The sequence below is a fragment of the Sabethes cyaneus genome, chromosome 3, assembly GCF_943734655.1.
Source record: "Sabethes cyaneus chromosome 3, idSabCyanKW18_F2, whole genome shotgun sequence".
Lineage (NCBI taxonomy): Eukaryota > Metazoa > Arthropoda > Insecta > Diptera > Culicidae > Sabethes > Sabethes cyaneus.
In genome coordinates this window covers 231,568,219-231,640,307 of record NC_071355.1, presented here as the reverse complement: position 1 = coordinate 231,640,307, position 72,089 = coordinate 231,568,219, and the positions used below count along the sequence as shown (strand labels likewise).

Here is a 72,089-nt window from a genome sequence, read left to right as displayed (position 1 = left end):
TGGTTTGAGCGTCAAATGTTTAAACCGCACCGCAAAACATTTGAAGCATAGGCACGCCTGGCCTTCCTGATCCGTGCGGTTATATCAGTCTTCGTAACTTACTTACTTACTTATGTGTCCATGTCCGCCGGTCCGGCAGAACAAAGGGATGAAATCAGAGATCTCAACTGCAGACGGTTATCCGCCGTGGCTTTTACCTGTCGCCAGGACAGGTTCTCGTCTGCAGCCCGGATGTCGTTGGCTAAGCTCCGTCGCCATGAGCCTCTGGGTCTGCCTCTTCTACGCTGTCCTTGTGGATTCCAGTTGAGTGCTTCTCTGCAAACCTCGTTCGCTACTTTCCTCAAGGTGTGTCCGATACACTTCCACCTACGTTCACGAATTTCTGTTGTCTCCGCTGAGACGCACCATGTTTCGCAGGCATACAGCAGTACGGATTTAACGTTTGAATTAAAGATTCGGGTTTTCGTACGTAGAGTGATCTGGTTTGAGCGCCAAATATTTCGCAGACCTGCAAAGGCACCCCTGACCTTCCTGATCCGTGTGGCTTTATCAGTCTTGGTACCACCATCGGGCGTTGTCTGGCTACCAAGATATTGAAAGGCGTCTACCTGCTCAACTTGTTGTCCCGCTACTGTGAAGTTGGTGGAATTGTCAGTGTTCACTACCATAGACTTAGTTTTCGCTACATTGACTGTGAGACCTGCTGCCTGGGAGCTCTCGGAGAGGTCGTCTAACTTGCTCTGCATATCGTTTCGGCGTTGTGCGAGCAAGACAATGTCGTCGGCTAGGTCGAGGTCATTTAGCTGCTCCATCGTTAGAGGATTCCAAGGCAATCCTCGATTTGGTCTACTGTCAATTGCTCCAACTAATATCTCATCCATAACGATGAGAAACAGAAGCGGTGATAAAATGCAGCCCTGTCTCAGGCCAGTACTAACCCCAATAGGGTCGGACAAGACGCCGTTGTGCAAAATCTTGCACGGGAACGCCTCGTACTGAACATCGATGAGATGGACCTTTTATCTGGAACTCCTCGACGCCTAAGTGCGCCCCAGATGTTTTCGTAGTTGAGTCGGTCAAACGCCTTTTCGAAGTCAACGAACATCAGCAGAAGAGAGTTCTGAAATTCGTTGATCTGCTCCAATATACTGTGGAGCATTGGGATATGGTGTACACGTGATCGGCCACCATGGAATCCAGCTTGCTGCCGCCGGAAAGTAGCGTCAAGCTCCCCCTGGACTCGGTTGGGGATTACCTTACAGAGTATTTTGGGAGTAGTACAGAGCAACGTGATGCCACGCCAATTACCGCATTATCAGTTAGCTCTCCTTTCTTAGGGACTTTGACCAATATGCCCTGCATCCAGTCCACCGGAAAAGTTGCGGTTTCCCATATATTGCTGAAAAGCTGATGCATCATCTGGGCTGACAAAGATGGGCACCTTTGTATTCATCTTGGTACCACTAAGGCCGCGAGAAATATCGTACAACAAACGGATTTCACCATTGGCGGCGGCGGTATCCCCTTGTTCGGCTAGGGAGTTAGTCCAGGGTCTCTTGTCCCGCCTACAAGCTCGTTTAACAGGCGTCTCCAGTTCAGCGTATCGTTGATGAGCAGCTGTCTTAGCCGATCTGGTTCGCGTACGCTCAATGCCTCTCTCCGCTCGTCGATCTTGCTCCACGTTTCATCCGAAATCCACTCCCTCCGCCCGCTGTGTGCTTTTCCAAGGGTTTCGTCACTGCTTACTGGTCGTAATAAATACGTTCTTTATACCGGTCCATTGTTCTTCGATGGTTACATCAGGGCACCAGGTGGCAACTCTGAGGCTCAGGACTCAAGTTGCTCGACAAAGGTCACGTCAGGATTCTCCAATCGGCGGACATCGTAACGGCACCAAACATTCTCCTCCCGTCGTTGGACACGTGCGACGTGCAGACGTATCTCAGCGATAACAAGATGACGGTCGGATGCAATATCTGCCCTGCGTTTGTTGCGTACAACAAGGAGGCTCCATCACCAACTACGGCTGATGTAGATGTGATCGATTTGGTTCTCGCGACGGCCGGGAAACCCTTGTAACGTAATGTGCTGATCTGTGGGCAAAGAGCGATCCACCCATGACCATGGTTGGTTGTCTGATCCAATCTTCGCGCTGGCGCTGAAGTCGCCCTAGTGGATTTAGATATTCCACTTCGGGGTTTTCTCAACCACACTGTTCAGCTGACTGTAGAAACTCTGTCTCCTGCAGGTCGGCAGCATCTGTTGGCGCATAGTACTAGATTTCTGTAAGGTATCTAACCGTGTTCTGAATCTGGCAACGATTATTCTTTCGTTTATCGGATCCCACTTCAACAGGGCCGTATGTACCCCTTGACTCAGTAGGAACCCAATTCCTCTTTCTAGTAGCATTTTCACCTCGTTTGCCACAGTAAAGGGTGTCCCACATCAAATTGCACCACGGAAGAAACGCTGTAGAAAATTATCTAATTGACAGATCTTTTTCAAACTTTTAGACAACAAAATATAACCCATTAGTAAGCTTTTGGCATATTTGTTTCATTCAACTTCAATACCATAACCGTATGCTCGCACCTTACGCTTAACCCCACTCAAAAAGTTTTGTATAACCTAGCTGCAGTTTCATCTGTACGGCAATCCACTTTTTCTTCATGTCTTTCTTAAACTTGACCTCCTTAGGATGCTTCCGTAGTGCCTGCTTCATAATAGCCCAGTATTTTTCGATGGGCCTTAGTTCCAGTCCAGTCCGTTGGAGGCGTTCATGTCCTTGGGTACGAAAGTGACTCCATTGTCTTCGTACCACTCCAATAACTACATCCTTTGAATATTGGCACGAAGGTAGATCCGGCCAGAAAATCGTAGGGCCCTCGTGTTGCTTCAACAGAGGAAGCAGATGCTTCTGTGGACACTCCTTGAGGTAGATCTGCCCGTTTACAGTCCCGGTAGTTACGAACGGCGCATTCCGTTTGTCACATGATTTCTTGGCCAAATCATGTACTTCCTGGCAAACCATGAAAGTTTCTGAATCCTTAGTTCCTCCGGAACATCAAACTTGTGCTGGACGGTAAAGTACAGTAGCCCCGGAAGCTGCCGGAAGTCCGCATCGACGTAAGTCTCATCATTCATGATGAGAGAGTTGAGGGTTTTCCAGGTGCTTGACTTGCCCGGATGGTGTCATGTGGTCGCCAGTACCCGGCCAGTGCACCTCGCTCAGTCCCAGGATTTCAAGCTTCAGGCGGCCGGTATATTCCATGTTCCTATTCATGTCCGTGTTTTCATGCTAAAGGTCATTGCCAATAATCCAGATCGTTTTCTTCTTACATTTTCTGCAACGTAGAATTATCGAGTACAGTAAGTTGTTAAACTAGGGACCTTAGTTCCGCTGACGGGGCTGCCATCTTAGAGTGGGTGGAAGCCCCTGTTCCTTTTTTGACGGTAACGAAGATATTATAAATTTTATATTGTTCCATAAAACCATTTATAAGGTCACCCTATAAGTTACTATGGGAGAATGACTAAACCGCAAGAACGCTTACGCTGTTCATTCACTCCACACAGAGGGTGAACACCGATGAACATCGGCGATCGCGTCGATGCGCACAGTCAACAAACCGCTGGGCGGCCGTAGCAGTGAGAGCGCCACCGCGAGCCGGTTGATTCATCGCGATCGCGGCGACTCCGCGTAGTAATATTCTCGCGAGCGCGATCAACAAGCGGCGTATTTTCATTCAGTTTCTTCACGGGTTTCGGCTTGACCAGATGGTCGATCTTGATCGAAGGTAATTTTTTTATGTGCGACTGGCGATCAAGTGATCGTTTAATTGTAGATACAAAAAGTTTTATTGTTTCGGGTGTTTTGAATAGTTAGCTACATAATTGAGGAGCAATTAAAGTACGTTTAATACAATGATGTTAACAACGGTGATACTATAAGATTTGGCTACCGAAAAGAGCATAGGAAAGAATGCAAATGGACACATTCCTGTAGTGGTTGGCACGGGGAAAGGCTTGAATGAGTCGAAAAACAGGTTGACGTCGGCTTTACTGAGTAGAACATTAGAGAGGTGGTCTGGGGATGTGTGGAGTGAACTTTTAAAGCCGAACCGGAAAAGATTACTAATTCTCCCGCACAGTTATTGGCGGTGTCGAGCGGGACCATACAGTTTTGAGGGTGTCGTGCAGTGAATGTAAATTTCTTTTAACCGAACAACATTTTGGCTGTCGGTTGCACTTTTTTTTCCTTTCCACTCTTTTGTCTTTATATGTGTTATCCAATTGAGAATGAACAACATGATCGGTTCTGGTATGTTGTTCTACAGCAGTTTAGTGGGGCTCGATGGGAGGCGTGCACATAAAAATAGTGGTAAATATCCATCAGATTGAACTTCACTCAGCTGACGTCATCGATGATCGTCTCATAAACGTTGGGCTGTCGCGAGACAATGTTTTTGTCTCCAGAAGAGTTGTTGATTCTTTATGCGACTAATTGGTTGAATTAAGCCTAGGTTGTCGCGTTTTCTTGCTAAATGCTCCAGAAGGTTAATCAATTGTAATCAACGCAATGAGACTAGGCATGTTTGTTTCGAAATCAGCAGATGAGAATGTTGTTAAATGTAAAGAATAATAAGAATAATAGAAACTTTTTACTGGGAATGTTGAGGAAATTCATTTATTGACTGTATTTAAAAGTTATTTGATGTGAAAAACAAACGCATGCAAAACCTAAAATTTAGACATTTCATTCAATAGAAATGAGACCTTTGTTAAATTGTAATAACTAATACACAGTAACTAATAATTCATAATAACTATATATTAGCACATAACTAATAAACAAAAACAATTCAAAGAAGTTCCGCTCAATAATTATTTTTTACGGATCGCAATCGAACCGTTTCGGCACTCTAATGAATCGCGGCTCTAAGAGTTTGGTTCATTTTCATTCATTATAACCGTTAGATAAAAAATCCACTGATATAAATATGTTATTTTTTATGTTCCATACTTTTGTGAGTATGAAAATGTTTTCTTAACGTAGTTTGTATTTTATTCTAATTAATTCTTCCCACTAGGTGAATAGATCCACAAAAAAAAAGATGAGTTTGGATGAAACGGTGGAAGTGGAAATCCCGCTGGTGAAAACCATCACCAGTTTGTCCTTCCGGAATCTTGACTACTCGGTCAGTCACCGAGGAAACAAGAAACAGCTGTTGAAGAACATCTCCGGATCGTTTCGATCGGGTCGGTTGACCGCGGTAATTGGACCGTCCGGAGGAGGTAAATCGTCACTCATGAATGCGCTTAGTGGCTTCAAGTATGTATGCTTATAACTAAAAACTTATAAATAAAAACTTCAAAAAGTATCCACTGAATGTGTCCACTTTTTAGAACACAAGGAGTCAAGGGTCGAATTCTAGTCAACAGTGAATCCGTCGATCCGCAGAAGTACCGCCAGCTGGTGGCGTACACTGCCCAGGACGTTCCGCTGCTGCCGAACATCACCATCCATGAAACGTTGCACTACGTTGCCGATCTCAAGTTGCCATCGAGTGTCACGAGGATTCACAAAATAAAAATCGTCAACGACATCGTGTCGTTGCTGGGATTGGAAAAATGCATTCACAACCAGGTCGAATATCTCTCCGGTGGCGAACGGAAGCGTCTTTCCATCGGCTTGGAAATGGTTTCCAATCCAAAAATTATGTTCTTCGATGAACCTACCAGCGGACTGGACAGTGTGTCCTCCTACCAGGTGATATCACATTTGAAAGAACTAGCAAAGCAGGGCCGTTGTGTAGTCAGTGCCATCCATCAGCCAAGTTCGGAACTGCTGGAACTGTTCGATGACATCTACGTTCTAGCGGACGGCCGGTGCATGTACCAGGGAACGCTGGTAGATTTAATCCCCAGTTTGGCGGAGGCGGGCTTCCTCTGCCCGCGGTATTACAATCCAGCCGATTTTGGTAAGTATTTACATGCATTATTCCACCTGAAATTAATTAAAACAGTTTATTCTATGTTTGCAGCACTAAAAATCGCTTCCACGGTTGAATCCGATCCCGACAAAACTAGTCAGCTGATGAAGCGGATGGAATCGGTAACGAATGAACAGCAGGTGAATGGTGAGTATGACGAGAGAAACGAATGCGCCTTAATGCGCACTCTCCGCTCCGTGACAGTGATAGTATACTGTAATACGTAACGAACCGCTTCCCGTTGCAGCCGTTCACGACGAACAGTGCGATGGGCGGGATATGCTGAAGCCCGCCAATGGTTCGAGTCCTCAATATCCCATCTCCCAGTTTCGCCAGTTTTTAATTCTCTTGCGGCGGACTTCTCTAGGAACGGTAAGGAATCTCAAGCTGACCAGGCTGCGATTGATAGGACACATCCTATTCGGATTAATCGTCGGATCTGTTTTCTACGACGTCGGCGATAATGGCGCGAAGGTGCTATCGAACGTTGGCTGCCTGATGATGATGCTCATGTTTATGGTATTCTCTAATGCAATGACGGTGGTGCTAACGTGTAAGCTGCTACATTAAATGTTTGGTTATAACAAACTAATTTCCATTCAATTTTAGTTCCACTGGAAATGTCGGTTTTCATTCGAGAGCACAAAAGCAATTGCTACTCGACGACGGCCTACTTCTTCTCGAAGATCGTCGCGGATTTCCCACTAATGTTGACCTCAGTTACCTGTTGCCAGATCATAGCCTACTATCTCACAGGGCAGCCGAACGAAACGGACAGGGTGGTCATGTTCTGGGGCATTTGTGCCCTGATGGGATGGGCAGCCCAAATGTACGGTCTGTTTGCGGGGAGTATCTTCCCTATCGACATTAGTCCGTTCGTGGTTCCAGCTACCGTCGTACCGATGATACTGTTTAGTGGGTTTTTCATACGCTACAGTGAACTGCTGACCGTGTACAGGCCGGTAACCTACGTGTCACCATTTCGCTACGGTTTCGAGGGGTTAGCTCTCAGCTGCTACGGATTCAACCGGACCGATATAGGCTGCGAGGATATGTTCTGTTACTATCGGAAGAGCAGAAAAATTCTTCAACTGTTGGAGATTGAGAACGGAAACTACTGGCTGGATGTCACCGGTCTTGGAGTTTGGATTTTATTATTGCACGTAGCACTGTATGTTAGCCTGCGGTGTAAGTTACGCTGGAATAAATAAATAATTGCCAAATATTTGAGATTTAATACCATCAATTATTTTATTGTTCACAATGGCTACAAGGTACATGAGTATTTTTGCATTGAATGATATGACAGGAAGGATAGCGGACGCTTCTGAAGACACTCGTCTCGGGAGATTTGCCCGTTGATGGTACCCGTCGCGATGTACGTTTGACTCATCTTGCCACACCCACAGATGGCCTGCCAAACCAAAAACTTTTTAGCGGATTTGTCCGCCTACTTCTTTCTTGCCTTTTTGGGAATGGCCAGCCGTGCTGTGGCAACGTGCGATCGAAATGGGCAAATATAAAGATGGAGATATTTTGACAGACGGCCACGCGTTGATTGAAAGGTAGAAGCAGAACTACGATAAACACCTGGGGTGACACTGCGATTCTCGTTTCGAGTGATTTTAGTTCGTTTTGACCACGTTAAACGAATGGGCGAAACGAACCAAAAACACTCGGAACGAGAATCGCAATGTCATCCCTGATTGGTGTGCAGGCGGAAAACTGTGATAGTGAAAGAAGTGACTTTGTTTATGAAGCAAGCAACGGAGATGTGCCGACAAGCCAAGTTAAGCAAGCCATCTGGCCAGCTTCATAGAGGGTCGGTCTTCGACGGACCAAATCTTCGCCCTGCGAGAGATAAAGCGCCACGAATTCCAAGTCCCCACGCAACACCTGTTCATTGATTTCAAAGCCGCATGTGATAATATAAACCGACAAGACCTAGGGAAAATTCTGAACGAAAATGACGTTCCGGGTAAGCTTACTAGACTTATCATGGCTATGATGAATGCTGTGCAGTGTGAGAATCTCGAGTAGATTGTCGAACCCATTTGAATCTCACAGAGGACTACGACAACGGGATGGACGTTCTTGCCTGCTATTCAGCATTGCGCTAGAGGGTGTTATAGGACGGGCGGCGATCGAAATGCAGGGCACGATTTTTAAAAAACTCAGTCAATTTATCTGCTTTGCTGACGACGTGGATGCTGTCGGCAGAACATTCGAGACGGTGGAAGATCAGTACACGACACTATAAAGCGAAGTTGAGAGGATTGGATTAAAGATAAATACGTCTAAGACGACGTATATGCTGGTGAGCAGAACCGAGCGCAGTACCATGGAAATCGACGAGGATGAGTTTGAGGTAGTCGACGAGTTCGTATAGCATGGGCTAGAAGGTACATTCCAAACAGAATGCAGCGTCAACGCATCCGTCATCGTCAATATGACAGTAAACCCATGGGAAAACTGTGAGAATAGCGCTGACGGATGGGTTGACGCAGCAATCTGTTCGAATCTTGACTCACTGGCGACAGAGGACAACAATACCAGCCGTGAGAATAAAAGGCGTACCTATTATCAGCGAAAGTCATGCCTAGTATGGACTCCTTGCGGTCGAACAATCTGAGTCTCCATACATAGTGCACATAATATAATAGTATAAATACGTCGCCATAGTTACTTGGAAACATTAACAACAGTTAGAAACCGGTTGTCCACTACGGGCACAGCGAGCGGGGTGTCAAGACCAGGTGGAGCGAGATCTGGTGAGCACCGGGTGTCCATGAAACTGGAGACCAGCCCCAACAAACATTTTATATTCAACCGTTATATACCCAATGTTCAGAAATCAAGCGCTTAATAAGCAATTATATACCAAAAATGTTTGATGGGGCTGCCATGGAGCGAATTAGATGGAGAAATTACGTTATGCAGACCTAGTAATGAGACGTAAAACCAACTAAGGAAGTAAGTACGTAAGTTGTGATAACGTAAAACTGCTGCCACAGCAACTGCCTTATGTTCGCTTTGATGTAAGTCTCGTCGTCCCGCACGAAGCACCTCGGTTTCATTGATATAGCTTCCTTGCCGAGTTTCTACTACTGGATTCTGTTTGTCGTTCGATGCCTTCCGGACCTTGAAAACGTGGAGGCCAGCAGGTTTCGAAAATCGAAAGTTTTGGCTGACACTTCAATATACTCAACAACTTCCTGGCCTTCACCAGGTCAGTTGTCTTCGATTTTCTGACGCTGTCTGACTGGTTGTCTGGGTCTCCCTGAGTGACTTCATCACGCGGGACACTGTCGAATGACGGATTCCCAGGTGTTTCCCGATCCCGAACGCAGTTGAAATGTCCACGACGGTGCAAATGATTTTTTGGCGAACTTGCTCTAGCTCTTACACTTTCTCGATAACCATTAAACAGATTGGGATGCAATTCTTCCAACGTAAACCTAACACTATTAGCTAGTCTCAATCCAGATTTAGTCGAAACGCTAAAAAGCTACAAACTAATCAATGCATCTCACTTTTTTCGAGTAGGTATAGACTCAATATGTCGAAATCAAGGTAAACACCAAGGAGGGTCAAGGAGACACTTGTACGCCCTATTTATAAGAAATAAGTCAAAACATTGACTGTAGTAATTATGGAGGCATTACGTTTTTTCCTGATGAACTTTGTTCTACAACAACACTTTTGCAGCCGAATACTGTGGTGAAAATGTCAGATTTTCAATAAATTCAACTTTAAGACTGCGTATGATTTAGTCAAACGAAATGAGTAATGGCTGATACGTGACACTCTTGAGCGTTTTATAGCAACCGTCATGAGACTCGTTGGCGGCGTTAGTTTGCTCGTAGCAAGGTGACGAGCTGTCAAACTTACTGTTCAACACCGCGTAACAAGATTCTACAGGAAGGACGGACATGCAAAAGGAAAACTGAATTTGCCTTCACGCTCTTGGAATTTATTTTATAACTAGTGAAGAGTATTTGTTCCTTTGCCCCCCGTTACGTTGGTACGATGCTGGTTGAATAATGATTTTAACCCATCCAGCATCGCACGAATCATCCTAACTAGAATCATGGGAAACCATGTTCTGGCATTATCCACCACAGCTCATTTCATTTGACTGAGCCGTGCGACGCCTTAAAATCAACAAACAGATGCTTAGTCTGCAAGTTGTGCTCCCGTAACTTGCCTAGTAACTGACGGAGGTTGAACATCTGATCCGTCAATCAGTAGGATCGTTGTACCAGCTCTGTAATTGACATTTAAGCCCAAGGTTTTGCTTTTTATTTGCTTAGATCTGTTCATAAGGAGCGTTTATTTTCTTACATGTCTTATTCACTGCTAGAGCACCATAGAATGCCTACTACCAAGGTCATTGAGCAGATCATTTGTATTACGTTTATCACTTTCTTTACTGCAAACATGAGCAAACAGAAGTATGGATTTGTAGTCTAGTTTTATGTTCGCAACAGTCAAAACTCAAAGCTTGTTGGCTATAAACCAGAAGCACTTCTCCTAATGTCGATAGATGCCAGCCACGTAGCCAGAAGGGGGGTGCCGAGGGCCCAATTTTGATTTTAACTGTTTTATATGCATATTTTTGCGTTTAGAACTACAATACATTAAATGTATTGTGATGTACTATATTTTTAAGCAGTAAGATATGCATATAACGTATTAGGAGCTAAGATAGGGCTCCTGGCCCCCACCTCTGGCTACGTGGCTGATAGATGCTTCTTCATATCTGCTTTAGACCTCGTAAGAGCGAGACTGTAAGAGCTGGCTCCATCACTCACTCGAGCTGTAAAAGATTTGCGTGCGTGACGAGGATGAGATTAGCGGCTTTGGTAACGTCTGCCGCGATCCCGTTTTAACGGATTGGTTGTCCGCTGTGCTGATTGGGCCCTCCAGGTGAAATGGTCCAGTGCCGGAGGTTCAGTGACGACGTTCCGGCTCGTCGAAGAAACTTGAAGAAGCCGGGCTCGTTCTAACGTGGTCAAGCCACTCACTTAATAACGCTCGCCCAAGCAAAAAGGTGCGTTTGCTTCGATGTCTCGATCAGCACTCCCGAGCTGAGCCTCGGTTCGCCAGCTCGGGATCGGCTTTTCGGTAAAACTCTCCACACAGCCGACTTTCTGGCTCAATCAGACAGTTCAGTGGAATGGCTCACCGTCGCGCCCTCTGCATATCGAAATGCCGAACGTGCCGTATTCACCACCCCATACAATCCGATTTTAAGCTATCTGTACATAATTAGGGCCCTACATTGCCACACAAAATAAAGTTACCGACGAACGGTAACAACCTGCCGTTCTACAATCCATTGAACACCAGCCGAATGTGCATCATCCTCGACAGCGCATATCCCAGAGTCTATGGCCTCTTCATAGATCACTGCTGAATATAGTTTTGGCTATGCTTTAATCGGGCATGCTGGACGCGTTTGCAGCCCACCGCAGCCTGCCACATTGTACTGCCGTCACCATTTCAACATAATTGAATACTTGAGTTCCCACCAATTACTAATCACATAATTTTCCGCTCAAAAACCCCAAGCTCTCGTCGATCAGCTTTTATGAATTATGTGATTGTGTCCGTAAAGGACCACTGGGTGAAATAACGCTCTGGAAAGTGCCAGGTTTGTAAGAATTTGCAAACTACGGAACTGTAGCTAGCTACGTAATCCACAGAAAGTTCGATTCGCAGTTGCAATTCGATGTTTTACCTCGCAGCTTAGACCCTTGTCACTTGTCAAGAACGACTGAAGGTATACGAGTTCCTCCACTACTTCATATCATTGTCCATCCAGTTTCACCTTGCCCTCAAAATCATTTGGACTGCTACATACATTGTTTTGGTGGTGTTAACTTAATACTATGTCCCAACCTCGCTGCTTCCAAATTATAAAGCCTAAAGAACGTCACCGGCAAAACCAAAAAGCATATGAGTTTTCGTGTTGATAGGTCCGTTCCTTTCAACGTTTGCTCTTCGTATTATACCTTCCAAGGGAATGTTAAATGACAGTTTAGACAGTGCATCCCATTGTTTCAGTCCATCCAACGTCACGAAAGCGGCTCTGGTCTCACCCGCCATTTTGACGTATGATCCATCCAGCGTCGTTGTTGGAAACCCATGTTCTAGCATTATTCGCCACAGCTCATTTCGTCTGACTGAATCGTGCGTCGCGTTAAAGTCCACAAACAGATGGTGAGTCTGCAAGTTGTACTTCTGAAATTTGTCTAGTAACTAACGCAGGGTAAAGATCCGATGCTCACGAAGACCTACTTGATACTCGTCGACGAAGGATTGCGTAATGAGCCTACGGAACAGGACTCAAGACTATCATATAGGTCAAATTGAGCAATAGTTTTTACATTAGAGTCGATGTTCAGGACTGAGAGCCAATAAGGCGATCCATGTGGCAATCTACCGGTGACATTTTCCAGTCTTGAAGCATATGATTTAGCTATCAATTGACACATTCCAGCGTTACGAGACACCATGAGCAACCGTTTTTTCGAAGCAAATTTATTCATATCTTACCAACAGTCTGACGAATATCTTTCAAAATAGATGTTTTGAGATGCTATTTAGTAGTACTTTCTCAATATAAATATTTATTAGAATAAGCATCATTGAATAGTGGCGGAATACTTTTCGTTACGGGACACCATCGCAGAAAATGCGTATTCTGAACATGATTCAAACATTTGCAAAACTCTGCTCTGTTTCAAGTTTTTCAAAGTCGACATGTTCCGAAAATTTTTAGCTGAAGTCAGCCTGAAACTCAAAATGTAAAAGTATATTTAGGTTTTGCGTTTAGTTTTTAAGATATAATAAAAATCATTTCGTTACGGGACACCATGCGCTGTTGGGCAAACGGTATTCTGCAAATGGTGTCCCGTAACGGAAAAAATAAACTGCACTATATGGTTTATTTTCTCTAGATTTCTGTTCAGGCCGTCATATTTTCTATATCTGGTCTAAATTCACTATATTTTGTAACAATAGTGTACTGGTTTGGTGTGTTATAGTCTGGTAATAAGACATACGTAACGAAGTATATGTAAGGTAAAGTTTACTTCCAGGTAAAGAGAAATACTCATGTGAGAACTATACTGAAGTATTATAATGAAATGCTTGCCTAATCTTAGGGTTTGGACACATAAGTAATTAAAATGTAGGGGCTATGGATCAATTATGTAACGAGTTTTCCCCATTGTTAAAATTTAAAACGGTAAATAAGGTTCGTCTTGATGCGAAAGGTATGCTTTATTTGCGCTGCACGCCAAAATGGTATTAAATAGCAAATATTCGAAAATTAGGTATTTTGTTTTACTTCAGACGTATCAGTTAACGTATCATAACGCATAAATTTAAAAGCTTTTAAGCAGCTCTACTATTTCATGCAACATTAACAACTCATGTTGCGAACTATAACTATAACATAAGTTGCTATAAAAGACTAATTTTGCCTATTCTTTAAAACAACTTAGTTGATAACTTGCAAATTATTCTACAGTCATAAAACAGTTATATAAAATATAAAAAAATAAAACAGTTGAAAAGGGTCGTGAAAACTTTCAAAAAAGAAACGCTAAAAAAAGTAGCTGAAAATGATGCCGTTCGAAGTACGACACTTACTATGCATTTTGCAAGCTAAAAATGTTCTCTGGGGTAGGCTTTCTTGCTAGTGTGCTCAGCGAAGTCACAATAATTGCTAAAAAAGCTGACTAAACAACTTTCAGAAACGGAATTCCAAGTTTTTAGACTATTCAAGTATTTTAATGATAAAGTATTCAAGTAAGTCGCAATCGGCGTTAGGTATAAATGTCTTTAAGACTTAACCCTTCTTCTTTATCGAGAGACTTTCTTTCTTTTTCATTAACTTTTTTTTGTTTTCGGGTACAGTGGGTTGTTAGCCTCAGGTCCCTATCTCACTGACGTGGCTGCCATCTTAAGGTGCGAGGAAGCCACTCTGTCTCCTTCACTGTTAGCCTACAGCAACCGAGATTGCGTACCCCAGCCGGCAACACGTGGACGTGCGGGTAGAAGTTAGTAAACAGAGGTTATGGAATGCACATGTTCACCCTTTGCCTGGAGCCACCCTTTGTCGAGAGACTCTGCAGCTAGTTTGTCTATTTTGGATAGGCTTTACGCGTGCTTTATTTTGGTCACTTCTATTTGATTTTGCCGTAAATGTTCAAAATAACGTACGCGCAACGTCTGCCCAAAATAGATAAATCACTCTACGGGGCTTGTACAACGATCCTACTGACTTTGGCAGCACCATTCAGTCGAGATTCGAACATACGACGACTGTTATCATACCTCGTTAGGTATTACTCATCAGGCATCACACCTTTTTTTGCGGTGTCCACCTTTCATATAATGTGTCCGTTTTTCAGTACAATGTCTAAAAAATATGATTACTAGGTAATGTTTTTGATGTTAAAGTATAAGTTTTGAACAAAATTTAGTAGTAGTATGGCTGTATCAAACAGAGATACTTGTGCAGATATTGAATTTTAATCTTGAGGTGCCCGTCTTTACCGCACATTCCTTAATATTACAATATATTATTATATTGTAATCATATTTATACATACTTATAGTAAATACATATTTACTTGCATTCGGTCATCAAAATAATAGATTTGTTATCGTCGATAAAGATTAGTTGAAACATGATGTGATAAGTGCTTTTTCATTCAATTACATTTTGCCTTAAAAAACGTTACGGGACACCATTTTGAAGCACCTATTTTATTTTACATAGAAATGCTTATCAAAAGTCAAGCACAGCGCGATTTTGATTGTACATATATGATTAAAGAAAATCCATAGTTTCAAAAAATTTAGATTTAAACTCTCTGGTATATGGAAATAAATGCAAAATTTTCGTTACGGGACACCATTATAAAAGTACCTGTTTTTAAAGGCCGCTTATCTGGAAAATGCTTTCATTTTCCAAAAAACTCTGTATGAACAAAATGTTACCCTAATAATGAAACATGTTTTGACGATATACAGTTTTAAATTATTTTGGCTTAAAACTATTGACAGAGAATTAATTGCAGCCTTGCCTAAATGATGAAAAAATCTATATTGTTAACCTCCCACTTGTAAGGTGCATTTTAGCATGAATTGTCAATAAACAATATGACAATTCAGGATTTTTGTAAGCTTTATAGTATGTTTGAACATACTACATACAAATATTTTTAATATTACTACTTTCAAAATTTGCTCTCATGGGATAGATGCGCTTGGAATGTGTCAATTGCGGACTAGTTTGGTCATGTAGTGAAAATGCCAGATAAGTGAACCGCAAAGGCTCGTTAAATTTTGTGCCGTAATTCAAGGATTTGAAAGAAGGAGAAGCTACCGGAGGAATGGATGGAAGGTGTAGTTTGTTCCATCTACGAAAAAAGCGATCTGCTAGATTGCTGTAATTACCGCGGCATTACGCTGGTCAAAGCTGTCTACAAGTCTCAGATTTCGTTACGTCGTCTATCCCCAATTGCATGAGAATTAGTAGAGCAGTACCAGGCAGGTTTCGGGGGGTGGCATGTTATCACATTTTTACTCTCCGGCAAATTCTCCAAAAATGTCAGGAGCACAACGTGCCCACGCATCATGTTTCCGTGGATTTCAGGGCAGCATACGATACAGTTGAACGCGAACAGCTATGGCAGATAACGCACGAGCACAGTTTCCTGGCAAAGTGACGCGGCCAGAAATGGAAAATCAGTGATTTTGATCAAATCTGTGAGTAATCGCCATACGCACACGCAGAGGTTGGAAAACTTTCAGAATGAATAGATACGCCGAGCATCGGCAAACGGTTTTTATCATGATAAAACAGCTACGCGAGTGGTTCAATTCGCCTATAACAATGAGCAACATACACTCACGCTTCGTAGCATCGCTGAATATACGAATATCGTGAGCAAAGCAAAAGTGCAAATTGACGCTATCTGCTGCTTGTAAAGCCACTAACACTACTTTAAACTATTCCCTTTTCGTGGTAATATTATTTTGAATAATTTCCGACGTCCCCGGGCATTCTATATCCGAAAAATCGAACACACTCAATGTTCAATATTCAATTTTTGAACGAATTCTGATGTTCACATTGAGGTTCTGTTCGTGATAAAATTCAAAGCTGATGCGTGCATTATCGGCGAGGCAGGCGAATAGTGTATGTTCATGAGGGATGTTAATCGATTCAAATGATCACTTTTTCGCGAATTCTCCGACCACTGCGCACACGTGATCTGTACAGTTCATGACAAACAGTGAATCTTAAGCTGTAAAGAAGACAGATACGTTGGAAGAAAAATATTCTTCTTGGTATAGCCATGGGAATGCAAAAAAATGAAATCATCAATTGCACTATTACAAACCAAATTATTAAATTAATTTAAATTTTAAAAGCCAAATTTTGCGATTTAAAATTTATCTCGTAATCTAAAATTTATATTGTTCGTTAGAACCTGTTTTTTGTTGATTTACCGCAGGGAAAAATAAAATCCCAATGATGAAATCATTTCCTGCCACCAATAGGAATACAATAGAAACCTACTCAGATAATAGGGTAACCAACCTATTTTGGACCCCCTCAGCAGCTGTACATAATTTGGACACTTACAGCAAAATCAAATGGAAGTGTCCAAATTATGTACAGCTGCTGAGGGGGTCCAAAATAGGTTGGTTACCCTAAGCTGAAGAAAATTTACACAAGTGCGGTCTGCATTTAGATTATATTATTGTTTCAGATCATTCAACAAAAGTGACTAAGCAGCATATTGCAAACAAGTACAGAAGACAGCCCAGCAATGAAGATGATTTCATCGGATCCAAAGGTAGGTTGCTTGTTCTGCTACCTTCGGATAGCTCCGCGGATAAAGGAACACAGAAAGGTGCAGAAGTCAATCACCTACTTAATCTTGGGCTGCCTGTGCTGTGGTGGCAAAAGGAGTTTAATTGTAGGGAACCCCAGCACACTTAGCATACCGGATTCACCGATAATAAGCCGTCCGATGCGCAGTTAATCTCCGAATCCGCTTGCTGCTGGCGAGATATTTACGACTCACGATCGGGAACACGTTCCAGGAATAGGTTCCAGAGACTTCGTAGTTTCATCTTAGCGATAGCGAAAGAGCAAAATCATCACGACCGCGGATAAATTAATTGAAAGGGTGATTAAATTAAGATAATTGTTGACCACGGTGCCCAGGTTTAAAATATGGGTGGAATTGTTGATGAATTGGTTTCGATAAAGATTTATCAATTTGCGAACTTGTTTTGATTGTTAATGAAGACCGATGATGTTCCTTCCAGTAAAGGTCACTGTGCAGCAATGTGAACCTGACAGATGATTTATTTTTTGCTTGTATAAGTGACCGAAGAAAGAGCAACAACCAACAACTGAAGGAGATAATAACCGATTACGATCGTTTTCTAAACAGCATCCACGGCCATAATGGTGGCGTCGCTTCCATAAAGGCTCCGGAGGCTTTCCAACACATCGCAAGTCTGGAGGTCAGCTTGGAAGGTTCAAAAACAAAAATAATCCAAATTCAATACAATGTATGCCGTGCCGTGAACTTCGATAACAAAACAACGCAGTTGGTCGCTCGTTGGCCGCGCCACAGCAGGTGGAAAAAAAACTAATAAAACATTTGACCAACAACGAGCCAACCGAAAGCAGAAGACGACGTTCGAACATTAAATGCAGTGGCGAAATAATGAAGTGCACTCTTCGAGCTTAAATATCTGCCATGCCATGATGTTAATGATAGACCAAGAGCCATTCGCAATCCGTTTGATTTGCGTGATTGTCCTTCGCATCGTGAGATGGGAGGAGGGTTGTATCGCTGTACGCGCTAGAGAAAATTGATGATTTATTTTTTCCTCTTCTGCGGATGCTTGTGAAATTGGGTGGCAGTTACCTTTACACATAATTTTTCTTTTATTATTATGACAATTAAATTCAATTCTAAATCAATTTCAAATGAAATAATGCAAATCTTAGAGCCAAATTCACATCCGGTTCATCGGTGATTGATACAGAGATAAATGATGTTTTTTTCAAATATGCACCTGCTCTGATGTACCCAGCAAATTAGCTGGCACGTGTTGATAAGCTGCAAGTCTAATCCAAAAGTGAACTCGTCATCCATTTACGGTCCCCATCGTACCAGTGCCTGTCAAGATGCTGACAAATCAAACCGGCATTGAATACCGCAAATCGTAATGAACGCTCAACTAGTAATACAGGAATACAGGAATTGCTATGGATTCCGAACATTCCAACAAAGGCAGATTGCAGCCTTCGAACGGTTTTTCACTGTACACCGAAGTAAGTAGACCTGGCAGTTAGTCCGAACGATAACAGCTGTGTATTCATAAGTTTTTTTTATCGGTCATGACAAGTGAGAGATGCTGGAAGCTGTTTACGGAGCAAGCAAACCCAATGAGTCGATGTTAAGCAATGTATAATATTTTATCGACTTCGGTACACAACTGGTTGCTGTCACCAGACGCAATTACTTATTCATGCATTAGAAGGTTCACGATCTCGATGACAGAATAATCTCTTTCTTAGGATACAATAATTTGTAGCAGGAAATTGCTTTCAGTTTGAGTCACTAAGCTTGAGACGGTAGATGATCGACCCGATTTGCAACCGGGCAAGGTCGAGTAGGCCAAATCAAAAAACTCTCACTGCAGCATCCAATTCCCCAAATTTCCCATCATAATCGATATCGTTTTGGGTTCCATTTCGAGAAAGCTTAAGCAATTGCATAAACCTCGTTTCGAAAATTAGAACCAGTCGGTTTCCATTCGGAGCAGCCACCATCAAACGAATCGCTTGAATATTTTACATTTTACACACGAGTAAACTGACCGACATCATCAACATGTGCGCAGGAAAATGATGCGCTAAATGGCAAGCCGGTTTCATGGTGGTGCAAAAAACGAAACTAGGAACCTGAATAATTTTCTGCTAATTTATAAGTGAATCTCGTACCGTGAATCATTTGCTGAAAAAAAGCAAACAAAACAAACAAGCCGACCGGTGCGCGGTGTTGTGGATGGAGGAAAATTGAATGATAAACAATCAGGTGGAAGCCGCGTGTCCACTTATTGTTGGCTACGAATGATGGAAGCTGGAAATGCTGCGCTGGAGGAACGATGCTGCTGTGAACATCTCTCGTTGAACTTTCTTGAAACGACGAACCAACAAGCTCCGTAAGCTTGGTGCAGCAAGTATGATGGAAGAGGATCTGAGTAAGATTTACAGTTGTAATTAGAAAAGAATATTCTTCTACACGTTTTGACTTTTGAAGCGAGATTCGTGCTTACGGTTAACCCTACATTCACCAGAGCTGAGTTTAAGTGCGTTCAATTACTACTTTTTTATTACATCGAGAAAAATCTTTTGTTTTAATAGCACGCACCGTAGGCTGGGGCACGTGCTCTACCTTCTCTAGAAGATTTATTTGAAAACAATAATAATTCTCAAGATGTATTACGAAAGCCCAGAGAATTTAATCTAATTCTCGCTATTTTTGCGTTAAGTAATTTATATCTTACAAATTAATCCAGTGTAAAGTCTAATTTTAATCCAATATAATACTTAACTTTACGTTTTTTTCATATAAAATTCCAAGATTCATTTTAAACCCATTTTAAACACCAATTGTTAGTACAATTTTAGGTCCAAGTCCGATTTGTAGACCAATTTCTAAACTAATTTTAAGTTCAGTTCAAAATCTAGTTTCTAGTAAAATTTGAATTTTTTTAAAGTCTTATTTCATGTCTAATTTGAAGCAAATTTACTTTACATTTACGTTATCGTTTTTGCACCGAACAAACTATGGGTCTCTAGTACTGTCAGTCCTGGGCTACCGTTCTCTAATCTTCTCGAACACCAATTGAATGTGCATCGTTCTCGTCGGCGCACATCCATCGGGTGCGGATTCTGCCCTGAAGTCTACGACCTCTTTTTGGTTCTCAGCGGAAAATAGTTTTGGCTACTCTTTCATTGGACATTTTGGCTATGTGTCCAGCATACCGCAGCCTGCCATATCTTACTACCTTCCCTATATCAGTATCAGCAAATTTGTATTCTTCATACAGCTTTTAGTTAATTCGTCTGCGCCATACTCAGCTTTCTATTTTGCCACCAAGTATAGATCTTGGAATTAAATAAAAAGAAACCCTATCCAATTTAATTCTACTATGTATATTTATTCTTGACGTATTTCGCCTACGCCTTGCAGGCTTCCTCAGTTTCTGTTTTTGACTTGCAGTCGTAGGCGAAATACGTATCTATCAAGAATATATATATAGTAATGTTCCGATTTTGTCAGCTCCCGTTTTGTCTATCCCCGATTTTATCAGCTTTTTATCCCGATTTTGTCAGCCTATAAATTTTGTTTAACTTTTGTGCTTTTAAACATAATTTATAAAACTTTTCAGCCTGCTTGAAACTATTTTGAATATCTGGAGAGATTTTTTGAATAAAATAATGCCTTCTTGCGAGTAATTCAGGGCCAAAATTAGGGTATATTTATAGTAAAACTGCTATAGCTCTTAAACAAGCAAAGATAGAGGTATACTGTTTTCAGCAATGTTGCGTATTTTTACTATTTGTACAACTTTGTAAAACATGAAAAAGTCATACAACAACTATAAAAACAGCTACAATAGAAAAACTGATTTTAACGATTTTTCATTTATGACTTAATTATTGAAACTTAAGGAAAATAAATTTTTTATTTCAATTTTAGGGGGATTAATCAAAATTTGAATTCCGCTGGACGATAGAACTTTTAATTTTAAAAAGCTCTTCCAAAGGTTCCATCTACCAAAAACCACGTTTTCCCGCGCAAAGCAAATGCGCACCAAAAAAGGTTCTGGACCAGTGTGCTGTGCCCGGTTCGTTGATCCTTCGGTTGACCAATTGAAGGTTAAAATTTAATTTTTAGTAGAAGTCTTCGATATTGGTCTTAAGGTCTTAAGTCTTGAGTTTTGAAAAAAAAAATCGAAAGAAATAATTTCCGATCTTGTCAGTTGCCCCATTTTGTCAGCCCGAAATTCAACATGGGGCTGACAAAATCGAAACATTACAGTACATAGTAGGATTAAATTTGATTAGTTTTCTTTTTATTTAATTCCAGGTTTCGTATTCTACTAAGACGCTCCGAAAACTTCAGTCAAGTATTGATCGCAGAATTTGACGCTCGAAAGCCCTAAGCACTCAAAGATCAGATCCGTGTAGGGTGCATGATTCATATTCATGAAGGGCCACCGGGTAGATTAGTGTTCTGTAGAGTGCCAGTGCGAATGTGCGAATGTGCAAACTACGAGACTTCAGCTGGCTACGTAATTCGTAGAAATGAATTCCTCCGCTACTTCATATTGTTCCCCATCCAGCTCCACCTCGGCACCAAATCCATTGGGCTAGCAAGTATGTACTTCGTTTTCGCGGTGTTGAAAGTAAGTCCCAATCTCGCTGCTCCCGTTTAAAAGGCCTCTACCTCTGCTCTACGATTGATTCCAATGATATCGACGTCATTTGCAAAACCAAGAATTATGTGAGATTTTGTGATGATGGTCCCATTCCTTTCCACGGTTGTTCTTCGCTTTGCACCTTCCAAGGCAATGTTGAATAGAAGCTTAGAGAGCTTCAGTCCATCCAACGTCACGAAAGGTATTCTGATGCATGATTTTGACCTATCCAGCGTCGCACGAATCGGTGTAACAAGATTCGCCGGAGAATCCTGTTGTAGGATTATCTGCCATAGCTCGTTTCGTTTGACTAAATCATACGTCGTCTTGAAGTTCACAAACAGATGATAAGTATGGAAGCTGTACTCCCGGAGCTAGTATAGTCACTGACGCAGGGTTAACACCTGATAAGGCGTGGAGCGACCTTCATGAAAACTTGGACGTCGCCAACGAATGACTCCGCTAATGGTATCACCCAGCTAGCATTTTCGTATGTATAAAACCTGATTTAATCCACCTAGTGGTGAAAGGAACCTTTGTTATACGGTCTTACTTGCTATTTGAGATAGAAATCGACACGTCTTCGGAAAATAATTCATCTATTGGTTAACGTTGCATTGTGCGTTGGTTTACATAAAATTTTTGGAAATTGAAATTTTGGAAGTTTACAAAATTTGATCAAAATGAAAGCACTTATAAATTTTGATAGTTCCTTTTCTCATGAAATTGCTGGGTAAGTTGTTACTAATTTATCAATATACATCATCAATTTTTATTACCATCAATTTTTATTAACCCTCGGTTACTCACGCTGTTGTATTTTGTACAAGATGTGCAGGTTTTTGCATGCCATATTTTTATATAGTTACATATCATTGTTTTTCAATTCGCATGTTTTTCAATAAACTTGTTATGAGCAAAATGTCAGAATAATTCGATGAATTAATGTTTAAATTGTTATAGTTCATGAAAAAGTCATTCAACAATTTTAAAAAGAGCTGAAATAGAAAAACTGATTTTACAAGTGCATTTACAATAAATAAGATTTCTCTATCTTCGCTGAAGAGATAGAAGGTTACTGTCTTCAGCAAAATTTCTTGAAATAGTATGCTCTAAAACTTTGCAAAACACATCAATGTGTTATATTGAAACTGAAGAAAAATAATTTTTTTATTTTACTTTTAGGGGAATTAGTCAAAATTTAAATTCTACCAGACGATAGAACATTCAATTTCAAAAAACTCTTCCAAAGGTTTGATAAACTTAAAACCAAGTTTTACTATTCAAAACTCTAGTGCGCACGTTTTCTTTGGTTTTGGGCTATTGTGCGGAGGAGTAACTTTGCTACAAAAGTTAGCGCGAGTCTTCGAGGGTTAATATCTTTTGACCGGAAAAACCAATTCTTATGAAATTTTGCATATATATTCGTAGTGTTAAAACCTTTCGTTTGACATTAAAATAACTGAAATTAGGCAGATTAACGTGGTTAAAATCATTATAATTTATAGTTAATTTTGGTGTGGTGTATACGGCTGCTCATAACTTTCAAACTAAACATCCAATCAAAAAACAATTCAATAGTGATCTATCCGGCTATATTACCTTGCCAATGAAACTGATAACGCATAAATCGGTTTAGCCATCTCTGAGAAACAGGCGATCATTTGGACCTTGTCAAAACTGGTTTTTTAAGCGTAACTTTTAAACTGCATATTTGTTTTCGATGAAACTTGGTAGAAAGTTTAGTGATAGCAAGAGCTTTCATTTGGTACTAAGATCATTAAAATTGGTTGTGTATTTCCGGAAAAAACCGCGTCACGTAGTTTTCACATTTTTGCCTATAACTTTTAAACGAAACGTCGTACCACGAAACAACTGAATGGTGATATACTACGCATAAATATCTTCCAAACAAAAGTAATAGCGGATGAATCGGTTCAGCCATCTTCGAGAAATAGGCGATAGAAAATGAGCTGCACACACATACATACACACACACACACACACATACAGACATTGCTCAATTCGTCGAACCCTATCGATTGGTATATGACACTTGGCCCTCCGGGCCTTGGTTCTATTTCGCGTTTTTCGACCAATTTCTAAACCTTTGTTATATAGTATAACAAAGGTAAAAAAGGTAAAAATCAGCATTACGTACAGATATACATGCTAAATAAATCGTATTTCATGTGCAAAATTGGCATATCCGTACTAATTTGGAGGCGATATAGGTGATTACGAACAATTTTGAGCGTTACGACTATATAAGTATTTATATACGATAATATCCGATTAAGCGCGAGTCGCTCAATCCTACTCTACGATTTTGTGCTGAAAAACGTGTGTATGTCAGTCATTATCATTATATACGACAGAAAATTAACTTGATCCCACTTTATCCAGCTTTAGTTACGATTTCGAATTTGTTAGGAGATATTTACGATAGTTTTCGTACATTGATATACGAGTTGGTGCTAGCTGGGCAGTCTACAGAACACGATTTGGGAAAGCACCTTATAGACAGAATTAAGTAATGCAATGCCTCTATAGTTTTTACACTCCAGACGATGTCCTTTTTTGAAAATAGTATTTACCCTATTTCAACAACTCCTCCGGCATTTGTTCTTCCTTCCGGCTCCTGACAATGATCTAGTCAGTGGATTGTTTGCTACAGCCGCTTGCTACCCGCTGTTAGAAGTTCAGTCAGAATACCGTCCTTACTAGCAGCCTTACCGTTTTGAGCCCACTGATTACCTTTTCCTGTGTTGGTAGCTCCACAGCTCAGCCATCGTTCAAAATTCTTAACCTGTCCCTGCTGTTCTCATTGTTTACCTCTGTCTTCAACAACATAGAGTAAGGAGGGGTAAAAGTACGATGCGGGTAAAAGTGCGATTCAATGATTTATCAGTGCGGATTCCGAGTAAATTGACTACATTGGCATGGATGGGTGAGTACTTTGACAGCTTAAATCCATCATAAACATTTGTTGTTTACGTATCATAGTTGCTGAGTTATGGGTAAAAGTTATTTTAGAACGGTTTTGATGTAATATTTCGTTGTACGGCAAATACGATATCTACAGGAGGATATTACTTATTCACAAATTGTAGTAGCGTTTTACATCACTCATATATCTCTCTTGAAATTGCGGTGAGAAGAATTTACAAAATATATGTTGCTTTTCCATAATTTAACCAAACCCCGTCAAGCGCCTAGCGGGGCAAAAGTTCGATTTATTGACGGGGTAAAAGTTCGATTCATGGATCGAGAATCTAACTCATTTTACTGACGGGACGACGACACTATGCAAGTCCTTGCGACTTGTAAGGTACTGTGGGCGACGCTGTTCGTCCGTCAGCGTTACTTATAGCCGTGATTCTCAACGGGGTTGTTCGGGGAAAGGTTTCGTTTCTATCACGGAGCGAAAAAATTCGTTTGTTTCAAACGAAATTTTTATAACAACCTAAAAATATTTTTGTTTCGAAACGAAATTCTATTTGAATCAAGAAAATAACAGTTTTGAATTAAAAGTAAAGTATTGTCAAATTGAGTTTTCGATGTGGTTGAAACTACATTTTTACCTTTGTTATAGAGTAAGGATGCGATTTAATGATTTATCGGTGCAGATTCGAGTAAATTGACTACATTGGCATTAATGGGTGACTACTTTGACTGCTTGAATCTAACGTAAACTTTGGTTGCTTACGAAGCATAGTTGCTGAGTTATGTGCAAATGTTATTTTAGGGCGGTTTTGATGTAATTTTTTGTTATACGGGTAATACGATATCAACAGGAGGATATTACTTCTTGAAAATTTGTAGCAGTGTTTTACATCACTCGCATATCTGTTTTGAAAATACGGTGAAAAGAGTTTACAAAATATATTTCGCTTTTCCATAATTTAATCAAACCCCGTCAAGCGCCTAGCGGAGTAAAGGTGCGATTCACGGACGGGGCAAAATTGCGATTCACGGACGAGGCAAAAATGTATAGCTTATATACAGTTTTTGGCACTATATAACTAGAAATGGAAGATCTGCAGAAAACTGTGCTCTACAAATGTTGGTCGAAGGAAAACAATGTTTTTCCGCTGATGAAACATAAAACAAACGTTTGGGAAAGTTTCGCTCTGTCGGCGGCTGCAATACACCAGCGGAAAATAGGAAAGGTGTAAATTGAGAATATTCCTTACCGAAACATACCGCAGATTGACGATAATATGGTTTTGTTAGCTACTGCTGTGCTAATTTCATGGATTTGAGCTTCGCACTTTTGCCCCGCGGTAATCGAACTTTTACCCCGCTAGTGGGGTAAAAGTGCGAATCGGGACTTGTTCAGAAGAATGAAGAATTTATTTTCAATAACACTATTATTCCAAATGATTTATAGTTGAATGTAAAGACATTGAGTAGCTGCATCACTATAAAATATATTTTGTTGTTGTTCTTCTTTATATCTCGCGAAAATTGATGACAACTTCAAACATCGCACTTATGCCCCGCCCTACTCTATATCTGAAAGTGCTTCGATTTGTTAGTAAGCAGGTAGCCAGCACTATTATTGCACATCATAGGCATAGCAAAATTCCTGCATTTCACCTTTGTGTAGAAACCGCGTGCGTCGTTGCTGGCGAATCTCTCCTCTGCTCCGGTGAGTATGTGTTCCTCCCCGTAAGATAAATGGCGCCCAGGCGGAGAACCCAGCTAGCATTTTCATATGTATAAAAAAGGTAAAAATCAGCATTACGTACAGATATACATGCTAAATAAATCGTATTTCATGCGCAAAATTGGCATATCCGTACTATTTTGGAGGCAATATGCGTGATTACGAATAATTTTGAGCGTTACGACTATATAAGTATTTATATACGATAATATCCGATTAAGCGCGAGTCACTCCGTACTACCCTACGATTTTGTGCTGGAAATCGTATGTATGTCAGCCATTATCATTATATACGACAGAAAATCAACTTGATCTCACTTTATCCAGCTTTAGTTACAATTTTGAGTTTGTTAGGAGATATTTACGATAGTTTTCGTACATTGATATACGAGTTGATGCTAGCTGGGAACCCTTCTGACGGGAAAAGCGAATTCGACGGTGTATCAAATGGAGAAGAGATGGCAGCCCCAACGATAGGCGAAGTTAAGGAGTCCATCATGCAGCTAAAGAACAATATATCAGCTGGAAAACATGGCATCCTAGCGGAGCTTAATAAAATTGGACCAGAAAAGTTGGCTCTTTGTATGCACCGGCTACTTGTTAGAATTTGGGATACGGAACAGCTACCGGAAGAGTGGAAAGATGGGGTTATCTGCGCGATCTATAAAAAGGGCGACAAGTTAAACTATCGAGCGATCACCGTTCTCAATGCCGCCCACAAACTACCCAATCATTTTTCATCAACTATCACCAATTGCGAAAAGATTCGTGGGAACTTATGAAGCTGGTTTCGTCGCAGGTCGGTCTACAACGGATCAAATATTTACACTGCGGCGGATCCTCTAAAAGGTCCGTGAATAGAGAGATCCCAAGCACCATTTGTTCTTTGACTTCAAAGCTGTATATGATACCATCGAAAGCAAATAGCTATGGAAAGTCATGGACGAGAATAGCTTCCCCAGGAAGCTGATCTACCTGATTCAATCTACAATGGATGGTACTCAGTGTTGTGTTTGGATTTCGGTTGGATTGTCAAGGTCATTCGAATCAGACAGAGGGCTTCGTCAAAGTGATGTTCTCTCATGTCTGCTGTTCAACATAGAGTTGTTTTCTTCTATGGATAATAATGCTAAATACTCAACCGATACCACTTACAATATGAGTAACTTTCGATTAACCCCAAATAACCCTAAAAAATATTAATTTATGTTGCAAATCTCTATATTTTATGTATTTTGAAATGTCCGTATAAACAAAAATGTGTGTTATATGTTTCCGGGCGTCACGATTTTTTGAAATTTGGCGAAAAATTGTTGCTGCGAAACAACTACTACTCCCAGAACATATTTAACTATTGTAATACGAAATATAACTATTAAAATATTGAAAATCGATTAGGAAATCGCTGTGTTATTAGCGGTCAAATCTCCGAACCACTTTTCATGACGCTCGCATATTTAGGTAGATATTTTGGAATAAGTTCTTAGCACCTTACCGTAAGACGCAGTTCTATATTAAAAAATTTGATTATTTTTTAAAATGGCGACGTTGAACTTCAACTTCAATTGATTCAATCGAAACCGTTTACTTATTGCTGTTTTGCTACATTCAATCGTTCGGTACAAATCGCATCACAACACAACACCATTTTGGAGTGCAACTTCGGCATCGGGGCACTCAACTTCAGCTGGCGGATCACCACAACACAACACAACACAAACAACCTGGCTTAACCCCTTCGAGCTTGACGTACAGCCAGCTACGATCAATCTCGAGTCTTCCATGCAGAGCAGCTTAGCGGCGGCAGCGTGGATGAGCACCGCTTGTTGCCGGTAGTGAATCGCTGTTGTTGCTTTACTGCCGCTACAGGTGGCTACGGTTGGTGGTGGCCTGCACTATTGCGGTCGGTCGTATGAGTGGAAGTAAAGCAGCAGCAGTGTTTTGTTTCGTCGGCAGCGTCGCCACTCGCGGTCGCGAGCCGTGCGGCTGATTCACGCGCTTCGGCTGGCCGGTGAATATAAAAAGCGGAGAGCAACCGCCGCACACGGTTTAGTAGAGAGAACGAGATACGAGAGATCGGAGCGAACTGGTGTGCCCGCATCAGAAACAACCTGCTACCTAGCTAGTGAACCGATAGAATTCTCCAATCGCAGCAGCAACAGATAAAAAGTGACAGTCAATCGACTAAAACAACAACAGTCTTTTCACTGTGAAAAGAAAGAAGATTTGTGATTTGTTGTCTTCCTTTTAATTTTTGAGAATAAAGGTGAAAGTTATTGGAAGCGATCGAGCAGAAGTGTGAATTGTATCGAGAATTACGTGGACAAGTGGCCGCTATCTGGTTGTGAGTGGAAATAGTCTGATTCCGAACAGGTGAAGAGGAGCAGTGCAATATCTGGAACATTCGTGCTAGTGCCAACTCACTGCGGAACGGTGCAACGATGAAGGCGACCTATGTTTTATTGGTTGGGGCTTTGCTTGCGAGTGGCTACGCATATCCAGGTGAGCTACATCTAGTTACGGATACAGCTAACATGAAAGGAAACTGTTTTCTAAGGCGGAATTACTTCCGACGGAATGCTTTTTAGTCACGCAGATGTTAATTGGTGATTTCAATTTATGGCATACCAACAATTGACGTGTTCATTTGTGTCATCTACAAACTGCGCAGTCTCCGGACGAGCTTCCGCTGTGATTGTTTGCTGGCAAATGGTATAAACTGTTGATTGTTATATTTTATAGTGAAAAATTTGGGGATCTTCGTAGTGGAGATAGGAAAGATGTTAACTTTTGCATTCCAGCCTTTGTGACTGACTTGAACGAATTGAAAGTATTTGCTGGTGGTATTTGCTGCAAACCGCTTTCTAACCTAGATAATTTTTATCAACGTGAATGTGATTTTTGATATTGCATCAATAAAAACAATCAATTACTATGCTGCAAAGACTGCAGTAAATAGCAAGCGGTATCTGTTTGGTATTTAACGTCAGCTACTTAGAAAATAAACAATGTGACACTAAAACACTTATTTTATTTTACCTTTATTTTATTACTATTCACTTTACAAAAGCATGGAACATGTAGTACATTTTTGTTCAATGTAATAAATTTAAATTTTTACGTTTTTATAGTAAAGCTTTTTCGCAATCATAAAACAGTCTGTGGACTGTGTTCATTGAACTGAAAAACATGCCATTCTATTTATAACTGATGAAGTGGTATACTATATCCTTCAGTTCCAAGTATCTAATTAGAAAAGCTGCCGATAACATTCAATTGAATTGTTGGGAATGACATCTGATTGTTTTGCTTCTCTAATGAGTGAGATGTATAGCCTTAATATGACCAAAAGATGCTATTTCGTGTCAGAATGTGTGGTTTGCAGGTCCACTCGGCAACTGTAAATAATTATCGAAAGAAACAGTAAATTTATCGCGATTTATGAGCTGATTTACTATTACCAGTTATTTTATAAACAACTTTTTGAAATACAATATGGTTCCGATTATATCTACTTCCGATTATATCAGCTTTTTTCCGATTATATCAGCCCCAAAAATAATTTTTTTGTTTGTTCCTTATAAGTTATTTAATGATTCCTTTGAGATCATATGAACATATGAATCATATGAACTATTTCAAGCGTTTTAACCCTTTATGGGTCAGGCACCAGAGTGAACGAAACAGTGAAATACGTAATCGCGTGAGATTACACCGAAACGCGAGATTTTCGCATATGGTGTCTTTGGAAGTATTTCTTGGTATAAAAAATCCTTCGTTTGACAGGAACCATTATGTTATTAATCCCCTTAAAAGTGAAATACGAAGTTTATTTTCTCACATATTCAAGATACAGGTTTGATGCGTTCAGCAAAGATATAACAAATGTCAATACAAACAACTTTGTCAAAGACATCATAGCTATATCTGTTCATATAAATTAGCTATGAAGCGTTATTTGTGGACAAACCCTTAAAGACAGTTTTTTGACCCTAACTTATTCTGGTCAATTTTTACGTGTACATAGTGTTCTGGAAAATTATTTGTCTCACTGAAATCCATGTTTTAGTGAAACATCATTATATGTTATTCTCCGAGATATTGAGCTTTTTCGGTAAAAAATAGCACTTCTTTGAGTTCAAATATTTCTCAAGGTGGCAGATCAAATAACACGCATCATAAAAGTACAACAAAAATCCTGTAAAAGCAAGTATCAGCTGTCTGTATCTGATTGTATCCTCGAAAGTTATTTTGAAAAGTGCTTTTTACATACAAATTATTATATTTCGACAACCAGAAGAGATAGATGGTTACTATATTCGACAAAGTTACTAATTTTATTAAATTTCAAATTGCACATGTGCTAAAAAAACAAAAAGCAAAATTTTTGTGCAAAATAGGATATTAGTAATACATTATGTGATCAAATTGTCCTCCAAATGGAACACTTACGACTATGGTGCCCAAGTGTAAACACGGTGTGGGATCTCCCAATGATAGTCGCGGGCCTCAATGACTTGTGACCATTACTCAACTATCGTTTCCCAAGACTCGCCATAGTATTTATACCGGGAAACATTCAGCTTCACACCAGCGAGGCATCTAACTAAATTCTCAATTATTAAAAAAAAAATCTGCTTAACTATACCTCAAACCAGAGTGCGAGCAGCACGGACTAGCTCAAAATACCGCAGTTTGGCCATCACTGCTTTAGAGCTAGTCATTATCTACCATAGTGCCGAAATCACCATCTCAAGTAATAATTCGTGTTTTATTACACGTTTATAATGGCTACTATGATCAATATTGGTCACGAGAACTGCAATAAAAGCGCAATAAAACTCACATTGATACTTGGGATTGCTCTATCGCCACATGCTAAGGCTGTAAACTCATTGGTAGCCAAATGAGCTCTTTTTTGATAATAACTATTAAAGCAAAGCAAGCGTGTCAAGGCTGGGTTGAAATTCATACCCAATAATTTCAAAAACCTTTCTCTAATTTTTGATGCCAAATTACTTAGAAATGTACAAAACGTGCGGATATAATAGCAAACCAGCAACAAAATTAATTTTGGATTGAGTTACCTTATGTTTAGTGGAGAATCCTACTCCAGGGGCATTTTTAATAATTTTTTTTCTCGGAAGATTAGCACCACTGTGACCACTGTGTTGGTCTACAGTGGAAATTTTTCGTAATAACCATGCAAAATGGAACGAAACAACGTAAAATTTCATGATATTTTGTATGTGAGCATATTTAATGGACTTGTGAATGAAAATATTTACAAGAATGAAAAATAAAAAACACGCTTTTGAGTAGTAGATAGTAAATAATTTGATTCTTACAAACCATGTTATAGTGATACTTTGTAATTATTCGCCAAGTGAATTTTCGGAATTTTTTAAACATTATATTTCATAGAGAAGACGGGACACGTGTCGCAGTTTGAGTACCTCACTGGTGAAATTAGACATAAAATTCGACTCGACATTAGATTACAATTTGCATTTAAATTTGAAGTTGGAGTTGGTCTTCCACCTCCTCTGTTAGGTGCTGAATCACTGTGTCCATTCTATTTAACTACTAGCTGATTGCCCGATCTTACTCGGGCTCATTTGCCCCTCTGCTACTTGTACAACTGTTATTGTAACAAAAATTCTCATAATGCAAGAAACAAAACCTTTTATCTTCATTTGAATGTGTCTACTCCTTTTTTCAGCTCCCCTCCTGTTGTCTCCCAGCCACGTGTAAATCTGTCTTCTTTTCTTTTGTCTGGTAATCCCTATATAGCTAAACAAAGCCTTTTTTACGTTTTTGAACCTCTCCCTTTTAAATGCCCACCCGATTCCCTCCTTTCAGAAATCCCCTCTTGTTGTCCAGCCACTTGTACATAAATCTGCTGTCGTTCCAAATGCAAGCGAAACGCACTACTTTACCCATTTAAAGCTTCCTCCCCCTTGTAAGAACCCGTTTCTCGCAATTTTCAATCCCCCTGCACTTCTGTTATGTCAAAAAACAAGTGTCAAGTTTGATGAAGAACTGCCCAGGCGTTTCGGAGCTTTGGCGAAACATACATTCACACTCACGTTCTTCGACCACCTCGACCTCGACCGACCACGCGATGGCTTCTTCCCAATCAGTTCCCCCTTCTGTCACGTAGCCAATTACGCATCTGTTTACAAATCCTTATATCTCTGCTATTCGTCGCCCAGTCACTCACACAACTGCGATCGGTCTAAAAGCAAAAACGTAAGCCCTTTTACTTATTTGAACTTCATCCCCCCTTGTTAGAGACCACTCCCCTTTTTGTCAACTTCTCTGCGCTCTCAGCCAACTTCCACTTCTGTCGCATGGGCTATTATGGCATCTGATCGTTCTCTAAAAAATACTATAACAGAAAAAAATGAAGCTTTTTTAAGGTCTCTTCACGGCTTCCCAACCCTTCCTCTCCATACCCCCTTATCCTTTTTGTCTCCCAGCCACCGGGGCTGCAAACTGCATTCGGTCTAAATTCAAGAGAAACGCAACCCCTTTTACTTATTTAAACCTTTTTTCCTTAATAGGGACCATCTTCTTTGACAAGTCCTTCCAATGCTGATTCCCTTATGTCAAGGAACATGTGTGCCAAGTTTGGCGTAGAACGTGATAAGATCGGTAAACGTGCTGAGGTCTCCCTTATTGAGACTCAGCAACTTTGGAGTAACTTAAAGCACACTTCAGCAACTCTCGTCCTTATTTATTCATACACAAAGCAAAGCCTGGGTGCTAATTTCGTTATCGAAATTTGACCTTCTGTTTTTTTATACGACAGGCTTCGCAAACAGTTGTTAGAATACAGGACAGTGCGGGGTCAGTGCTACGATCCTATTGACTCTAACAGTCTCTCCCAACCGAGATTCGAACATACGACGACTGGCTTATTAGATCAGCGTCTTACCTCGAAGCCAACTAGGAGGGCTTTTTATATACAGTTTCGAGCTTTTGCCACTTTATATTTAGCTAACAGCACGGTCATGACACTCCCTTATCCCTTACAACCGATCAGCTGATACTTATCACTCGCGAGGGCTTGTACTGCCACCCGCAACTAGAATCGAGGACGTAAGAGGAACAGGAGAGGAAAAACTAATGCAAAATGTATCCTATTGTGCTGCTGGCCCTCACGGGCAGCTGGCTACTCACGAGTTTGCCTCGTAAGCAGGCTATTCAGAAAAACGCTACGAGGTTGTGCATTCGCGAGTGTGTAAGTAGCAAAATGACTACATATAGCAACGACGGCTATTTGTCGTACGCTTGCGTCATTGGCGTAAGCGTTGCACAATGGACAAAAATGAACTCATAATCCCAATAATTAGAAGCCGCTGGTTTGGAATCTTACAAGATACCTATTCCTATGTAAAAAAAATGTAAGGAATCGATTAGTGATAGCCTCACCGTGCCCACCCATCTTGCCCCCTGCACCAAGATGTCCGTTTTGCCCCATTATCTCCAAAAATCATGGCAAAAGCTAATTAAACAGAATAAAAACTTATTTGCTGCCCATGAAATGAACTCAAATAACTTCCCAATGTTGATAAAAGAATCATAACCCATTCCTGAGCAAAATGCACGAATAGTCCACTTTGCCTAATTCACCCCTAAATACATAGTAAACACAGTCACCACTATAGAAAATGGGCCCAAATTAACCGCGGCAACTTCATCATTTCTCGCGATTTTAACTCAAATTCAGTAGCCTATGACGACCAAAATGCACTCCGATATTCAGTAAAAGTTATTCTATCAACTGGTATAAAAATCTTGTCTCAAATAAATAAAGTTTTAACGTAATTTTTGAATATTGTTCAGGCTACCGCCTAATGGGCTGAAAATACCCTCCCTTATCCTAATTTATCGTTGTCGTATTTCGTAATCGTTGCACTGGCCCTGTAATTTTCCTATACTCTAACAACCGGCTGCGAAGTCTATCGATAAAGAAGGGTAATGTCTAAGAACGGTATAAACCCAACACTTTGCTTTTACCCTAATATGTATCTTGTAAGATTCCAAATCAGCCAGCGTATTTTCTAATTATTGGAATTACAAGCTCATTTTTGCCCATTGTGCGTTGTTTTCTTATACTCGCTCGCGTGAGAATCGTTTGTTTCTCGCTCGATTTGCAACATTGATCTGGACCAGTGAATGGAGAGTTAAAACCACATCTGGCTAGTTCGTCTGCAATTTCATTTCTCTCTATACCGCAATGACCCAGTAACAACTTTTTTAGTTAACCTGGCTTGGTTGCAAGTAAATGCAATCCCAGGCAATTTTAGGGGAATACTTGTAAGCTTTCAAGCTTTCAACTTTCAGCTTCAAGCTTTCAAAGCAAACTGTTTTATTCATACGGCATTTAGCATGTCTGTATTTCCAGTTAAGGCAGACGTTTGAGCATTCCAGCAGCCAAATCTGCCTGGAAAACTGTTTGCCAACCTCCCATAGCTACAGCTAATGCTAATTATTGAATCTAAGTGTGCGTTCCACGAAAGTTTAGAACCATTCGAACCATTATACACTTATCAAATAGTCTTTTCTTAATTGCATTTGCCATTGATAAATAAAATGCACTATCAAAGGCTGCTTCAATATCGAGAAACTCACCTAATGCTGTTTCTTTCCAGAAAAAAGACGTCAATTTTTGTCAGAAGCTTGTGAGCGTTGTGGTTGAAGGTTTACTAGCTTGATACGCAAACTGGAATTTAGTTAATAGACATCTTGTTAAAACGATTCGCTTTAGAAATATTGTCTGAGTAATGGTTGTTGAAGGTCATTCTAGTATTCAGCTCAACTTCTTAGTTCTTAACAACTTTGAAGTGCTCAAGACAAGTTGTCGTTTCATAATTCTACACAATGGGTGTTTTGCTTCGTGTGAAGGTAATGAGCAAGCATTTGGAAGTACTAATGATCAGGTTGTTTAAGTGACACCATTTTGTAAATTGGTTCATAAAATTTGGAATAGCTTACAGTCCTCAGCAAATCGTATAGAGAAGAATATCTTTAGATCATCAGCGTATAGTATCTTGCAGCCCGATGAGGTCACAAAGCAAACAAGAAAACGACCATAAACTATATGATGAACGGTAATGGTCCCAGGTTGCTTCCCTGCGGAACTCCAGATTGAGTGCAAAAAGAGTACGAATTAGTTGTTCAGTCCTGTTTAGTATCAAACTTGTCTTAAAAATATCTATTATAGTGCTGATTCTCTATTTTGAATGTGAGCTGGGAAAATTCCTTCCACACCTTCTGATTTATTAGGTTGAAAGGATCTCACTGCATTTGTCACCCTAGCCTTAGTGAAATCCATCCCAGCATCTTTGGTTGCGATCTCTTTTATCCTCACAAATCCTAAAAAGTTATTTTTTGAGAACATGTTATTTCACAGTCAAAGCGGGCTGCAACATGGACAGAGGAAGATCCCGGAAAGTCAATTGAGTCTAGTATTTCTGGAGGAGATTTCGTGAAGGAACTATGTTCTTTCCTGAATGAACCCTAGCAACCCAAGCAGCACACTTTTCGCACTTTTGGTTGCAGAAACTTATTCATGACTGAAATTAGCCATAAATCGGTTGCCACAACCGGTTTGTAATAACTGTGTTAGTAGGGAAGATTCTTATTATATCTTGCCACAATTGGAGTACTGTCAATGCTGTCACAATCGTGTACCCAAGATCTTCGTTTTGTTCGCCTTAGTTCTTTGCTATATTCGCTTAAGGCTCTCCTGTATTGAGTCCAGTCCGAAGTAATGTTTGCTGCATTGAACAGTTTTCGCATCTTTTTGTGAAGCTGTTCGAGCCTTTTGTTCTACTGGGAAACATTCCTAGTCGAAGTTTTAAGTGGACCATTATTGTTGTATCTATGCAGAGACCTTTAACACCTTTGATGCCGGTTCAAGTTATTGCACCGACCTAATTCTTGTAGTGAAGCTTTTCGATTCGAGTTCAAGCATCCCAGCTTGTTGTTTTAGGATCTCGATGGGCATCCTGTGACTGTGACACCTATTTGAAAATGTTATGTCTATGATCAGACAGCGAAACGTCAACCGACAAGTGCCAGTTTCGTATTTTCTCAGAAATTACTGTCGATAGTAGACTATCCAGCCAGTTTGATTGTTTCATTTTAGGTTCCAGTTCGAGATTATATCTTTATTGGATAACGCACAAGAAAATTTTGTGCCGTACCAAATCGGATGCTCAAGCGTAATTACAAATACGCACGCATCGTTTGCACTGTTGCTTGGGAAATTAGAATTCCGCTTTTCCCGAGTCACGCAGCCCAAAAACATTTCCAAGAAAAGAGAAAAAGACCCAACACCGTACGGCATTGGATGATTTCCGAGTGTCGAAAAAATAACCGAAAATTACCTGTTTACGTTTACCAGAAGTTGCAACGGCCGCTTCTTGCGCGCACCTACCCAGTTAACCTCACAAACCGTTTAGCGAGGAAAATTGTCTTACCACCGGTCCCGCAATGTCGAATGTTCGATCGAATTGATGATGAGGCTCACCGTACCCATGCCCGTTTGCCGCAGTAAAAACATGATTCTGTGCGAACTAGCCAGCTAGCGGCATTGGGACATCTCTTGAAGGTGCACGTGTGTACCGAAAAACGATTGAAATAAGCTACAGAAGAACCGGTGCTTGCAGAAAACTGCAACCTACAAAAATTGAAGCGCAATAAAATTACACCCCTCCGATCGAGAGGCGCCCCGCAGCAACGGCAATCGTAGCGGCAGCGTCATCATCATCAACGCCATACCCGTCGTAGCGCAGCGCAGAGTCACAATCCGGTGCCAGCTAGAGCACGGACTGAACGCGAAAAACGTGGGGTAGAGTTTTTTTTCTCCTCATTTTATTTTCACGGTGAGATGTTTCGTACAATACTGTGGACGCGACGGGACAGATGCGCGGGGTTTCACTTAAAATGACCGTAAATAAGTACCTACTATTCAAATGATGCCTTCCACCCCTGTTCTCTGCACGATATTGAGTTGCGCTGTATCGGATCCCTCGGTCCAGGTGTCGTCAGCTGCTGTAGAAAGGCGAAGATGTGCAGTTCGATCATTGCGATGCAATGTTTTGACTGCAGTTTTAAGATTTCACGTGCAGCGCCGGTCACTGGTTGGTTGGTGGGAGGGAAACTTGTAATTAGTCAGCTGCCCGCAAGCGGACGGTTAATATCAAGAGGAAACTTGCAACAAATTGATCAATTTGCGATTGATTGTTATCGCTGACAATGGGTTCGTTTTGCATCTGAACTGTTGTTATGTTTCAAGTTCCCTGTTTCCATCGAATCGAATTAATGATTAACCCAATATTATTTTTGGATTATCGCCCACTCTTGAATAAGAGAAGTTTTTCAAGAGTGATTCGAACCATTTCGTGAGAAATACTTCGGACGTTAATAACAAGTATAAATATTTGCTTCACTAATCCTGTAAGTTTTGCGTGGGCCAAACCAGTATGCGACGTCAACGGATGCGAGATACGGATTGATTCTTTTTTGTGTAGGATGTAGACGCTAGTTTATCGGTTACAGCTAAGATATCTTTTAATATAGCGTCGTGACCAAGAACTCTAAAATTATACGCAAACAATCATCCATTGTGGGTGATTAATACTCTCAGAATCTATACCTATAAAGAAGGATTTCTGTCTGTCTGTCTGTCTGTCTGTCTGTATGTCTGTCTGTCTGTATTTTGTTCCTTATAGAATCGAAAACTACTGAACCAATCGGCGTGAAAATTTGCATGTAGAGGTTTTTGGGGCCAGGGAAGGTTTTAGTGATGGTTAGAGACCCCTCCCCCCACTAAGAGGGGGGGCTCCCATACAAATGAAACACAAATTTCTGCATAACTCGAGAACTAATCAAGCAAATAGAACCAAATTTGGCATGTGGGTGTTTTCGGTAACAAGAATTTATTCTAGGGTAATTTGAGACCCCTCCCCTCTTTATAAGGGGAATTTTAACTCCTCTCCTCTTTAAGAGGGGGGGCTTCCATACAAATTTCCTCATAACTCGAGAACTAATCAAGCAAATGGAACCAAATTTGGCATGTGTGTGTTTTTGGAGACCAAAATTTTTTCTATGATGAATTGGGACCCCTCCCCACTTTAGGAGGGGGGGCTCCTATACTAGCAAAATACAAATTTCCTCATAACTCGAGAACTAATCAAGCAAATGGAACCAAATTTGGCATGTGAAGGTTTTCGAAGGCAAGAATATTTTCTATGATGAATTGGGACCCCTCCCTACTTTAGGAGGGGGGGCTCATATACAAGCGAAATACAAATTTCCTCATAACTCGAGAACTAATCAAGCAAATGGAACCAAATTTGGCATGTGAAGGTTTTCGAAGGCAAGAATATTTTCTATGATGAATTAGGCCCCTCCCCACTTTACGAGGGGGGGCTCCTATACAAACGAAATACAAATTTCCTCATAACTCGAGAACTAATCAAGCAAATGGAACCAAATTTGGCATGTGAAGGTTTTCGAAGACAAGAATATTTTTTATGATGAATTGGGACACCTCCCCACTTTAGGAGGGGGAAGCTCCTATATAAGCTAAATATAAATTTCCTCATAACTCGAGAACTAATCAAGCAAATGAAACAAACTTTGGCATGTAGGTGTTTTTGGAGGCAAGATTTTTTTCTATGATGAATTAGGACCTCTCCTCACTTTAGTAGGGGGGGCTCCTATACAAATGAAATACAAATTTCCTCATAACTCGAGAACTAATCAAGCAGATAGAACCAAATTTGGCATGTGGGTGTTTTCGGTGACAAGAATTTATTCTATGGTAAATTGAGACCCCTCCCTCTTTATAAGGGGAATTATAACTCCTCTCCCCTTTAAGAGGGGGGGTTTCCATACAAATTTCCTCATAACTCGAGAACTAATCAAGCAAATGGAACCAACTTTGGCATGTGAAGGTTTTCGAGGGCAAGAAAATTTTCTACGGTGAATTAGGACCCCTCCCCACTCTAAGAGGGGGGGCTCCTGTACAAATGAAATACAAATTTCCTCCTAACTCGAGAACTAATCAAGCAAATAGAACAACATTTGGCATGTGGGTGTTTTTTTTGGTGACAAGAATTTATTCTATGGTGAATTGAGACCCCTCCCCTCTTTATAAGAGGAATTATAACTCCTCTCCCCTTTAAGAGGGGGGACTTCCATACAAATTTCCTCATAACTCGAGAACTAATCAAGCAAATGCAACCAAATTTGGCATGTGAAGGTTTTCGAGAGCAAGAAAATTTTCTATGGTGAATTAGGACCCCTCCCCACTTTAAGAGGAGGGGCTCCTGTACAAATGAAATACAAATTTCCTCATAACTCGAGAACTAATCAACCGAATTGAACCAAATTTGGCATGTGTGTGTTTTTGGAGACAATTTTTTTTTCAATGATGAATTGGGACCCCTCCCCACTTTAGGAGGGGGGGTCCTATACAAACGAAATACAAATTTCCTCATAACTCGAGAACTAATCCAGCAAATGGAACCAAATTTGGCGTGTAGGTGTTTTTGGAGGCAAGAATTTTTTCTGTGATGAATTAGGACCTCTTTCCACATTAGGAAGGGGGGCTCCCATACAAATGAAATACAAATTTCCCCATAACTCGAGAACTAATCAAGCAAATAGAACCAAATTCGGCATGTGGAGGTTTTTGGAGGCAAAAATATTTTCTACGGTGAATTAGGATCCTTCCACACTTCAAGAGGGGGGGCTTCTACACAAATGAAATACAAATTTCCTCATAATTCGAGAACTAATCAAGCAAATGGAACCATATTTGGCATGTGGGTGTTTTTGGAGGCAACCATTTTTCCCATGATGAATTAGGACTTCTTACCTTTTTAGGAGGGGGGGGGGCTCCCATTCAAACGAAATACAAATTTGCTCCTAACTTTAGAACTAATCAAGCAAATGGAACCAAATTTGGCATGTGAGAGTTTTAGATGGCAGAATTTTTTTTCTGTGGTGTATTACGACCCCTTTCCCTTTTAAGAGGGTGGGCTCCCATACAAATAAAATACAAATTTCCTTATAATTTGAGTACTAATCAAGCAAATGGAACCAAATTTAGTATGTAGGAGATTTTTGAGTCTTGAATTTATTTTATGATAGTTAGAGACCTCTCACCCCTGTGGTAGGGGGATATGGACTCTCATACAAATAAAACAGAAATTTTTGCGACTCAAAAACTAATCCAACTCGAGAAATTCGAGACTCTTCCATAAAACATTAATCAATAACAAGACCACAAAAACTATCTATAGTAACACTAGATCATTCAGGACGAGCCGGTCGCGAGTGTTGCCGGTGACCCGCCGTCGGAAGCGCCGCCCACTGGGGGGCTTGCAAAACTCGAGAAGTGACAAAGATCATCCGAGATTCATGATTTATGTACAACACAGGTTAATTTGTGGCAATACGAAGTTTGTCGGGTCAGCTAGTAAAATATAAAAACAAACTAAAGGTGAGAGGTGCCCATCAACGTCCCCCATCATGCAACGGTAACCGGTCGCATAAGGAAGCGACGTTTTGTCGGGAATTAAAACTTGCTGCTTTATAGCCGCGAGGAATGACAAAAGAACATTCCTTCTAGAGGGCAAGGTGAACCATCTTAGAACGGGCGCGTGTTCTGCTGTTGATCTATTCACGGCAAGGAAGTGACTGCGCCCCTGCGAGCGAATATCATCATTGTGTGCATAAATTTACACCGAAAGTAGACGTGATGCACTGTGCCCATTATGTTTGCTATACCTATGACGAGTAGTTCGATAAAGGTTACGGGGCTTTCCCAGATAATGGCAGTCATTTGGAGTCATTTTCTCCCACCGTAATCATTCGATTTTGCGTGATAACGTGCATCTACTAGTAGTATCATATACTTACATGCGCTGGAATTGCCAACTATTACTTGGATGGCACGTTGTATTATAATTACTCTAAGCACGATTATACTCAATGAGCAATTGCTACAATCATTCTAATCTAGCCCATTTCGTTTCACTATGAAATGAGTTGATAATGGCTCCGACTATTTTGTTTGATGAAAATAAGTTTCAACTTATGCAAAAACAGATACGCCTAAAATTATTTGATAAATAAAAATTTCACTTCTTCCAACTATCAAGTTCATAATTTGGATTTGCTTAAATACTGATACCAATCCAACCAACCAATATAATCTGACTACGAAAAGCGAATGAAAAATAATAGTGTACCTAAGTATTCCGGTGACAACTCCCTTTATAAAAGGAATCTTCTAAAGACATTGCATTAAAAATTCAACGCTGCGCCAGATCTTTCGGCTTCAGTTCTTCAACGAGCTGTATGTTTAAGCCAATATCGTTACGAACTACAGCTACAATCCCAACTATTGAAGACGACTACGCATCGACAATTCACGGTTTTCATTAATACTGGCGATTACGACAGCTATATTCTACTCCGTACGTATTTTGCGAAAACATGTCGACTCACTAGACCGATGATAACAACTATAAAATAGTATTAGATTGCGACATATTTTTCCATACACACCAAAAATGAAAATTCCAAACTATGCCTCTGCATGCCTCGTGTGTCGTCTTGCGACTCATTGACAGCGAATCAGCGGAACCAAACCTTATTTTTGTCTAATTTCGACGAAAAACACTTATTTGCTGTAATAATATAGATTCACTATAACGGAGATAACCGTAATGTATGACCAAAACGCCTGAATGTTCCTCTAACGCAATGCAACTCTATGAGATGCAACTACGTTACTGGTGCTAGTCTTAAACGCAATCTGGCATAATTTGTTTGAGTCTTTGCTTATATTTATACACTAAGTTGCCACTGCCAACTGTGGCGCTGGGGTTTTAGCCAGGGCACTGACATCTGCACATAGTTGTATCACGAGTATTGTTATGCTTGTAAATCCCACCCCGAATGAGAAAATTTTGGTGAGGTACTCACACCAGCTGTAGTTTCAGTTTTGTCTAAAGAATTTAGGGAGCGTGTTGGGATTCTTGCGATATCAGGGGTCTGGTTTTCGTTACAGACAAAATAAGATGCCTATTGCATGAAAACTTCTGCAATTTGACCTTTTTTTGGCGCGGAGATGGGTATTAAAAATCAAAAATAGTTATTTAGAAATTCCATTATTTTCGACGTTTTTTATGCTTTGTAATAGTTCTTTGAATTTAAAATTAATTTTATTTGCATTACGGCATGCGAGTTATAGCCAATCACAGCCTGAAACCGAAATTATTAACTTTTATGTTCACATTGGGTTTTATTTAACTAAATAAAAACAACATAACTATCACTGGCGAACTGACATGAAACATAGAAAAAACATCGTCTTAGACATTTCGGTTCCACACTAACACCCTCTGTAACGCATGTTGCGAAGTAACCTATATTTATAAGGTTTTATACTGTGTGGTTTTCACATTTGTACGGTTTTACATTCAAGTGCCGCGATGCGGTCATATTGCGAAACATGAATTTTTAAAAAATGAGTGGCCTTTACACGGACGATGAATTTAACTCCAGTACTTCGCTGGTGTATCTGTGATTTTAATTCATCTTCTATTTTTTTCAATTTCTACCAGCCGAGAGTGGAGGTGGCTGTTGCCGTATCAAGAATTCATCTCCACTGTACTCGGTCGCGTGCTACTCGTCGCCAATTCGTTGAGCCTCTCGACACACGCAAGTCGGCTTCAATCTGGTCACGTCATCTAGCACGTTGGGCCCCTGTATTCCTGATGCCTTTCTGAACGGATTTCACTGCACAGCACAGTCGTACGGCATCCTTGCGATGTGACCGGCCCACCGTAGTTCCCAACTTTCTCCAGGTGTACGATGGGAATCTTTCTCCAAGTACAGCACCCGTGCGCTAATTGCACGTCCTCTAATCGCACTGTCTTTTAATTGCACGTCCGCTAGTTGCATAATCGTGCAATTAAAAAACAGTTACCTGTCAAACCACACGTGGTTTCCTAGGTGGTTGCTATAAACAAAAATGCAGCGCTGCCGAATAAAAACTCTCTCTCTGCATTACGTAGATATATTACAAACAAATTAATACAAATTTTGCTAAACTTTGACGAATTGGACACCTATTCATTAAGCTTTTGGTTTGTTTGTAAAGATTTAAATTTTTTTCCCAAATTCTAGTGCACTTGTAGTGCCTGCTACTCGGGGTTCATACACCTACGCCACTCTCCGCTATTCGTTTGTACTCCGCTAAAAACAGTCCGCAACACCTTTCGTTCAAATACGGCATGTCCACGCATGTCTTCCGTAAGCAGAGTTACAGTCGCAAGTCCGTAGAGGACTGCCGGTCTGATTAGTGTTTTGTACATATTAGTTCGGTAGTGTCCTGCGGAGGGAAAAGTAGGCTTGAATATACCACTTTATCAAATTAATTCAGTTTTTCTTAAAGTATGTTGACTCGGCAGCCGACATATTTGGTTATCCACCACCAGAATTAAATCAAATAATATTTTCAGCCTTTTAACGGCATCTCTTTCTGAAAAAGTTAATTTTGTAGATCTTTTCAGCCGGCATTCTGAATTTTAAAATGGCATCAAATATTGACCAGCAATCATCTTTACAAAAAAATACTTCATAGAAGCTTTATGCTATGCTAGCTGACCCGACAAACCTCGTATTGCCACAAATTAAACTGTGTTGTACATAAATCCTGAATCTCCGATGACCTTTATCACAATCTCGAGTTTTGCAACTTTCTGAGAAGTTCGTGGGTGTTTTAATATACAAATTTTCCTCACAGTAAAATAGAAAACAACTCCCCCCATTGCTTAGTCTGATAAAATAAAGCGGATAGCATTTAAATATTCGCCATCATTACAAACCATTTCGCCGAATACCATTTTGCGGAACACCAATTCTCGGTTGACCATAACGCGGAATATAGAGTTTCACAGAATATCATTTCGCGAAAAACCTAACGTGGGATGTACCATTTCACGGAAAATCTTTTCGTAGAAACTACCATTTCGCAGGGTGCTGGGTCACTGAAGGAAAGGTAATAGAGGTCAAGAGGTCAGTAGATTTGGAAAATAAATAAACCTAGATAGATGTGATCTCTACGGGGGGCTTTTGTGGGGACTCAAACCATCATAAAAAAAATTCCTGCCTCTAAAACCCCCCGTATGCCAAATTTGGTTCCATGTGCTTGATTAGTTCTGGAGTTATGAGGAAATTTGTATTTCATTTGTATGGCAGCCCCCCCTCCTAAATAGGTAAGGAGTCCTAATTCATCATAGAAAAAATTTTTGCCTCCAAAAACACCCACATGCCAAATATGGTTCCATTTGATTGATTAGTCTCGAGTTATGAGGAAATTTGTATTTCATTTGTATAGGGGCCCCCTTCTAAAGTTGGTAGGGGTCCTAATTCACTATAGAAAAATTCTTGCATCCAAAATCCTTCACATGATAAAAATTTGGTTCCATTCACTTGATTAATTCTCGAGTTATGTGAAAATTTGTATTTCGTTTGTATGGAAACCCCCCTCCCCTTAAACTTCCCCTTAAAGGGGAGAGGAGTCTTAATTCCCCTTTTAAAGAGGGGAGGTGTCTCAATTCACACTATAAAAAATTCTTGTCTCCAAAAACACCCACATGCCAAATTTTGTTCCCTTTGCTTGATTAGTTCTCGAGTTATGCGGAAATTTGTGTTTCATTTGTATGGGAGCCCCCCTCCTCTTAGTGGGGGGAGGGGTCTCTAACCATCATAAAAACCTTCCCTGGCCCCAAAAACCTCTACATGCAAATTTTCATGCCGATTGGTTCAGTAGTTTTTGATTCTATAAGGAACATCCCGACAGATAGACAGAAATCCATATTTATAGGTATAGATACCCAACCTTTATCTGCCATCTTGGACCTTAAAACAGCATAAGATGTTTCTTTGAATACATAAAAATATAAATATGAATGAATTTTTATAGTTACAAGATACAAGCAATAAAAAAACAATTTTTGACACACCTCTGGATAACTAGAATTATCTTCGGTATCCACTGGCCATTGCGAATCGCGGAATATTTAAAAATAGAAAAATTTCTCCGTCAAATACAATTGGTTTCATCTGAAAATATTTTATATTGTAGAAGTTATGACCGCCTGTCCCGACCACTTTGTCTTACCCGTTTATATAGCTGTGAGAGGAAAAGTTATAGCTTTGATGAAGAACGATCTCGGTGTTCCGGAGTTATGGCAGTGCGTACGATTATATCAATAGATAGAAGAGTGGACCTCTCCTCTTGTGACAAGAGTCTTGTCAAAATCTACTTTTGTCTTCTAGCCATTTACATAGATGGTTTCGTTTCGTAAATTCCTGTAATGCAGGAACACTTGACAGCTGATACCTCTCCCCTGGTTAACTTCTTTTATCACACTATCATCTACTTATTTGTTTTATCTCCAGAAATATTTTATAAAGCTTTTGTCCTTCCGGTGTTGGGCCACTTAAGGGGGGGGGCGAAAAAACAAAAAGATTGTATCAATCGAGCAGAAAAATATGGATTTTAGGCATTTTTACTAAAAGTTTAAACGTGAAAACCAAATCTATGCTTGTTTTCAATATATACGTTATTATTTTCCATGCAAAAATCTACGAAAAAAGACAAAAACGAGAGAAATTTTATTTGGCCGATTTTTGGAAATTCCATTGTTCGAATTTCCATTTCTGTTTCGTGCTAGAAGCATTAACTAAACTCGTAAACTCGTTTTTCGAGTTTTTCAGGCAGACAATTGATTTGATTAAAAAAAATTTACTCATATCCTACAAATTATTTATTGCCATTCGATTTTTCAAGCCAATTTCCAAGGGGGGGGGGGGGGAGGGGGTGACAAAAACTTTAAAAATAATTTGCAATAGCCTAATGAAAGAGAAACAACGCTTTATTTTGACCTCCCCTCAGTGGTCCCTCGCCTATCAGATCTTACTCTCCTGTCTTTCAGCTACTTGTGAACCGGTCTGAATGTAAGAGAAATGTAGACCCATTTATTTATTTGGATCAGCCCACCTTGAAAGGGACTGTCTCATTTTTGATATGACTTCCTATGACCCTCGTGACCAGAGTCACATGTACCAAGTTTGGTGGAGAACGATTCAGGCGTTCCGGAGCTATGATGGAACATACATATAGATCGAGCCTTCAGCTCCTACTGGTAAGCTTCCACCTTGGCCCCCTCATCTGTACTACAGCCACTTAAACATCCCTTCCCTTTATCTGCCACCTGCAATCGGTCCTAATACAAGAGAAACGCAGCCAGTTTACTTGTTTCGACCTTTGCGCCTTGTTATAGACCTCCCACCTTTTGTCAATTTCCCGTTTCACGAAATATATATATGCCAAGTTCGGTGAAAAACGGTCTAGGCGTTCCGAGGTTATCGTGGAACATACATACGTACAGACCCGCATTCACTTTTATATTTAGAAGATAGAAGATCTATATAGGGTACAGGAGGGTATTTTCAGCCCATTAAGCGGTAGCCTAAACAATATTCAGGAATTACGTCGAAACTTTATTCATTCGAGACAAGATTTTTATACCAGTTGATAGAATAATATTTAATGAAAATCGGCGTGTATTTTGGTCTTAATGAAACGCTACAGAATTTGAGTTATAGTCGTGAGAAATGATCGCTGCGGCTAAATTAAGCCCATTTACTATAGTGGTGTTAGTGTTTTGAAATCCGACCGACCGAAATAGCTTGCACAGGGATTAGATGCTTTCCAAAAGCAGATCAAAAGAGAGACCGATGGATAACGTGTCGGTATTGCCAAGATATCGGCTCATTGAAGATAACTAGTTTTGCAGTGATAACAGCTTGCTGCTGGCGCTAATGTATCATTGAATCGCTCATATACACTAGTACCAGAAGCAAGTGGTTGCCACTCAAATACTAGCTATGTCAACACGATAGAAGAGTTTCAGGCGCAACTGGCTCACACATTGCACAGTGGTTTGATTGCTCGGAATCGTGAACTTTTTTAATAACTCTTTTCATAGTGTTTTTTTTTAATATGGCGTCTTCGGAAGAATTTCTATATATCAATAGACGCAGCGACTGGTGGTTAGTATTAGTTCGGAACTCAAACACAGGTGGCGCTGCAAAATTTAACTTTTTATTTTGATGATATAGAGCTATAGTATGTTCTAGAAAGTTTTAGATAATTTTATTATGAAGCTTTTTGCTGAAAGCATTATTCCTCTAAGTATCACAGTTTTTGATATATTAGGCGTCTTTCATGGCCGACCCCCAAAAATCGGGGTTTTCACTGTAGCATCAAAACTATGTGATTTAGGGAAAAATAATGTTCTGCAAATATTTGCATCTATTAAAATCACACACTTTTGAAGAAGAACGTGAACACGTATCTTGTATATAGAGCGAGTTAATGAACCATTTAGGTAGAAATTAGCCATATTTCGTACTGCTATACAATAAAAAGTTGGAAAAACTGACGACCGAGATATAATTAAAGTGAAAGTTCAGGCGTTCTGGAGTTATAGCGAAACAGACGTATGGATCGAGCACTCGCGCAGCACTAGGCGACTTTAGATTTGTTACTAGGGATGTTTTAACATTTGGTACAAAATGAATACATAAACTGAAACACGCAATAGTGTATTCTTCAATTGGTATAAAGAAGCTGCTATGCTACAATCACAAGTGGACAGAAAATGTCAGCAAGTTATGTACGCTAGGTCATAATGGGTTACTGCTTACTGTTCGAGATACGGAAGGTACAAAATGAACTTACCATTGTTGAACAACCCTGCGTGCCGCAAATTTTAATATCCAATTTAGTGCAATTTTTCCCTGCCGGCAATTTTCCACCCACTCGATTCGGTTGATGTTCTATCTACTAGGTGCGCGCAGGCCGTTGTAGCTTCCGAATGGCCCATTACCGCCGATCACAACAACAGAGTGGTTTTGTTTTCGCCAGTGTCATCATTTTCCGCTTGAAAAATTGCAGCAATTGCAGAGATTTGTTGCCTTCAATCGCCGCGCGCTGGCTGGCGATGATCAAGCGACATCAATTACTCGCACAAGAAGATATGTATGTACCTTGCGTCGCGCGTCGTACCGGGCAAGATCGAGAACCGATCAAGGTGAAATCGAACGCTTCTAGATAGATCTTGATGGGCCTCAAGACAACAAGGTAATTCATTTTTCCGCATGACCGTGGGCGTTGTTTACTTTCTTGTTAATTTGTTGCCACTTTAGGCGAGCATCGGTCGAAGGTTTGTGGTACAAAAAAAAGTTGATGAGTCATGATGGCACGCGAAGAAGTTCGTGTGGTGGCGGCGGGGGAAAATGCGTTCGATCGATGATGTGTAGAAGTACCTTCTGGTTGAATAACAAACATGAGTAGCTTAAATTTCAATTGTTTGAGCCATGAATGTGGTATTCTGTTCAGTAGCAACTTTGTGAACAGTATTGGTTTTCAATAAATATGATTCATCGTCCATTCCTACTTGTATTGGGACATTTTTTGAAGCTACTACAGAGATTGTGTAAATTGTTCATCGCTTCTAGACTCTCAAACACTCTATAACATTGAACGATAGCTGTAGAACGTTGAAAAGTTGAAAAAAAAGCATTTTGAATTCGCAGAACCAAACCAATCATTCTATCTTTTATACATACCACTCTTCGTAACTGGTTTTGATGCTAAGATATTCTTATGCAATCTAAACGGTGACTAACTGTTCAACGTGGTGGGTTCGAAGCTGCTTTGATCATTGCGCAGTAGAAATATGAATGCATCAACACAGAACTAAATTTGATTAATAACGAAAGATATATTTAATCGTAAGAAAAATTAGCATAAGTGTGTAAAAATATTTTGAAACGTCTCTGTGTTTTTCAGAAACCTATAAAATTTAAACTATCAAAAATTGTGCTGTGGTAGTTTATAATTATATTCAGTTAAATGAGTTTTAGCACAATTTTAATTCACTACTCAATTAAAACTTACTAGTCAAAAGTACTGAAATTTTTGAATTGAATGATTTTGTGTGTACATGATTTTTTTATTTAGGGAGCCGCATCATTATAATATAGTTACTGCAAAAGCAGTTATTAGTTCCGCCTGTATCGGCATAAAAATGACTACAACATGTACACATTTAAATACGGATACAGTCTGTTAGATTGCACTTGACATGTGCTCAACGATACAACCTTGACGTTGATTTTTTTTTTAAGAATAATCCAAAGCAAAAGAGGAAATCAATTTAATCCATCTGCACTATAAAATTTATCAAAAAAAAAATCCAAACATAAATTGCAGTCTTCTGTCAATAATTCGCATTTAGTCAGTTTGCAGTTTCGCACTTCTGCCGCCCGACGCCGCCGGCTGGTTTGGACAGCAAAATCCGGTTATGATTGTCCAGGTTTAAATCCATACCAAATTGTCGCACTGCTGCTGTCTGTTGGTTGGGAAACAATTTTTGACGACTAAGTACCCGACCGACACATACGCAAAATTATTGATAACCATCATAACGAGCACTAACGAGACTAATATGTCTGAGATTGCCGACATGTTCGACTGCAGGACGTACCTACGGTTTGCATACCGAAGCGTTCAGATAGGGTGACGCGCAGCAGATACGGATACGGTACGGCACGGATGGTGCATGGTGGTTCTATGACAACCGCGGAGCTGTCAATTACTGCGTACTCCGTACGGCATTTTATGTATTCACAAACCTGCATGCATCGAACCCAACGTAACGATGCTGCTAGGTCAGCGCTCTCCGTCAGCAGGCACGGGTACGGGTCGCTGCGGAACCAACCAGCACCGCACCACGACTGAATGTCGTGTTCTTTTTTGTCTTTGCTTTAGCATTGGGGATGTGCTACAACTCCACAATGCTGACAATGACACATTTCAATAGAGCTGAGTTTGCCGCGAGTTTCCCTGGATTGAATTTGAATCGGTAAACATAAAGGTATCGGAATATGAATGGTGGAATATCCGTGAATTGGCGATTGGTATTGTTGGTAGAATCGTGGAGAAAACAGCAGTAGGTATACTTGCTCTTGAACGACTTGCATGAGGGTCAAGAGAAAATCGATTCAGTAAGATAGTAACAAATAGGACATCAATTATGAAGACTTTTATTTGAAACAGCATGCCAGAATCCCAATATTTTTTATGCGCGCCCTTGGTGGATGAAACTGGAACTAATAGTGACGCATTCGTTTCGGTTCAGTGAGCTCGACATCGACCCAGCAGGATGGGTCTGCGAACTGAAATGTTCGCGCTGCGCTTGGAAAAGGTCCCCCCGCTAATGCCCATGGTAATTAGTGATGGGTTGTTTAGATTACCTTCGATTCTCGCGTTTGAATGGTTTTTGTTTCAATGTCAGCAATACGGTGACTAATTCAGATGAGCAGCTGCCGGTGGACAGCAACAAGTGTAATTATTAATTGCAAACTGTGTAATGAATAATTGTGGCAGCCTTTTATCATGTCTTTTTCATGCCACTGAAGACAAAAACAACGTAGGGTATGTTGCTGCTTCGTCGTAATTGCCTATTCCCGTCATATCCAACATAAATTATTAAAAATATCAACATTTTTATCACACACAATGCAAAACTAGTTATCCCCTAATATTTTAGTTTGTTGTCTATCATACGCGTCTATCATCAATCATATCAATCAAAGTGAGCTGAGATCTATTTAAATGCTTTTTATCATTAAAGAAGTCCTAGCAGCCAAATTTCCTACGTTTTTTCGTGCGACGAAGAAGAAAATGTCGACTAATCGTTTTAATTTCCGTCATTCATAAATGAAAATAACTCACGCAAGGCATTGACGTTATTCTACAGCCAGGAAAACTTGCCTGACCTGCAGATATTTTGCCAAATAACATTTTTCATGCCGTCCTACACAAATACATGCGCATTAGCTTCGTAAACATTGTTATGATTTTTAGTTCGGACGATGAAAAATTTTGATGGACGAATTTTAAAACGGTACGACGAATGTTAGAAATGAAGTCAGTTGCGTAATTGCAATAAGGCCATTACAAATATTTTAAAAAGTTTTTGTCCCTTCGGTGTTGGACCACTAAAGGGGGGGGGGCGAAAAAAAACAAAGAGAATTTTTTAATCGAGCAAAAAAAATAAGGATTTTAGGCATTTTTATTTAAAGTTTAAACGGAAAACCAAATCTATTCTTGCTTTTAATATATACGTTGTTATTTTACATGCAAAAATCTACTAAAAAAAGACAAAAACGAAAGAAAATTTTTTGGCCGATTTTCGAAAATTCCGCTGTTTGAATTTACATTTCTATTTCATGCTAGAAGCGTTAACTCAACTCGTACACTCATTTTTCAAGTTTTTCAGGTTGTAGAGCCCACAGACAATTGATTTTATAAAAAAAATTTAACTCATATCCTACAAATTATTTTTTTGCCCCTCGATTTTTCAAGCCAATTTCCAAGGGGGGGTGACAAAAACTTTGAAAATGATTTGCAATGGCCTAATATGCTTTAATAATCGCTTTTCAGTGATTTAAAATCCAACAAGTTCAATGTTCTTAATTTAATTTTGTTCTAATCATTCATGAGCAATGCAAATTATTATTCTCAGACTCCGTTAATGGTGCTGAGGTATTTAGGTAGGTACTGAGTATTTTATTGTAAGGAATCAGCATCGCTTACTTTCGCGCTTCGTTCGTTGCAAAAACTTTAAAAATTACATTTTTTCGAACCCGTAACAACTACGTAGTTTGAAACCCGACCCAGCAAATTTGAATAGTAGTTTATATTGTAATTTACAGTAATATATGACACAGGTGAAAAGCCGAATTTAAAAGTTTCGCGTCGTGGTGGCCTGGCGTCCAGATTCGTTAGTTGCATGATTTTTGTTATGAAACGGTAAATCCGCGGAGCAGTGAAGTTTGTTTTTAATGTAACGGTTTGTAAACGAATTAGAACGCGTGATTTTGACGATCGATATCGTTATCTTGAATCTGTTAAATGAAACCAAAACATGATCCCGTGCCCAGATACTTTACAGAAGTTAACTGTATTATCGTGATAAATCGTCATCCTCATCTAACAAGACGGACGCAATATTTTTCGTCCGTAAAGTGGATTCGCGTGGGACCAGTTAAGCTTTACTTACAGATGTAAATGCCCAATGCAGAATATTCACTATTCGTATTCAGGCCTAAATACCGCGCACGCACTTCCTAACTGAAAATTAATAGGTGTGATCGCAGAAAGTTTTTGTAATCAGTGAAATGTAATCACTGACTCGCGCGTTGTTTCGTTGGATCGTATCATCTACCAGAATGAACCTTGATCTGTATCTTCCCCTACTAACACAACTCCTATCCCATGATACTTGTGGAGATGCATTGGTACCCACAACAAGTTTCGGACTAATATTCCTAGTCCCATGTAGTACAGCATCTTGACACAGCTCTACAGCCATGCCTTCTTCCTTTTCCTATTGTCTCTCTTGGTAATGTGCTTTGCCCAACCTCTTGGCGGCTTTATTACTAACGCCGATGGTACCTTCCCGTCTGCCTGTTTCACAGACACTGATAACCCTGCCGAACAGTAGTCCTTGTTTTATTCAAACAAAGCATCTCTTCGAAATTCGGCCAATTTTTCAAGTTTTGCCATTTCATAACTTACGTAGCTGTGTTGTCTCATCAATTTTTTCTCTGGTATAAAGAGTGTCCCACATCAAATTGCATCACGGAAAAAACGCTGTATGAAATTATCTGGTTGACCGATCATTTTCAAAATTTCAAACGATAAAATATATCCGTTAGTAAGCTTTTGGCATATTTATTTCATTCAACTTCAATAACCGTATGCTCGTACCTTCCGTTTAACTCCACTCATAAGGTTCTGTACAACATCTAGCTGCAGCTTCCTCTGTACGGAAACCCACTTTTTCTTCATGTCTCCCTTAGATTTGACCTCCTTGGGATGCTTCCATAGTGCCTGCTTCATAATAACCCTGTATTTTTCGATGGGCCTTAGTTCCAGCGCGTTGTGGGGTTCATATCCTTGGGTACGAAAATGACCCCTTTTACTTTGTACCACTCCATGACATCCTTTGAATAGTGGTTTGAGGCTAGATCCGGCCAGAAGATCGTAGGGCCCTCGTATTGCTTCAACAGAGGACAGAGCAGACGCTTCTGTTGACACTCCTTGAGATAGACCTGCCTGTTTACAGTCTTTTATTTTTATTTAACGAGTAGGGAAATCTGCTATCAGACACCTGAGAAGACAACTCAGGGAGTGGGGTTTGGTATCCCGACCCCCCTAATGGAGCGTGAGGATCCAGACCCACTAAAACCCTACTCGAGTCTCCAGCCTCAATTCCCCCTGGAACCACCTTATCGGTATTACTTCAGGGAGGGGCTATTGTGCTTAACGCACACTCTTAGATAACTGCTGGACTATGGTAGTTAGGCTGTTTATTCGCCGTTGATCGGCTTTCCAGCGGTTTTGTAGCTCAAGTACGATCTGGGTAGCAGCCGCATTGACCGCTCCCCAGACGTCCGAGCTAGAACACATCCTTTGGATTAAGTTATCCGGAGTAGTGTCCTGTCCGCTCACTGCCATCATGTTGCTTCTCACGCCCGCGAAACGAGGGCATACGAAGAAAGCATGTTCTGCAGTTTCCTCAACGTCCACGCATTCGGCACACGCGGGGGACTCCGCATGCCCAAACTTGTGCAGATACTGTCTAAAACAACCATGCCCTGACAGAATTTGTGTCAGCTAGAAGTTGACTTCGTCGTGGCGCCTGTTGACCCATCTGGATAGTTCCGGGATAAGTCGATGTGTCCACCGGCCTTTTGTGGAATCAGACCATGCCCACTGTCATGTGATCATCGAGGCCGATCTTGTGGTACTCCGTATACTCTAGTTCCACGTTGGTTGAAGCACTTTACGTCCTCGCTGATGATGATACCAATAGGCATCATACCCGCTAAGACGCAGATTGCGTCATGTGAAACTGTGCGATACGCACTCGCCACTCCTAAGCACATGAGACGATAGGTGCTTTCCAGCTTGGCTAGATAGCTTTTGGTACCTACACCGGCCCGCCATACCTGAGTATGGACTGGACCACGTTGGCTAAAAGCCTTCGCTTGCTGCCATATACCGCAGAGCTATTATACATCATACGAGACAATGAAATAGCTGTGGAAGCCTTCTTGCAAGTATAGTCGACGTGGCTCCCGAACTTGAGCTTGTCGTCGACCATGACTCCAAGGAGTTTTTAGAACCGCGTTGACGAAATAGTGCGGTCCCCGACCTTGATATTTGCTTGCTGCACCGACTTGCGGTTGTTCACCACGATAACCTCCGTTTTATGATGCGCTAGGTCCAGTTTCCTGGATCGCATCCAATCTTCAACAATGCTTATAGAGTGGGCAGCCGTCAACTCAACCTCTCTGATAGATTCACAGTAGACTTCCAAGGTGATATCGTCCGCAAAGCCGACAATCACCACCCCTACCGGGAACTTTAGCTTTAACACCTCGTCATACATGACGTTCCACAACACCGGGTCTAGTATGGAACCTTGCAGAACCCTGAGGTGATAGGAACGCATTTCTGACCCTCCTCCGTGTTGTAGCATAGCACACGATTCTGGAAATAATTTTCCAGAATTCTGTACGGCGACACCGGCACTTGGACGTTCCGAAGCGAGTTGGCTATGGAGTCCCAACTAGCGCGATTAAACGCATTTCTCACGTCGAGCGTGACAACTGCGCAATAACCGGATACCTAGAATAGCCGCTTTACTGGCCATATTCGGGATACCGTCTGGCCCCGGTGCCTTGCTCACCTTTAGAGATTTAGCGATCTCAATGAGTTCCTCGTTCGTAACCGTCACTTCCTCCCCAACCTCCAAACCGCCGTCGCCCTCGTTACTTTGGATGTTCGGTTGGGCGGCCGACCATCCTACGCTATGGTCTGAGATACTGGAACGTCGGCCGTGGGACGACTCAGCGGCCTGGGGCCAGGGCCTTGGCTCGTGGCGCGGAAAGAGGCTGATGATCCGCTCCAGCATCTCTGCCTGTTTACAGTCTAAGTAGTCACGAACGGCACACTCTATTTGCCACATGAGCGGATCGCTTGCCAATTCATGTATTTCTCGGCAAACTTTGAAGTTTCCGCCGGAACATCAAACTCGTGCTGGGTGGTGAAGAACAGTAGCCCCGGAAGCTGCCAGAAGTACGCCTTGGCGTAAGTCTCATCATCCATGATAAGATAATAAGGCTTCGTTAGCATCTGGGTGTACAGTTTCCGGGCCCGTGACTTTCGCACCGTATTTTACTGTTTGTCACGATTTGGAGCCTTCTGCACTTTGTTCGTAAGCAGTCCCTCCCGATCATAGGCTCTCTGGACGAAAGACTTGGACTGATTCAACTCTTTGGTCACATCCCTGACCGAAGCATTGGAATTCCCCTTAAACACTTTTACGACACGCTTGTGGTCCTGATCACAAATAGAACGACCATTCTGACCGCTGGTAAACGGCTGAATAATGCGTACCGTCGGTGGCTTGCGCACCTCTAAGTGTAAAATAGACCCTACAATGGTTCACAGCCTCTTATTCAGCATTTTCTATCCCGTCCTCCTCGTGGTACCAGCCGAGGTACGAGCAACCGCCGTGGAGATCGGGTGACCAACCTAGGTGGAAACCAAGGTCGTATGCTGACAGGAAAGGAGGGCTCTTTCGAGCTTTGTTGGTCCTCCGGCGTCACAGGGGATTGGTGCAGCAGCCTTTGCAAGCCGCCACCACAAAAACATTAAAGCACTGAATGAAGAACAAGGAAATTCGGACTGGAACAATCGGAATAGACCTACGCGACGAAAAAGGACTATGGATTGGAAACTTGGGACATGGAACTGCCGATCTCTCAACTTCCCAGGGATCACACGAGTGCTCTCTGACGTATTGAAGAGTCGCAAGTTCGACGTCGCAGCGCTGCAGAAGGTGTGCTGGAAGAACTCGACGGTACGTACGTTCAAAGATGGACGTACAATCTACCACAGCTGGGAACAGCTTTCATAGTGATTGGTGAGATGCGGAAACGGGTGATTGGGTGGTGGCCAATCAATCCTCGAATGTGCAGGTTGAGAATCAAGGGCCGATTCTTCAATATAAGCATCATCAACGTGGATAGCCCTCACCTCAGACGTACCGATGACGACAAGGATGAATTCTACGCGCAATTGGAGAATGCGCGCCTAATGCGAATACGACCACTATTTTTTTTGGAACGGTAGTTCTTTTACAAGGCCAAGCTGTGGAGTCACCAACACAGGAGGAGGTTAAGAAGGCAAGCAGTGAACTGAAAAACGGTAAGGCTGCTGGGAAGAACGGTATCCCGCGCGAAGCGAGCGGCTGTACGAAGCAATCCATCGGATCATTGTCGGGATCTGGGAGGAAGAACAAATGCCAGAGGAGTGATTGGATGACCTCATTTGCCAAATTTTCAAAAAGGGACAGACTCAGTTCTGCAGACTGAGACCGTTAGCGGAGTCCTTCGTCGGCGAGTACCAAGCTGGTTTTCGATGTTTACCCTGCGTCAGTTGCTAGACAAGTTCCGGGAGTACAACTTGCAGACACACCATCTGTATGTGGATTTTAAAGCGGCGTACGAATCAGTCAAACGAAATGAGCTGTGGCAGATAATGCTAGAACATGGTTTTTCGACGAAACGCTGATTCGTGCGACGCTGGACGGATCCAAATCATACGTTAGAATAGCTGGTCAGACCTCAGCTGCTATCGTGACGTTGGATGGACTAAAGCAAGGGGATGCTCTCTCTAAACTGGTATTCAATATTGTTTTGCAAGGTGCTTTACAAAGGGCAAACGTGGAAAGGAATGGAACTATCATCACGAAATCTCACATGCTTCTTGGTTTTGTGGATGACGTCGATATCATCGGAATCAACCGTAGAGCAGTGGAACAAGCCTTCAGGCCCTTTAAAAGGGAAGCGAGGAGATTGAGACTTACCGTTGACACCACCAAAACGAAGTACATGGTTGATGGCAGGGAACGAGGGAGACCAAGTGGTGTTGGTGTTGCAGGAGTTTATATACCTTGGTAAACTCATGACATGTGACAACGATATAAATCGTGAAGTGAAACGACGAGTTGCTGCCGCGAATCGGACTTTCTACGGTTTACGTAGCCAGCTGAAGTCCCGTAGTATGCAAATTCGTGCAAAACTGGCGCGCTACAGAACACTAATCCACGAACACGGTGGCACTTTACGGACACGAATCATGGACGCTAAAGAAAACTGATCGACGAGTGCTTGGGGTTTTTGAGCGTAAAATTCTGCGATCTATACTTGGTGGTAAAATTAAAAATGGAGTGTGGTGCAGACGCATGAATCACGAGCTGTACCAAGTATACAAATATGCTGATATAGTGACGGTAGTGCAATGTGGCAGGCTGCGGTGGGCTGGACACATGGTCAGAATGCCCGACGAAAGAGTAGCCAAAACTATTTTCAGCAGAGAACCAGGAAGAGGCCGTAGACTCCGAGGCAGACCCCGCACCCGATGGGTGTGTGCTGTCGAAGACGATGCACGTTCAGCTGGTGTTCGTAGGGATTGGAGAACGGTAGCCTAGGACCAACGGTACTGGAGGACTATAATTCGTTCGGCGCAGGATCGGTAACGGACCGTCGCCACTAAAGTAAAGTAAATTCTTTTACAATTGATGAAGGAACGGTAGAAGAAGTGATAAGCAATGAAAATTTTAGAGTGACGATGAAAGAGTGGAAAGGTGAGAGAAAGAGGGGGGGTTATTAGTTGCTACGCTTAACAAGTAGTCGTTGTGACTCCTACCTTTTGTCCAATGCTGGAAGGTGCATGGGTTGAACCAAGCTATAAGCTGAGATTATAACCGGATTCGAACCCACAACACCCGCCAGGGCATGTGGCTCGCAGGTACTAATGTACCTTTGAACCACAGATGCGCTGGACAAAAGGAGACTGCACACCCCTCTTTATTAAGCGAGCGACGTATCTACAAACTCACCGTCAGGTGGGTTGAGTTATTTACAGACACACCTCTTCCACCATCTATTGCAATCGAACCACCGAATTGAGAAGTTTTTAATCTAACTTGTTTTTTACTAACCGCGACGACGAAACTGTATAGGCACTTGTGACTTACAAGGCACTGCCATTGGCGGAACTAGGGGGGGCTAAGCCCTCCCTAGAAAAGTTAACTAAGTTTTTTAATTTTTGAAAAACCAATAGTTAGATAACTATAGGTACGAAAAACTTCAGAGTAAAGTTTATTAGTATGACTGTTATAAGATTCCAGGCATTAACGTGCATTAAATTTTAATATGCCGACGAAATAAAACGGCTGAAAAAAATTCCGGGGGCTATAGCCCCCCCTAGAAATGAGTGCTAGTTCCGCCAATGGGCACTGCACAACAACGTCACGTACTCTGCAAAGATGGTGTTTGCCTCAAATCCGGTAGTTACAAGAGGACTAGGAGCGCAGCGAGCAAGATGGTTAGACCAGGTGTAACGAGATCTGGTGGAGAGTACTCGGTATCCGAGAAATTGGAGAGCGGTAGCCCACAACCGAGTTAACTAGAGAAACGTTCTCTGTCTTAGGACGGCAAAACTAACAGCGATAAAAATACAATGTAAACAATACACTAAACTACTTGATGTACACAAATTTTCAAGAGAACATGCCCAACAGCGTTTTTTCCGTGATGCAATTTGATGTGGGACACTCTTTAAAATTGTTTTGAATGCAATTTATCTATAAAGTTTTCCACTTATTTACAATTAGTAGCTATTATTGTTGTTTTGTCAAAAAACTGACTGCAATTCTAAAAATTAATATCAGAGTATAATATACGCTTCAGTACGATTTGATCGAGTCCTAAACTACACAATTCCACGATCGTAATTCCACATTTGAAAGCAAAAAAAACAGCTGGAAAAAACCAGCGTTTATAGTCGATTTCCCTGTCAAAGCCATGCACTGGTTCCCCGACCGCATAATGGTCTGTCATCGTTATCGAAGTAAATCATCATCACGGGAGGGCAGCTGCCAGTCACTCAGTACGGTAATAGTGACTGCGACGAAATAGTTTTACACAAAGCCCACACGAACTCATACAGATGTCAGTTCGGCACGACAAAACCGTCACGCGGGCAACATCGTTAAATTGCGCGATTGAGTCATCACCTGTGTGTCGGCCGGGGGGCCACGCGAATATGCGATGCGCGATGTAAGTTTGCGTATCTAATGATGCACTATTTACACATTCCCGAATGGTGTGCATTCTCGCAGATGATGATTGTTCGAGAACGATGCAATACTGTTTGTAACAAGTCAGTAATGAATGCTTTTCTATTTTTCTTCTATTTCAACAGCCAGCAAAGAAAGCAAGAATAGCCCCGCAGACGATGCAGAGTTCATCGTAGTCCCGTTGGAGCATCAGAGACCATCCTACTTCAACCGATATCCGAGCAACTTTGACGCATTCGATGGTGTGGTCGATACCGACGATTTCCCACATCCGGGCCAAAGTCCGGTATTCTTCCCATCGATTAACCCGTTCACGTGGCAGTTCTCGTCTTACCTAGACGGTGAGTTAATTATTATAATCGATTATGTAATCCATTTTTTTTTTTGCCTGCACGCGTCATCGCGTAATCAGCAACAATTGAATTTAATTGCTTTGATCGAAAAGTAGCGATTGTTCTGAACGTTCTTTCTCGTAGATCTGATGAGACGACTTCGTGATCGCTTTGCCGGCTCGTGGAATCCATTCTACGGTACAAGCGACTTTGCCCCGTCTGGACCGGGACTTTGGCCTATCGATATTCCGGATGATTCTTCCGAAGGTGGACAGACTAATACGACTTCCACTGTTAAAGTAAGTGAATGCCATGAATATCTTACCTGAATTTACAAGACTAACACCATCCTTTTTGTAGGTCATTGATGGCCACAAAGTCGTAATCAACGATACGTACTACACCAAGAAGACCGACTTTGGAACTTCCATTTTCAAGGTTCGTGTAATCGATGTCAAACCCGTGGACGAGGAGGGTGCCGATAAGCCTGCTGCTACTGATAGCCCGGTGGAAACCGGAAACCGCGCTGGCACTGATGATGAGCCGAAAAAACCATCCAGTGAAGATGCCGATGATGAGAAAAAACCGGCCACCGAGGCTCCCAAACGGGACACCGAGCTAGAGTCGAGTGATGAGGATACGACTCCGGCCGACGATAGTTTGAATACCATTAACAACGACATCGACAGCGCCAAAAAGGATGAGGTAAATACTGAAGCTTCAGCGGAAAAAGAACCTACTACTGCTGCTCCTGCTGAAGAATAATCTACTGTTGCCTCTCTGTTTCTCTTTCGAGGAAAATTTGGGTTCTATCAGAAGTCCTATCCTCCCAGAATTGGATTCTACTAAAACTCTTATCCTCTTCAGTATAGTCGTTCTCTCGAATTAACATTCCAACCTAACAGCACGAAGTTTAAACTTTTCCTCTTACACGGAACAGACCAGCAAAAAATCAACTATCGTTACCAAAAAAGCATGCTCTACATCCATCCTAGCATCTTTCGAAACTTTCTGTGATTCTGTCCGCCGGATCATCCGGCGAGGCGCTATATTTCCTGCTCTGATTTTCCACTGTGCAGTAATGGCCGTGTAAATACGATCTATTGTTAATCGCCTCATTTCATTCCTCAAGCCCAAAAAGCTCGCAAACTGATGGACAATTATGTACAACGGTAGCCCGTGTCAAAGAGGCCAGTAAAAAACCGGATTCATCCGACCATCATCTATGAAAAAAAACTTTTCGATGCTTCATCACAACTGATGGCTAGTGATTTAAGAACTATACAAACAAACAAGCAAACAAAAAAACTGAATTGAAAAATGAGATGAATGCATTGAATCTTCCACGGAAGGTAGAAGGAAATATGATTGTAAACCGTCTTCGCTCATGTGGCAAATTTGTTCCGTCGGTTAGGACAGTAACGAGTGTGATGACTATTTTCAACAGATAATATCTTTTTATGTAAATAAACGATACTGTTACAGAAATTAACACGATTAATTTTTAAACCCATCCCTGCGCTGCTGTTGTCGCATTGCGAACCTAATCCTAAAATGCATTCACACATTCACATTCACTACCTCTGGCCGGCTTTCTACTGCTGCGTACTAAATCAAAATCAAGAGAGAGAACAATAAATTGCATGCCTGTACATAAAACTCACAACAGGTAAGTACTGTAAAATATTAAACCACTACTGCTACTATAAATAGAAACAATAAAAAATATCGAGCAGTATTGACGAAAACAGGTTGCGGTTATAAAATAACAACTACTTACGATTAACCATGATAGATAGTTATAACAAATCCTCGCTTTTTGAGTCACGAACTTGTTTGGCAAGGTTAGTCGAAGTTATCAGATTTGACACAGCCTTGTCGCTGCAACCGTGAAAAAAACACCTCCATTGATTTCATTGAAGAAAAAAAACCGTCAGTTCCAGAGCTTAAAAACAATTCAATAACCTACTTTAGCGTTGCTTTTTTAATAGTGCCATATTTGGATTGAACAAAAAACGGCTAAATATTATATCGTTGTAAATAAGTTTTATATTAGTCTGACCTCGTAAGATATTCAACATATAAACCAGATATTTGAGACTTGGAGGACTTTTTGTTATTAAAAAAAGTCTAGTGTTACGTGTCTAGTGGTCTATTTAGATATCATTATACGAGTTTAAGCTTTCTAAGCTGTTGTTGACGGTGCTTATTTTCAAAAGCAAGTTCCACACTTCAGTTATTCATATTGAATTTTCTTTATAAAAGAAGAATTGATGTGTAAAACTGGTAACTTTCCAAAATTATTAAAGCTTCGCAATCAAGACTGTGATGAACGATACATGATAGCATACGAACATTTCATATGTTTATTACGGCCCGTTTCTTAAAAGCAGATTTCTTTATATTAAACTAGCTGACCCGACAAACTTCGTATTGCCACAAATTAACCTGTGTTGTACATAAATCATGAATCTCGGATGATCTTTGTCACAATCTCGAGTTTTGCAAGCCTCCCAGTGGGCGGCGCTTCCGACGGCGGGTCACCGGCAACACTCGCGACCGTCTCGTCTTGAATGATCTAGTGTTACTATAGATAGTTTTTGTGGTCTTGTATTGACTAATGTTTTATGGAAGAGTCTCGAATTTCTCGAGTTCGATTAGTTTTTGAGTTTCGCAAAAATTTCTGTTTTATTTGTATGAGAGTCCATATCCCCCTACCACAGGGGTGAGAGGTCTCTAACTATCGTAAAATAAATTCAAGACTCCAAAATCTCCCACATGCCAAATTTGGTTCCATTTGCTTGATTAGTTCTCGAGATAAGAGGAAATTTGCATTTCATTTGTATGGAAGCCCACCCTCTTAAAGGGGAGATCTAAAGATCGCTTTCTAAAGAAGAGAGGGGTCTCAATTCACCATAGAAAAAAATCTTGCGTCCAAAACCACTTACATGTCAAATTTGGTTCCATTTGCTTGATTAGTTCTCGAGTTATGAGGAAATTTGTTTTTTATTTGTATAGGAGCCCCCTTCCTCTTAAAGTGGGGAAATCCATAGAAAATATACCATAGAAAATATTCTTGCCTACAAAAACACCCACATGATAAATTTGGTTCCATTTGCTTGATTAGTTCTAGAGTTATGAGGAAATTTGAATTTCGTTTGTATGAGAGCCCCCCTCTTAAAAAGGTAAGGGGTCCTAATTCATCATAGAAAAAATGGTTGCCTCCAAAAACACCCACATGCCAAATATGGTTCCATTTGCTTGATTAGTTCTCGAATTATGAGGAAATTTGTATTTCATTTGTTTAGAAGCACCCCCTCTTAAAGTTGGGAGGGGTCCTAATTCACCATAGAAAATATTTTTGCCTCCAGAAACCGCCACATGCCAAATTTGGTTCCATTTGCTTGATTAGTTCTCGAGTTATGAGGAAATTTGTATTTCGTTTGTATAGGAGCCCCCCCTCTTAAAGTTGGGAGGGGTCCTAATTCACCATATAAAATATTCTTGCCCTCGAAAACTTTCACATGCCAAATTTGGTTTCATTTGGTTTCAATGAAATTTGGTTTCATTTGGAGTTATGAGGAAATTTGTATTTCATTTGTATAGGAGCCCCCCCCTCCTAAAGTGAGGAGGGGTCCCAGTTCATCATAGAAAAATTTTTTGTCTCCAAAAACACCCACGTGTCAAATTTGGTTCCATTTGCTTGATTAGTTCTCGAGTTCTGAGGAAATTTGTATTTCGTTTGTATAGGAGCCCCCCCCCCCTCTTAAAGTAGGGAGGGTTTCTAATTCACCATAGAAAATATTCATGCCATAGAAAACTTTCACATGCCAAATTTGGTTCCATTTGCTTGATTAATTCTCGAGTTATGAGGAAATTTGCATTTGATTTGTATAGGACCCCCCCTTCCTAAAGTGCGGAGGGGTCCCAATTCATCATAGAAAAAATTTGGTCTCCAAAAACACCCACGTGCCAAATTTTGTTCCATTTGCTTGATTAGTTCTCGAGTTATGAGGAAATTTGTATTTAGTTTGTATAGGAGCCCCCCCTCTTAAAGTGGGAAGGGGTCCTTATTCACCATAGAAAATATTCTTGCCCTCGAAAACTTTCACATGCCAAATTTTGTTCCATTTGCTTGATTAGTTGTTCAGTTATGAGGAAAGTTGTATTTCATGTGTATAGGATCCCCCCCTCCTAAAACGGGGAGGGGTCCCAATTCATCATAGAAAAAATTTTTGTCTCCAAAAACACCCACATGCCAAATTTGGTTCCATTTGCTTAATTACTTCTCGAGTTATGAGGAAAATTGTGTTTCTTTGGTACAGGAGCCCCCCCTCTTAAAGTGGGGAGGGGTCCTAATTTACTATAGAAAATATTTTTGCCCTCGAAAACCTTCACATGCCAAATTTGGTTCCAATTGCTTGATTAGTTCTCGAGTTATGAGGAAATTTGTATGGAAGCCCCCCCTTTTAAAGAGGAGAGGAGTTATAATTCCCCTTATAAAGAGGGGAGGGGTCTCAATTTACCATAGAATAAATTCTTGTCACCGAAAACACCCACATGCCAAATTTTGTTCTATTTGCTTGATTAGTTGTCGAGTTATGCAGAAATTTGTGTTTCATTTGTATGGGAGCCCCCCCTCTTAGTGGGGGGAGGGGTTTCTAACCATCACTAAAACCTTTCCTGGCCCCAAAAAACCTCTACATGCATATTTTCATGCCGACTGGTTCAGTACTTTTCGATTCTATAAGGAACATACGGACAGACAGACAGACAGACAGATAGACAGACAGACAGACAGAAATCCTTCTTTATAGGTATAGATTTGCCACGGACTGACGGTAACTCACGCAATAACGCAGAATTAGATGCATGCATGACATCCTTTAGACACACACTTTAAGGGGTAATCTGCCAGTTTTAGAACTCTGATAGACAATCTATCCCCTTAGGCACTAGCCCACACAATTGTGCAGGCGAAAGTTTTTGTTAAAAAGGCTATATAAAATAGTGCATGTGTCCTACAAAATACCATAGTTGAGCAATGTTAGTTTAGAAGTTACAGTTTTTGTTCTAAAGTTAAATATTTACCTACGTTCTAGGCAAAATAGTAGCTTCATACGTAACATACATACTCATACTAAATACTTTTATATGGAGTTTCCTATATAAATGGGACTGTTATGCGAGTAGCGGCAGTTAGGGTCATAAAGTGTGCCCAAGTGAATTGAAAATTGAAAATTAGTTGTCCATAACGATAACCATAGTCCGAGGTCAGAGACCTTCCTGGTACCCTTCTAGAGATAATTTTGTCAAGCATTATGTTCACGTATCCGGCTCACTGCAAATATTACCTTCCCTGTGCTACTTAGGGACGTTTGGGGTGATTTGGACACCTGGGGTAAAATGGACAAGTGCTTTATCTCGGAAAGTAGCAGTTTCTCTGCATTCACATTATTCTCAACTTCTTCCTTATCTTCTTACACCATTATTAACGTAAAAAAATTGGGCTTAACTTTTACAGGTGTTGCTAAATGTAAATGTAAACAAAACAACTGCCTAAAACGACACCAAATGTAATTTTGATGCTCTAGGTTTTAAGGTTTTTCCAGTGATTTAACAAACTTTTCAAATTATTGTGCAGTGCAGTTCTGTTTGGCTACATAGGAGAAACTGTTTGATAGAAAATTATAGATAGATTGTATAAAAATAAATCCAATTTTTCAAACTCATATTGCTGTATGCTGTGTGGGGTGAAATGGACAGTTTTTTTGGGGTGAAATGGTCCAGTTGATTTCAAACCATTTCTTCGGTCTCATTAATTCTAGATACCGTAAAAGTACAAAAAAGACGTGCATGTGATGTTAAAACAAGAAAATACCGAAAAGATCATTATAGACAATCAAGAATGGGTTTTGAGTATTTGAGAGTATTTGCAATCCCGCCAATCGCCAAAGGGAATATTCGCAACAAAAGTCAGGGATTTTAATAATCGGATTTCGATGTGTTTGAGAACTAACTGAACGAAATATTTCTCTGGTCATTTTCCCTCATACTCAGATTCATATTGAAATTTGTAATTTTTGAGTCACTCGGGGCTAATCCCTGAATGTCTATGGTTGTGCAAAATACACTGTCACATTCATTTTGTTATCGTAACTATTTTATCCCAATCGATATGTCGAACTGTCATTATAGCTTCAGCTTTAGGTTTGACCGCCCTCTCTGAGCCACCAGAAACTAATGCAGAAGCACTTGCATGTGAAAAATGTCGAATAAGACTTTAAATAAGATCTAGATTCTTCGAAGTAAGGTTTTGTTTACTTGCGAAAAAAAACCAAAGCGATATTGGTATAACTTATGAACTGGCTCTTCCACTCAGATAGACGGAATTGTGCTCAAAACACTATTACTAGTTACTATGTGTTCCTAAGTTATCTGCTATGAGCCTTAGTATGTTATTTTGTTAAGAACAACCGTTTTTTACACATTGTCCATTTCACCCCAGTGGGTGTCCATATCACCCCAAACAAAATTTTGATGCCAAAAAATCATTATTTTTATTTTAACCTATTTTAGCAAAACAAAGCTAGATACAATTGTTAAACTCCCCTGGTAAACAGAAAACAAGTAAATCTCAATATACGATTCAACTTTTTTGAGTTTTGATGCATAGATTTTCGGATAGTAGGTGGTTCGCTTAGGGTGTCCAAATTCCCCCAAATTACCCTACTACAATTTATGGTTCATGTAGAACATTCCATCACTTGTAACCAAGGCTTAAAAAGGAATCACAAGTTGACACTTTCTGCATTTAACTTGCGCTTCGAAAACGAAGATTTGAGTATTTTTTGGATGCAGTAAATCTGCCGCCTACAATCCATGTGGCCTCTCAAAAGTAGCCAACGGTTGTTCTCCCACTTTGCGGTCATATTGATATTGTTGCCATATGCAAAGATTATTCTGATGTTGTCGATTTATTGCTAACACTTTTGAGCGATCTAAATTAGAAATTTTGGATTTCACGCTGCTACATATAATAAAAACTCACTCAATGAACCTTTTTTTTGAAGCCTTTATGATGAATAATTACTGTGATGGCGATTATGATTATGATTATGATTACTATGATGATGGTGACTTTTTAGTCTCTCCACAAAGCGGCTACCTACAGTAAAAGTTTGTTGTCCGGCGACGGTCCGATGCAGCAACATGTTCGTTCCTGCTCCAAACGGTAAAGCAAACATGAAAGTGTTTAGAACGCACTGGTTCTGCTGATACAATCGGAGGTATGACTGAGTGAGCTGCTGGTTGTATTATGGATAGCGTTCGTATTCGACCACTAAACGGACGGTGAGAATCTGAATGCGCGGCGGTATGACTGCGGTAGAAAAAAACGATCGGTTGAAACCCTGCTCGTAATACCCTATATAGTTAAAGACACTGAGCACTCGTCAGTGAGTAAACTGGGAGTATCAGAGTTTCTTCGAGACTACACACTAACTACGTATCTGTAGAATGCCCGTTTAGTTGTTTGATTTCGCGACGTCAGACGCCACGAACGTATCAAGATATTGGTATGAAATTCTGGGCAGCTTATGTCATTTTACTGAATCATACACCGTCTTGAAATCCACAAACCTATGATAAGTCTGCGGTTTGTATTACCGGAACATATCAAGGATCTGTCGCAATGAATTATTTCATGCATCGTAAAGAATGAACTTCAAGAAAACTGTAAAGGGATTCTGACAAAAAAACAGTTTCAATTAGCAGACTAACATACAACTGATTAAAGTAGAGCTCATGCTTCTGAGGAGGGTAATGCACCAGAAGGTGATCAAAGATCGTAAAGAATTAGAATCCTAATTAGAAGACTAATCCGGAGTAATTAAAGGCACAAGTTCTATGGCTCTCTGCTGGTAGAGATTGTGGACAAGCGGCCGCAGAACTGCGACGATCGTTTCAATGGCCCAAAGGCGGAACGGAAATTAACCTTGGAATCCCAACAAACAAGTGTAGTGTTCCGGTTACGGACCTCGTGAGGAGATTCAGCAAGAAAGCGGAGAGCTGAACATTAATAAAGCTTCCAGATACAACCGACTCCCAGCAGAACTCATCGAACATGGCAAGGTTTTTTTTATTGGGGTAAATATTCGAGTACATAAAATACTTAAGAGTAACTATCCTATATCATATTGTGTGTTCAATCACAAGTGGTGACTTTTCAACATTATTAGAATTGGGTCCTCAAATTTGTAATAAAAAGTGATTTTTTAGAAGGAACGATAAAGCTTCTCATTATAACTACGAGAGCATGTTTTTTTCTTTTTTTAGAAGCTTCAGTGCATTAAAAAACTAAAAAACAAAAATTAACTACAACTTCTACCTTGACATTAGAGATCTTCCTTGACATAATGAAAAAAATATGTTTCTGGGAACAATGATAACTTTTTTACACTGGCAACTCTGGTTTGACATCCGATCGTTTTGACAGTTGCAGCCTTGACTGCTGTTTGTCGGATAAAAATGCTGATTCGACCGATGTATATCCGATTTAGTTTAAATCTAGTTGTGCTAAGACTGGCTAAAAGATGTCAAACGGATGGCCGATAGTATTATCTCGGTACGATCGACCCTGCGGAACAATATGAAAAATCAGAGGGGTTGTGTATAAGACACGACCGCATATTCAACGTAGGACTACGCAAAGTTAATGTAAAGGTGCGCTTAGAATGGGCTCAGGTACATGGTGTCATCTCCTTACCGGTTGGTAAGGAAAAGCTCCTGGCACTAATGTCGATATGGAAATAACTTCATTACTGTCCATCCATGTTTCGCTGAGCGCAAGGATATCTGCCTGTCTGAGAACCGCATCGGTTGAAATATCTGCTGAATGTGCGTGCGTCTAGACTCTGTACATTCAGGCTCAGCAGTACAGCAAAATGGCTTACGTTAGATATAAATTCTAGAAGTACCTAAAGTAACCAATTTGTGGTTTTTCAGGCGCCTAAGTTCCGTCCGTAATTCCTGGATTCTCGGTATGGCATGGTAAAACTTAAATATGCCTCTGTTATTCGTCAAGTACAATCCTTCAAGCGATGTAACTCTTGACATTCCCACGTACACCAACTGCTGTTCCTGTCCCTTGCCATACTCGTACGCGATTTCAGAAAATGTGCCGCCTTGACTCTTGTGTACAGTAAGAGCATTCGCACCTACTAAAGGAAATTGTATACGTTTGCACTTAATGCTACTACTTAGCTTTATATTTGCAGATCGCTTTTCAATAGGTGTCCAATCGGGCTGAAGAACGTCATGCTTAGAGTACACAGCGGGCCTCGATTTGACCCGCAAGACTTTTCCAATGAAGTCGTTTTCAAATTTGAGTAATGATAATAAAGCACAGGTTGCGAGTATTTCACATATTAATATTTTGAATCTGCATTATTTTTTACAATATTCAATCCGGCAAGTTTAAAGCATGGAATGGTATATCCATAAACAAGCCGAAAATGTTTGATGACTGATCCCGTACCCTACATTTTTACATCTTTTCGGCTTCTATAGGACTTACCTGTTACGTTAGGCCATACGCTGGCCTCTACGTGAGCCGGAGCGGTCTCCTCACGCAACACTTCAACGTTGGAGGGACCAGCTATTTCGTGCGATGCACCATCTAACGATGTATTGCCAACTTCAGAATACATTGAATCACTACGATTTCCTTTTCTTCTCAAATGGTAGAATTTACAGTGCTCTGCCACCGTCAACGCTGGCCTCTTGCTGGTCCAGTTAATAATGCCTGCTCACGGACTCGCTTGCGGTATTTACGCATATATTTTGCTTGAAGCAATTGAGACATTGTAGAATCAGATGCACAAAATCACTCACTTCTCACTTAAATTGATGGTATGTTATTAATAACAATTTCATATGATAACTATGGCGACGATTGAACCAATACTGTAGGGAATTTGGAAAAATTGTCCAACTTTACGTGGAAATTCCAGGAGTTACATACAAAATACAATCTTCTAATAAAAACTATATAAAAGGCTGATATTTTGTGATTCGAATGGTATGTAAACCATAAAAATATATTCAGAATTGGCTGAGCTATAAGCGTTCAAAATCTATCACTTTGTCGTGTCGCGGTCATTTTTGCTTCTCCAACGTAAGTAAGACGTAGTCCTACGTCAAAAAAAAACACGAGCCAAAACTGCAAGCGTTGAACCTATGTTCACCAATTTGGATCCTGTAATGCAAATATTAAACTAACTCGTAGTACGATATGGAAGTTGACCTCCATGCTTTTATATTGCAGCGAGCATCCAAATTGTTGTCATCTGATGTAACGGAGTCTTTCAAGCAGTTGGAGCTTGAATTCGTTGAGATTTAAAAACTTCCAATGAATCCTCTTCGCTGCGAGGAAATAAACAGGAGTACCGGCCTGGGTCATTTCAGTGGTACGTTTTTATGCGGCAAAATATCTGGATCAACAAAAGTCGTTTTCGAAGATTCTTATATTTTACACTAATTATTCGGTAATTACCCGGCTGGACCTAAAAACAGCAGTTTTGTATTCAACACCAATTTTAAACAATTCCAAACACTTACATACCTCGGAATGGATTTCACTAGCGAAAAGCTTTTTGATTTTAAGTGATTTCGGCATTGGATTTTTCATATAAAATCTGCACCGATGTAACCATGCTCCTCTAGCATATGAATTTTTAGAAATTGGAAAAAAACTTAACTCGAAGAAAGTTTCAGGTCGCGACTGGATTTTTTCACAATGCAAACGATTTCCTGACTTGGAAATTGACACACCAACGCATAAACGTAAAGGTAAACAAAAAGTTTTCCGTGACATTTCAAGGCAAACTATGGTTTATTTTTGTAATGCATGTTGTCTAGACACCGCTTGACACAGCCATGCACAACTATAGTTTGTCTATATAAGGTTGCCCAAATGTTATATTTTTGTTTAAAATTTTACAAAACAAAAAAAAAGGTTTTGAGCAGGAATGGGCTAAAAATATAAAATTGAATACCAAAATGTGTGTTCCTATCCCAAACCTCATCGATTCAAGCTTAAAACGAGATAGTGCTTTAGGACCCAATTGCATTACTTACTATTATTATGATTTCTTACAGTTTGTTATGGCAATCAAGACTATTTAATAATATGGATTAAAACCTACATGAAAGGAAAAAAAGCATATCTAATCTAGGTATTTTATGATCTATAAAGAGACCTAATCGTCGCAATAGAGGATTGCAACGATTTTTGTAGGAAATTTGAAATAATTTTGTTTGACATAGCTTCTAGGGTTTCAACACCAGTAAGTCTATGTAATTCTAATATACTAAACCAAGGAGGACGGTTCAAAATCATTTTATTCTGAATCCTTTGAAGACTCTTCTTCCTTGTAATACAACAACTTGACCAAATCGGAACGGCATATAACATTGCCAACATGGCAAGGAACCACTGATGGTAATAGTACTTCATTGAATAATTTCTATATTTCGGAGTAGGATAATCTAACAGAGGAATGAATGGAAAGAGTGGTTTGTCGCTTCTACAAAAAGAGTGACTGACTTGATTGGTGTAATTATGCCACATTTCGTTGGTCAACGCCGCCTACAAGATGCTCTTCCTGAACTTGTTACGATATCTATTCCCAATTGGTAGCGGACGGGTTTTATAGGGGCCCGCGCTACTAGTGATCAAACAGTCACACTCCGACAAATTATGCAAAAATATCGGAAGTATTACTTCGATTTTAGGGTAGCATACGATAAAGTTGAACGAAAACAGCTATGGCAGATTATGCAACAGTACATGCTGATTTACTGATTGACTAGGGCGGCTTAGATGATTAAAACTACTCTAGAACGAGGGATGACGTGGATGACGGGTGTGATCTGGCGAGTGGGCATCAAAATTATAGATAGAACTTTCAACATAAGACACCAACTCCTAGGCTTCGTAAACGACTTCGAAATTCTCACTAGAAGCCTTGGGATGATGGAGGTAGTCTACGCCAGAGTAAAGACGGAGGGTAGGTGGATTGGTTTGCAAATCAATGTATCAAAAACCACATAGATGATAGGAAGCGGCTCTGTGACGGTGTAGCCTTGC

At 40.6% G+C, this 72,089-nt stretch overlaps 2 protein-coding genes across 3 annotated transcripts; both read left to right on the top strand.

Moving 5' to 3' along the window:
• The first annotated feature begins 5,114 nt into the window (after positions 1-5,114).
• On the top strand, positions 5,115-7,204 carry LOC128743369 (ATP-binding cassette sub-family G member 1-like). Its single transcript, XM_053839925.1, has 5 exons — positions 5,115-5,332; positions 5,407-5,981; positions 6,045-6,140; positions 6,241-6,546; positions 6,603-7,204. Exons 1-5 carry the CDS (start codon positions 5,115-5,117, stop codon positions 7,202-7,204), a joined length of 1,797 nt encoding a protein of 598 aa, XP_053695900.1.
• Positions 7,205-28,252: 21,048 nt separating this feature from the next.
• LOC128743867 (uncharacterized) lies at positions 28,253-61,430 on the top strand. 2 transcript variants are annotated; one of them, XM_053840549.1, is made up of 5 exons: positions 28,253-28,710; positions 59,732-59,947; positions 60,083-60,237; positions 60,299-60,643; positions 61,071-61,430. In XM_053840549.1, the coding sequence occupies exons 1-5, from the start codon at positions 28,650-28,652 to the stop codon at positions 61,089-61,091; spliced, it is 798 nt and encodes a 265-aa protein (XP_053696524.1). In that variant the 5' UTR covers positions 28,253-28,649; the 3' UTR covers positions 61,092-61,430. The 2 variants fall into 2 exon arrangements, with proteins under 2 accessions (XP_053696524.1, XP_053696523.1); XM_053840548.1 differs by having other exon boundaries at positions 60,299-61,430.
• Positions 61,431-72,089: the final 10,659 nt, after the last annotated feature.

Bases quoted from the DNA above. Each gene is read 5' to 3' on its own strand.
- LOC128743369 (XM_053839925.1), top strand. From the start codon at position 5,115: ATGAGTTTGGATGAAACGGTGGAAGTGGAAATCCCGCTGGTGAAAACC. The intron at 5,982-6,044 runs GTAAGTATTTAC...CTATGTTTGCAG, and splicing joins TTACAATCCAGCCGATTTTG to CACTAAAAATCGCTTCCACG. The intron at 6,141-6,240 runs GTGAGTATGACG...TTCCCGTTGCAG, and splicing joins GAATGAACAGCAGGTGAATG to CCGTTCACGACGAACAGTGC.
- LOC128743867 (XM_053840548.1), top strand. From the start codon at position 28,650: ATGAAGGCGACCTATGTTTTATTGGTTGGGGCTTTGCTTGCGAGTGGC. The intron at 28,711-59,731 runs GTGAGCTACATC...CTATTTCAACAG, and splicing joins GAGTGGCTACGCATATCCAG to CCAGCAAAGAAAGCAAGAAT. The intron at 60,238-60,298 runs GTAAGTGAATGC...TCCTTTTTGTAG, and splicing joins ATACGACTTCCACTGTTAAA to GTCATTGATGGCCACAAAGT.